This window comes from Marmota flaviventris, chromosome 7 (genome assembly GCF_047511675.1).
Source record: "Marmota flaviventris isolate mMarFla1 chromosome 7, mMarFla1.hap1, whole genome shotgun sequence".
In the NCBI taxonomy this organism is placed as follows: domain Eukaryota; kingdom Metazoa; phylum Chordata; class Mammalia; order Rodentia; family Sciuridae; genus Marmota; species Marmota flaviventris.
In genome coordinates this window covers 3,633,651-3,702,719 of record NC_092504.1, presented here as the reverse complement: position 1 = coordinate 3,702,719, position 69,069 = coordinate 3,633,651, and the positions used below count along the sequence as shown (strand labels likewise).

The 69,069-nt window shown below is 60.9% G+C and overlaps 1 protein-coding gene across 1 annotated transcript; it reads left to right on the top strand.

Moving 5' to 3' along the window:
- Positions 1-25,710: 25,710 nt before the first annotated feature.
- Positions 25,711-47,508, top strand: Cpz (carboxypeptidase Z). Its single transcript, XM_027937731.3, has 11 exons — positions 25,711-25,804; positions 31,414-31,446; positions 32,234-32,608; positions 34,560-34,772; positions 37,272-37,468; positions 37,797-37,958; positions 38,584-38,742; positions 41,667-41,802; positions 43,350-43,489; positions 46,602-46,701; positions 47,082-47,508. Exons 1-11 carry the CDS (start codon positions 25,711-25,713, stop codon positions 47,447-47,449), a joined length of 1,977 nt encoding a protein of 658 aa, XP_027793532.3. The 3' UTR covers positions 47,450-47,508.
- The last annotated feature ends 21,561 nt before the right edge of the window (positions 47,509-69,069 follow it).

Here is a 69,069-nt window from a genome sequence, read left to right as displayed (position 1 = left end):
ATTGGAAGACGATGCCACCTCAGACGACTCCATCAATCTCCAGAAAGTCTTGAAAACAGAACAAGAACAAACTTCATCCAGGCAACAAGGACTTGAATGTCTCTGACTCCCCAGGTTCTGGAGGGCAAAAGAACCTTTTTGGGTACTGAAAGAAAAAACAAAGAAACATATTGGCCCCCAATCCTGCACAGGCTGAGTGTGTTAAAGGCACCCAGTACTGTTGTGTTGTGGTCCATCCGATTCTTGAAATTGAGAAGGGTTTGTTTGATATACATGGAAGCTCCATTTGGGGGGACATAGATATTCATGATTGTCATGTCTTGTTGATGTGTCATTCCCTGAAGCAGTATGAAATGCCCCTCTTTATCCCTTCTGACTGATTTTGGTTTGAAGTCTACTTCATCTGATATGAGGATGGAAACCCCTGCTTGTTTACGTGGTGTGTGTGAGTGATAGGTTTTCCCCTACCCTTTCACCTTCAGTCTGTGGATGTCTTTTCCTATACATGCATCTCTTGAAGCACCATATGGTGAGGTCTTTTTTAAAAAATCCAATCTTCCAGTCTATGTCTTTTGATTGATGAGCTTAGGCCATTAACATTCAGGGCTATTATTGAATTATGGTTTGTATTCCTGGTCATTTTGTTTTATTTTTTATTTTTAATTTGACTTGGTCATTTCTTTGGTTGGCTTTTCCTTTAGTGTAGTTCCTCCCTTTGCTGGTTTTCATTGTTGTTTTTCATTTCCTTCTCATGGAATATTTTGCTGAGGATGTTCTGTAGTGCAGGCTTTCTCATTGTAAATTCTTTTAACTTTTGTTTATCATGGAAGATTTTTATTTCATCATCAAATTTGTAGCTTAACTTTACTGGATAGAAGATTCTTGGTTGGCATCCATTTTCTTTCAGAGCTGGGGATATGTTGTTGCAGGGTCTCCTAGCTTTGAGGGTCTGGGTTGAAAAATCTGCTGAGATATGAATTGGATTCCTCCATATGTAATCTGAAACTTTTCTCTTGTGGCTTTTAAAATTCTATCCTTATTCTGTATGCTAGGCATTTCATTATAACGTGCCTTGGTGTGGATCTGTTGTAATTTTGTACATTCAGTGTCCTGTAAGCCTCTTGTATTTGATTTTCCAATTCATTCTTCATGTGTGGGAAATTTTCTGATATAATTTCATTGATGAGATTGTGCAGATTCCTCTGGTTTGTATCTCTGTGCCTTCCTCTATCCCAATAATTCTTATATTTTGTCTTTTTCATGTTATCCCATAATTCTTGGAGGTTCTGTTCATGGTTTCTTACCATTTTCATTGTATGGTCAACTTTATTTTCAAGATTATATATTTTGTCTTCATTGCCTGAGGTTCTGTCTTCCAAGTGATCTATTCTGTTGGTGATGCTTTCTAAAAGAGAGATTCTTAAAAAAACAATTTAAAAACCCAGTTTATTGTTTTCTTTATTTTTGGAATAAATTTTTTGGAATAAAGGAAACAACAAACCAAAAACTGAGTTTTAATTTTTTTTTAAGAATCTCCCTTTCTTGAAGTAATCTTTTGCTACCTGTATTTGCTCTCATATCCCTTTATTGGAGTGATTAATTGTTGCCTGTATTTGCTCTCTTATACCATTCTGTGCTTTGAAGAAGATCATTTTAATAATGTACATTGTGAACGCCTTCTCTGACATTTCATCTACTGTGTTATCAATTGATTCTATTATTGTACCATCTTGGTTTGTTTGGGATACTTTCTTCCCTTGTTTTTTCATGTTCATGTCTTCCTCTCTAGCAGAGTGGATCTGAGGTATTAGTTTCTACCCTATAATCTTGTAGTGTTCCTTCAGTTTACCAGTACCTTGCCTTGAGGTGGGAGATCAATATTTACAGCTACCAATGCAAACAATATGCAGCCTTAAACCAAATAACTCCTATTTAGACAATTACAGCTTTGTTGCAATAAACAGAAATGATGTATTCAATTACTATATACAATATAAATAGTAGGTTTGCATAAGGTCTCCAATTTCTAATGGTGGACAAAGAGAGAGCAGGGGATGTGGGGTTTGTGCGGTTTATGAAGTAAGAGGTGAGAATATAGAGGTATTAGATCATAAGAGGAGTGAAAGAGGAATCAAGAGAAGAGGCATCAGGGATACCTCTGGTGTAACCAAGCCTGCAGGGACCTTGGTGATGGTCTTCCAGGTCCTGGCTGTTGTCTCTAGATAGAATCAGCCATGTTTTTAGTTATTGGTAACAGCAGTGTCAAACTTGTAGGTATCTTGATGTTAGGCTTCCAGGCCCTAAACAGTGTCCTAAGGTGGAAGCTGCCCCAACTAAAGATGGTGGTCCCAAGATGGGGACAACTGCTTTCAGACATGGGGCTGAGAGGACAGGCCATTCTGTGGTGCTGGGCACCCTATTTGGAGATGCAGCATTGTGGCATGCAGTGCTGAGGCAGGCTGCTCCCTCCAGGCCCTGCCCGTTGTCCCAAGGTGGAGGCTACCACGTGGCAGGGGCTATGGAGGTGGCTGCAGTGTCCCCAGAGGGAAGCAGGGCAGGAGAGCCACGTGTTGGTAGATGGGGGGCCGCAGTGTGGTTGCTCTCCTCCTCCACACATGCATGGTTCCCCACCTCTTGACTTTTGACTGACTGCAGGATGACATGAGACTTTCAAGTCCCCTATGAATTGACATCTCTAGGTCACCTTGGCCCATGACGACTGGTTCTAACTGGAACCTGTTCTGACAGATTTTATGGTTAGAAGGAATCATCCTTATCTCCTTGAGTTCTGGCATCTGGTCTGTGAAAAGGGTCACAAAAGTCCCCCCTTCAGGGTAACTTGGTTCCCTTTTATGGATGTTATTTCAGGCCTGCATTTCTCCTGCAGGTAACAGGTAGTTTGCTGAGGAATGTGATGTAGCCTGTCCATTTAGGCCAGGCAGGGCTGCAGGTAAATTGCTTCTTGGAAAGGAAAGCATGTCGGGTCCACACAGTGGGCCCACTTTGTAGAACTACCCCCTTAGCCTCCTGTTCCCACTGCTCACGTCTGTCTGTCTCCTATCCTTCTGCTCACCACAGACCATTAACCATTGCTAGGTGAACATGTTATTTTTGGTAGAGGGACTGTAGTCTTTCTTAAACATCCCAGAGGAGAAAGGTAAGCTAACTCTGCCCAGCCCACAGCAATGTGCCCCCATCCTCACCAGGCCTACCTGTCCCCCATGTCCTTACGTGGTTCTCAGATGGCAGCCCCCACCCAAGCTTCACCTCCTCAGTCCTCAGTGCCCCACAGCAGAGTCCCCACCAGTGCCAGGGCCTGAGTCTTCCCATTGTCCCTCCTGGGACCACCATGAGCAAGTGCTGAAGCTGGGGTTTAAGCAACAGAGATCTATTCCCTCACACCTTGGAGGCCAGAAGTCCAAGGTCAAGTGTCTTCAAGGCCATGTTCCCCCCTGGAGGCTCTGGAGGTCCCCTGCCTCCAGCTTCTGGTGGCCCCAGGCCTCCCTTCCTGTCCCTGTTCCCAGTGCCCCATGTCTGTGTCACCTCTTCTTCCTTTAAGGACAGTGGCCCTGTTGGAGCAGTCCTAATGACCTCCTTCTCACCTCATGCCTTCTGCAAAGGCCTTATTTTGACATGGGGCCTCACATACAGGTGCAGGGGCAGGGACTTGAGCACATGTTTTGGGGGACATGGTTGAACCTACAATAACATGACACGATTCTTTCAACCACAGAAGAGGATCCTTCTGGGTTTCCTTCTGGGGGACCTCGATGATGCTGAGACTGGAGAACCTTCTACTTTGTGCTGAGCCAGGGGCATCCTGGGTCTTCCCGGTGCAATTCCTTCCAGAGGCTCACGTGGGAGGTCTGATGTGTTTTCATCTCTTGCTGTTATTATTTTAATCCCCCTGGCCCAGGGGAGGAAAGGGGGTTAGCAATTATCCTGGCTTTCCAAGATTGAACCCTAAGTCCTTCCACAAGTGGGAGAAAGACAGGGAAATGTGAGCAGAGTTGCCTCTGACAGGTGATGTGGTCTCTTCTTTGCAGCCAGTCCCTGCTCTTGATCACCCACAGCCTGACATCCATAGGGAGGAGTCACTTGGTACCAGGCTGTATGGGCTCCTTGCCTGCTTCCCACCCAGGGTCTCTGATGAACAACCACAGTGAGGGCCCTGAAGAACTGGGCCACCCTGTAGGTGCTGCTGCGTACCTGGGAAGGCCAAAAGACAGTTCTCACTGTGGACACGTGAGCCGACCAGACCATGCTGCTTCCAGGCCTGGGCAGTGGAGGGGACTAGGCTCTATTCTCCTCTGTCCCTTTCCACCAGCCAGATGGGACACCTAGAGTGACCCTTTGGCCATACATCAAGATGGCAGGGTCATGGCTTGAGTCCTCAAGTGACTTGGTGACACAGAGACCCCAGCATGGTGACCAGGATCACCAGCATCGAATTCTAAGAGTTCCAGGCCCAGGCAAGGCTAACTATGGTGAGCCACAGTGGTTTGCAGTCTGTTGTAGCAGCTGATAGTATTCTGACAGCCACTGGCCATTCATTGGAAGAGGAACTTGTGGAGAAAAAGTGAAATATGAAAAGGAGGAAAAAAGGAGAAAGCTCAGCAGGTTTTGGTTCACCCCTTGTACTCCGCCTGGTTCAGAGATGCAGATAAATGTTAGAATAAAGAAGAGTCTTGTTACTGTCATTAGATAAACACAATGTGACAAAATGCACTTGGAAACCCTACCCCCAGATCAAAGTAAGAAAGCAAGAAAGGAGTCAACAAAACTAGGTTTCAGATCAGTGATAAAATCAATAAGTTCACTTAAGTAAAAACAATGGGAGAGGAGGCCAAGGTAAAAGGTGAAGTGAGAAGCCCTGAACTGGTGGAGGGCAGGAGGTGGGACAGGCAGGGGCTGGCCACTGAGATGGCCCCAAGGCTGGAATGGTGCAGTGCTAGGCAGCATTCTGATGGAGGAGCCAGGCAATGGCAGAACCAGGAAGCACAGGTGTGGGGGACAGACAAGGCAGGGCCCCAGGGTCTCCAGTGCTGCTGGAGTGGGGCCTTGCTCTGCTCTGTTGATCCCCACTGGGACACTGTGGAAGACTCTTCTGGAACACTGAGGCTCACTCACCCCCACGTGTCTCAGGGGTGATCAGCTTGCTGGTGCAGTCAGCTGCAAGTACACAGGGGCCTCCCAGAGGAAAGCTTAGCTCCTGCTGATTTTTGAAGGAGGGAACATGTGAAAATTACAGAATGACTTACGATCACAGGGCCTGAAGGAGAGCAGAGAGATCAGAGGCAGGACACAGGGACTCCTGGACGTGGAACTGGGCTGCCTGCATCCAGCCCATCCTGTTCCCCTGCAGATCCCCTTGCCACCCCCTGGCTTGGATTGGGATCAAGGAGCCACCTGAGCAGGTGGGAATAGGTGGGGTCCCTGCTTATGTGAGGAGCACTTTCTCAGCTGCTGTGTCCTGAATCCATGGATCATCAAGAAGCAGACCCAGGCCCAATTGCCCGGGGCCACACCCAGCTACAGCACCACGTCTCCCAGCCTTGGCTATGTGTCCAGATGTCATAAGAGTGCTTCTGAGATCCAGAAAAGACACCTAGTTTGTCACTACCCAGCTCCTTTCTATCTTTAACCTGGGAAACTCAGGATGCATTTTTCCTATGGGATTTGTCAGATGGAAAAAAAGTGCTGTTTACAGCCCCTCAGGGCTGGAGGGGACAATGCCATCCCAGGTGGAGAGGACTTGATAGGTTCAGACTAATGAGGTTTTGGGTGAGAGTAGGGGGTGAGAGAGGCCTCCTGGGGTTGCTGGAGCAGCAGGGGGCAGCATGAGTCAGGTCTGAAGCCCAGGCTGAGGGTGGTCAGAGAGTGGGCTGTGGGAGCCTTGGGAAGTTTTTGAGCAAGGACATTTCCTGGGATTTGAGATCCAGGAAGGACCTCTGTGCCCTTTATCATCAGGTTTATTCAGGACCACTTCACAGAAACAGATATCTAAGAGGCACAGAGCCATTCATAGAGGCCAAGGAGAAACCCAGGGGTCAGACTCTGACAAGGGCAGGAATGAGAACAGGGCTCTAGAGACAGGGACTGCATGTGACTTATGGGCTCTGTGTCCAGCTGACTCAGGTTGTGAACCAGCACAGGGAATTGGGTGACCTGCTGTGAGTCCCATGTGTTCCCTTTGCTGGGCAGGAAGCGGGAGGTTGCTGATGGGTATCCCACCAAGATTATGGCCAACAATGAGGGATGTATCCCCAAGGGGAAGCCCCTGTCCCAAGAAATGTGGGCTGGGTGTGGGGCAGGCAGAGTGAGATGTCCACCCCAGCCCCTCCTTGCCCTAGAGAGGTGGATAGCTTGCTCCAGTCCACAGTGATTCAGTGGCCAAGTGGTGTCCAGAAGCCAGCTCAGGGTGACTCAGCCTGTGTCCTCTCCAGAGGAAGGCTGGATGAATGAGGTCAGTGTTTGGTGTGAACAAGCCCTTGGGAGAGATGTCAGATGGATTTTAAGAGCAGGTGGGAGCAGAGAGGAGGATGATTGGCTCAAGGGGGTAGCCATAGGCTCTGGAGTGTGCAGATGGGCTCAGATGTCACCACAGAGCCTTGCTGGTGGTGTGGGACCTCAGACAAGCTACAGCCTCTTACTGCTGCTTTTTCTCCAAGGGGCAAGACAGCTGTATGGCCATTGGGAGCTTTAAAGAGGATAACATGTGACGTGTCTGGCACACATTAGGGCTGTCTAGATGATAGTTTCTTCTGTCTGCCCCCACACAGTAGGCCAGAGGGGTTGACAGGAGCACCAGAGGGTGAAGTGTTGGGAGCTGGACCAGATTCCAGAATCACTTTGCAGAAACAGACTCTGACCTGTCACCTGCTGCCAATCTCCCAGCAGAAGCACAACACACTCATCTGCCATCTCCTAGCACCATGCTGGCACCATGGTACCATGACATCTGGAGGGTCATAGGACTGTCCCCCCTCACTGGATAAGGGGCCCCCAGTCCTGAGACAATGCTGTGGTCACTCTGGACCACCAGCAGCCAGCAAGGGACCTGGCCCCTCCAATGTTGGTAGATGGAGATGTGGCTGAATGGCTGCTGGAGACGTGGCTGTGAGAGCTACCTGGTGCCACGCCTGGTCTGGAGAGTCACTGGGGGCTGCAGCCCAGCCTGATAAAGGATTCCGTGGGGATTTCTGCCCAACCTCCACCTGGGTGCACCCTCCTCCCTTGCTTCTTTACTCTCTGACTAGTTGTCAGGCCATGATGTGCTTCTGACTGGCCAGTGCCAGGTGCTAGATTGCACCCAGACCTGGCTGGCTGTCCTTCCTTCTGAGAGACAGAGGAGCCTGCAGACAGGCCTGGGTCCTGGACCTGGGGCCTGCTGGCTGGGGCTGATCCTGGTTCTGCAGTGGCCTGGGTGGATGCTCCCTCCTGAGGGCTCCATGTCCCCTCCTGTGAAGTGGGTACTGCCCTCCTGGGTCTGTGATGGCCGAGGAGTTTGTGTGGTGCAGTGTGGAGGCCCTGGGAGCTGACGAGCACTCTTGCATCATCTAGCAGGAGTGCAGAACGTCAGGGACGACTTCCAGGAGAGGACCTGCTGCCCATAGACCAGCTGCACAGACCCTCCAGGACATCGCTGCTTAGAAAGGACCCTCCAGGACATCGCTGCTTAGAAAGGACCCTCCAGGACATCGCTGCTTAGAAAGGACCCTCCAGGACATCGCTGCTTAGAAAGGACCCTCCAGGACATCGCTGCTTAGAAAGGACCCTCCAGGACATCGCTGCTTAGAAAGGACCCTCCAGGACATCGCTGTTTAGAAGGGACCCTTCAGGACATCGCTGTTTAAAAGGGACCCTTCAGGACATCGCTGCTTAGAAAACACCCCCGGAGGCAGCTATGAGCCTGGCCTTCGCAGCTCGTGGGGCTTCCCGTCATGGAGGTGGGCATGGGTGGTGGGGCCAGTCTGGACAGAGCTGGAGCTCAACACGAGGCCTGGGCTCCCCTCTGCCTCTGCTGCCTGCTGAGAGCACACTGTTTGCCACAGGGGGCTGTCCGTACTGGTTAACTAGGCATCGGCTTGAGTGGCCAAGGTGAACCCGGCAAGTGGTGTGTCTCTGGGAGTGGTCAGCCTTAGTCAGTGGACTGGAGAGGAACACAGCCTCCAGAGTGGGCAACACTGGCTATTCTCCAGGGCCCAGTGGATGGCAAGGCTGGGGGGAGAGCACAGCCCTCTCCTCTGGCTGAACACCCCTCCCCTTGCCCTTGGCCTTGTGGCCCAGTGCTTGGATCTCTGGACTTGGGGTGACCCCTGCTGTGGCTCTGCAGGCTCTGTGGTGGCCATGGGACCCCCACCTCTGGGGCCTTCGAGCCCATCCCTCTCTGCATTCGTACATGTCTCCTATTTCTTGGTTCTGGAGAACCCTGATCGGCAGGTGAAAGAAGCCTGTGGCATGAATGGTGGCGTAGAGCTGCCTGGGCCAGGGCTCGACCTCCTGGGCACTGGTAGGGCTATAGACCAGGCACCTTGTCCCTCCATCCTGAGAGTAGGGTCCCATCTTGCCTCTGCAGGGGGGACATCAGGAGATGTGCCTGCGCCCTGGACCTCCTTCTTGTCCCTGGGGAACTGTTCTTTTCACACCTGGTCTCTGTGTCCACCTCCAGGATGCCTGCACTGTCCACTGCTCATTTCTACACCTTGCCTTTAGTGGTATCTGAGTCGAGCCGCCGGCACACCTAGGGAGGGAGGCATCTCCCATGTGTGCAGGGCTCTGGTCCGTGGGTGGGACCTCCCTCAGTACCTCTATCATCTCACGAGAGTCCTGCAGTAGGTGTGCCCCAAATCCTGAAGCTAGCAGTGAGCAGAGCTGGGTCTCACACTGGCAGGGGAGGGCACAGCCGGTGACCCTCTGTCCCCAGAGCCCGGCACAGCCTGGCTGGCAAGGGACTGGCAATATTCGTTGAGGGCAGTATAAACAGGGAGGAGTTGAACCCTCTGTGGCTCTTCTCATTTGCTGCTTGGGGAAGTGTCCCCATTGCTCTTCCTGGAACCAGGAGGACACACCATTCACCTGAGAAGCCCCTGTTCTGCTCAGCTCCACCCAGGAGTCCCTGCGCCCCTGGGCCCCTTTGGTGGCAGCCCTCCTTGGGCTCTGAGGGATAATGAGAAAGCACAGTCGCCCAGGAAACCCTTGGGGCCTCAGGCCCTCTGGTGCATCAGGCTTGCAGGGCTGGGCATGACCCTGGTTCTGGGGCTGCAGAGCCAGGATGAGCCCCAGCCCAGAGCCCTGGGCCAGGCTGCCCCCATGGCACAGCTGCTGCCCAGCGGCCAAGGCTCCAGAGCAGCTTCTCCCTGTGCCCACCCCTCCCTCTCCCGGAGAGCTTCCAGCTCCAGATGATGGAAGGACTGTGGGACAGGGGGCTCCCAGCTTCCTAGGCAGCCCACGTGGCCTTGGGAAGCGAAGCTCTGGAACTGAAGGTCTGGCAGAGTCCTCCAGGGCCAGGGCTGGGCTCTTTGCAGCCACACCCCCTCTGCCTCTGGGCCTGGCTCCCTGCCCTGGGTCCTGGCAGGCCGGCCAGGCCAGCTCAGCATTGGCAGCAGCTGTCCACTGGCCTGATGCAGCTGAGGGAGAGGCAGGGGCAGCTGGCAGCTCCAGGGCTGGGACGGGCCAGAGGCCAAGGCTGGAGCACTGACCTCAGTCCTGCGAGTGGTGACTGAGTAGACGAGCTTGGGCAAGGTCCTCAGAGCGCAGTTACCAGGCGAGTGCCCAGTGCTCAGGGCTGGGCCGCGCCTGGCGGGAGTCGCAGTGTGCGCTGGAGGACTGGAGCGAAACTAGCCCGTCAGAGCCTGGTCCCCAGGTCTCCCCAGGACAGGCCTGCACCAGGAGGGAGCGTGGGGATTTGCATCTGGGCCTCCTCCCATCTGCACGCCTTGGCAAGGGAGGTGGGCACGGCCTGTGTCGGGTGCCCAGCCCTCAATGTGGAGGAAGGGACTCCACTGTCCCTCAGTACCGAACGTCCCCAAGACAGCCTGCGAGCATTTTCCCATGAGGTGACTGGAGGTGACTCTAGAGAACTGTTTTGGATGATGAGTTTCTGAGCAGCATAGACGTGTCATAAACAAGTAAGAAGGAATACGCAGGAAATTAGAAGAAACAGAGACCACACCAGCACCCCTGCTTAGAGGCCAGCGCCAGTACCTGTTCAGAGCTTCTCTGGGCACTCCACACAAGAACCACCCCATGTCCACCCCCACACGCGTGGTGTGACACAGGCTCTCTCCCACGCCCACCCGGAAGCAGTTTTCCCGCCCTAGAGTGAAACACGCTGGCCTTGTCCTTCCCGAGTCTTTGATCGAGGTTGGGACCACTGCCCCCGTGGTTTTGTGGCCTGTGTGCCTAACCTCCAGCTTTCCTGTGAGCTGCCAGGTCCCAGGCCCCGGGCAGGTCTTGTCCTCACCAGGACAGGTCAGCCTGGGCCCCCGGTGCCCCTCCAACACCCTCCTTGAGCAGTGGCAGGAGTCCTGTGAAGGCTGACTCCCACACCCACCCACTGGAGGCCAGCAGCCGCCCACTGGACTGCTGCAGACCCAGGTCCCAGCCATGCCCAGGGGTTCTTTGGCCGCAGGGATGTGGCTGGTGTGGCCCACCTGTCCAGCTCCCGTCCAGTTCCCAGCACGGCTTTCGGGTTCGGCATGGGATTTGGCTAGTGTTCCCACCGAGAGCTGGTGAGGGTGAGCAGAGAGCGCAAGGACGAAGGCTGGGGTCTGGCTGGGTCACACAGGTGAGGGGGTCTCTACAAGATGCCACCTGGAGTGCAGGCGACACCCTCTGGGCAGAGCTGGAGCCCCCAGGGCAGGGCTCAGCACATGGCCTTCCTGTCTGTCCAGGAGTGAGAGTGCAGCTGTCTCCCTCCTTCCACAGCCAGAGTGGCCACCGCTAGGCATGGGAGGGGTGACCAAGGCTTAGCTTTAGGAGTGGACATGTTTGGGCCTTGCTGCGGCTGTGGGCTGTGGGCTGGGCAGGCAGCATTCACCCCTCACCCAGGCCCAGGGCCCCACCTTGATGGGCAGAGGCCCCAGCTGGAAGAAGTCAGGCTGGACAGTGGTGTGCTGGCCATGTCCTAGCCAGTCCTGCCAGACAGAAGCGTGGCTGGAGGTGTTTGCTGCTCTCTGTGGTGTGAATGCCTCCCCTACAGCCCAGGTACTGGTATGAGGTCACTAAGGAACTGGAGGGCACAGGGCAGTGGCACCCCCTGGGGAGGAGCTGTGAGCCTGGAGAGGGCCCACTGTGCCCAGGTGTCAGCCCCAGCCTGGCTCACACAGCTCTGGAAGTTTTCCCTGGGAGTCGCTGCCCTCCGTGCAGCCAGCAGACGCTGAGAGCGTGCATCCCATCAGACCCCGTGCTGCCCGCGAGTCAGTCTGTGTGATGTGCAGAGAGCTGCTGGCTGTGCTGCTGGTCGGAACCCCCTGAGCCCCACCCTCTCCTGCCATCAGACCTGCCCTCTCTGCCAGCACCCTCTTCTCCCTCTACCACTGCACCGGCCCTCGGCCTGTCACCCGCAGCCCCTCCCTACTGGCCTCACTGATTCTAGCTACGGCCGTGTCTCAGCTCCACCACCAGTCACCACCATTTAGGACCTTAGGCAAGCGTTGTCCCCTCTGAGCCTCACCTCAGCTTCCCCACCTTGAACAAAGAGATGTTAATATCTACCTCATAGGTGTGGGATGAGAATTAAATAGCGTGATATATAAAGGGGCTTAGCAGGTGCCTGGGGTATGGTGAGTGCTCATCATCACCACTATCACCACCATCACCCTCACCACCAGCACCATCATCATCACCACCATCATCATCTCCATCACCACCACCACCTCCACCACCACCATCACCATTACCACAGTTACCATCATCAACACCACTGCCATCACCACCACTGCCATCCCCACCTCATCCCCACCATCCCCACACACGATCCCCATCAGCACCGCCATGATAGTGCTATTCTACACTTAACAATGTGTGAACAGGGTGCTCTTGAGAACATAAGCCCACATCCTCAGGGTGTTTGGGGTGAATTTCCCTGTTCGTGCGCTCACAGGTGCCGGACACTAAGCCAGGAAGTTTGTGGCTCCAGCTCTGGGGTCTCATGTGGGCTCTAGGGGAGGTGTCCTGAGGGGCACCAGCTTGCAGGTGGCTTGTAGGACCTTGGTAAGTGAACGGCAGGAAGGAGCGTGGTCTGGGTCGTGACACCACCCGGGCGCGGGTCCCCTTCTCCTCCCGCCCACCCTGAGCACTCACCTCGTGCTGGAGACTGCTTGACTGGGGCCCGCTTCCTGTGCCAGGTCTCCTCCAGGAGACCACTCCCTGGGCCGCCTGGACCTTGCCCACCTGCACCCACCTCTGCTGGGCCACTCCAGCAGCACCTCCGTGCCCCCCTTGCTCCTCTGGCGGTGGTTCTTAACTGGCCCCATCTTGTCACACGGCTTTGGGGTCTGCTTCATTCTTGGCCTCTGTCTCCTGGCTCCATTGGGACTGTGTTAGGGCTGAGGTGGCCTAGGGTGGGCTCACTGCTCACTGGGTTGAAGGGTGGTTGAGCGGCTGGGTGCTCATGACCCCAGCGCCCACCCCTCCTTCCATGTGGTGACCCCCACAAACAGTCCACGACCATCCTGCATCTGTGAGAAAAACCTGTCCCCTCTTATGCTCACTCTTGGGGTTGCAGAAGGGAGCAGGCACCAGCACTTAGTAAGCACCTGCTGTATGCTTACATGGGCCACCTTGGATTTTTTACCTCCTTATACGCAACCCAAGTCCCCAAGCATCCTAAGAATATGGCTCTTGCCATCCTGCAGATGAGGAGACCTCAGCTCAGGCAGATGAAGTGGCTTGTCCAGGACCGTGCCGTGTGACCAGCCATCTGAACCTGGTCAGGGCGCTCTGCCGGACGCTGGCTACCCAGGCTGGTGCTCTGTCTCCACTGGCAGCCCTGACTCACCGTCCACCATGCTCAGGGTAGCTGCCCACCTCCCCTCGCCAGTGCCCTCCCTGGTCCAGGGTGGAGGCCATGCTAATGAGCCTCCTGCTGCTGGAGCCATAGGCAGAGGGTTCCAGAAATGGGGAGGGGGTGGTGGCCAACAGAGGCTGAACCAGAAATAATGGTGGGTCGTGCTACACGAGGAGGGAACCTGAGTCCCCACAGGAGGCTCTGGCCGTCAGCGTGCAGGAGTGGACAGACTCGTTCACCCTGATGAATGACCACTTGAATTCCAGCTGTGGCCAGTGGACAGGACCCACTCTGCGGCAGCCCAGACTCTGCCCAGCTCTGTGGCCTTCAGCCAGCCCCTAGTCTCTTGGGAACCAAGTTCTTCCTGCAGGGAAATGAGAAGGAAAACTTGCTGTGTCAGCAGTGCCTCGGGCTGGCAGGCAGGGCCCTGTGGACTTGAGTAAGTACGGTTTAGAGTACTGCCCGTGCCTCCAGGTCAGCTGGCTGTGTGGTTCCTGGGACCTGGGCGGGTGGAACCCACACCTCCCTGGGTGCTGGGAGCTCCCCAGAAGGTGCGGCTGATACCCTCATGTTAGGATGTGGGTGGGGGTCAGCACCAGGGCCTTCACCTTTCCACAGAAGGGCCCTGCCTGTGCCTGGCTGCTCATCCCTGGACCAGGTGGTGGACAGGTCCTGCTGGGCTCTGTGGGGGCCACATCCCAGCATGGAGTGAGGCCTGTGCAGAAGTCCCAGAGGACACACCAGGCTCTACTCGCCCGTATCCTCAGGCCTGCATGGCGAATGTGGCAGGAGTGCATGGGTGACTGGTGGGTGGGTTGTTTAAAACTGTATTCCACAGGCTAAACTCAGGCCCGACTCTCCTGGGGAGCCTCGCACACTCTCCCCAACTTCCTCGACATCATCCCCCCATTTCCTTTGCAGTAGGGCTTCGATGGGAGGAGAGCAGTCCCCCGCCAGGCCTGCGTCGTGCCCAGCCTGCTGTGCGCTGGGCATGGTGAGCACAGTGGGGGGACACGGGGCCGGGGCCTCTGCTGGCTTCACTCATGGGACTAACAGGGACTCTTCCCACACAGCCCAGCTCCACTGCGGGGCAGACGCCAGTGCTTGCAGCCCCCCCCCCGGCCTTGTTCTGGGTCAGTGCACCTGGACCCCCCAGGGTCCTCAGCCTCCCTGTCCCCACCTCAACCCCATTTGCAGGCCCAGGCCCCTGGTGCTGAGGAGCCTTCAAGACCTGCCAGGGAGGGACCGGAAAGTGCTGACCCAGGGAAGCGGGATGTTGAGGAGCCACGCACTAGACCCGTGGCCACCTTGACACTTCTTTTTCTTTGGTGCTCTGCTGCTGAGGAATCCCCCTCTCTCTCCTCTGCTCTTCCCTCCCCGCCTGGGAAGATCATTTCTATTAGGCTTTACGAAGCTAAGATGCTCTAAGGCAGGAGAAGAAGCAGGTTGTGATGGGCAGAATCCCAGCGAGGGGGTTTGACATGGCCCGAGTTTTGGTGGAGGACCCAACCCGGGGTCTCTCAGAACTGTTTCTGATTTTCCAAGCAGTTCATAGCGTCCCAGAAAACAAAGACGTTATAGAAACATATGAAGAAGTGACCACTTCTGGCCTTCCCGTCCCACCCTTTGTATGCATTAAGGTGTGGACATCACTGTGTGTTATCTGCAACAAGCCGTGTCTTTTGCCACCTGCATTTGGTGGCTCATAGAGCTGTTCTAGGGGAGTGTGATGGTGCAGCTGCCCTCTCTGTGTGGGAGTGGACTCCGCCCTTCAGCCCCCCCCCCCCCCCGCCGCCCAAGTCCATCATTTATGCCGGCACGTTGTCACATGACTCCTCTGGGATGCTCACCTTGAGCTGGACCTCTGTGCTGCAGGGAGGGCGCCGAGAGAGAGGTAGCCACATCCCATCCTCCTCCAAGCGCTTCTGGTCTCAGGTGCTGTTGGCCTGTCTGTCCCCTTCCCTGGGCCGCAGGTGGTGGCTTGAACTCTGTGTTCTTGTCATAGAGTGCCATCTCATCTCCTGACCCAGATCTGTAGGGTGAAGCATAGGTTCTAATAAGTTTATCTTATCTTCTGAGTAGAAAAAAATTGTTAAAATGTCAACTATTTTCACCTCGTTAAAAACAGTAATTCACAAAGGAGGGAGGGAGGCGGGGGTAGGAGGCACAGGGACTCAGGGAGCACTGAATTTCCTGCATGTCTGCCTGTGGCGAGCTACACTGCATCCACGCCGCCATGAGCTAACAGTGCCCCGTGAACCAAGGTGGCGGCTCCTTCTGCTGCCTGCTCCTGCCTGCTGAGCTGCGTGTTTCAACATAAGAGTCAGGTGGATCTCCAAGGGCCATCCTTGCTCAGAAGTCCTTAATGGCTCCCCGTTGCCCAAGAAGATCCTCTGTGGCCCCTCCACGCCTGCTGGAAGCTGGTCCAGCCACCCCCGCTGCCTTTGGCAGCCGTGACTGTACACACACCCATTCTGTCACGCCTCCCACCTGACTTTGTCTCTGGGCTGTCTTGGCCTGCAATGCCCTTCTGCACTTTCCTTCCTGTCCAACCCTCCTAAGACGATGCCACCCCATCCACCGAGCACCCCACCCTCTCTGCCACTCTCCTCTGAGCATGTCCCGGAACTCCTGCTTCAGCCCTTGTGTGGGAGCAGGTCTTGAGCGAGTGAGACATTTCTGCTCCATTATCAAAGCTGACTGCTCTGAACTCTTTCCTTGTCTGAAAAATAGGGGCAGGAAGGCCCATCCCAGAGGCTGCAGGTAGCATTAAATAAAGGATGTTAGATAAGCTTAGAGCCAGCCAAATAAGCTTGATATGTATTAAGACCCAATACTCCTCTCCCTCCTGGCTGACACCCCTCCTTGATTGCACTTAGAATGCACAGAATGGCATGGAATTGGTCACAGTGACAGTGCCTCAACCTGACGCCACAGGTACCATTCCCTAGACTTTGAACATAAGACCCCTGTCGCTCAGGGTGGCTGCTCAGGTGTTGGATCTTCTGTCCACGTCTTCTCCCAGCCTTGCCCAGCCTCCAGGTCTGTGTGGGTCCCTCACTGTGACGCTGCCTGCTGCCTCTACAATCCCCAGAGCTGCAGACCATTCCTCAGACATCTTGGAGGGGCTAGGGGTGCGCTCCTCCTGAACCCCTGCTGCCACCGTCACCTTCCCTGTCCAGGAGATTCCCCTGCAAACTTGTGGGGTCCACGGGAGCTGCAGGTGCGCAGGAGTGGCAGGAGGACGTTGACGTCGCTGCTCTGGCTCAGGCAAGGTGGATTTGGTAAGAACTTCTTGGATTCAAAGCAGATTGGTGGGGTGCCCGAGAGGGGAGGGAGGAGGGAGCCAAGGCATCCCTGGGCAGAGCTGGCTTGGAGCTCTTCTGGTAACCTCTGGATGACAAGGGCCTTGGGTTGGAGTTAGAAGGACTGTGTTTGAACACCAGCCTCCTGGTGTTTAGCTGGGTGGCCTTGATGATACTAGCAGAGCCTCGCTTTCCCCTCCTGTGAAGTGGGACTGAGTCCTCACTTTGTTTAACCCTAACAGCAGCCACACGGGGCAGGTGCTATTTAGCCCTTCAAATCTCATTCCACCAGTGAGGAAATGGGGCCCCAGGAGGCAACAGTGTGCCTGGGGGCAAGGCCGAGGGTGGCAGAGCTAGTCTTGTGCATCCATCCTGTCCCCCTTGGGCCACCTGACTCCTCTCCACCCCTTGGGGCACTGGCACAGGGAGACCCATGGGGTTAGCCCCTCCCTCCAGAGCCCCTCTGCCCCATGAAGGGTTGGGTATGCGGACTTGCAGGTGAGGATGGGTATGGGGGAGAGGGTCTGCCCTGCTTCCTGTCATGTCAGGAGGAAATGGCATCAACCTTCCTGCTACCAGTGGCTTCTGGGTGCCTTTGCCTTGTCCTTGTCCTGCCACTGACCAAAGGACTGGGAGATTCCCAAAGGTGACAGGTTCAGAAGCTGTGAGAGGGGACACTGCAGATGGGGAAAGACACATCCGCCCCCAGGGGCACCAAGAGCCAGCTGAAGGTCTCCATCGCCCCCCCCATGGGAGCGGGTCCTTCCTGGCCACCCCTTCTTCTCCTCCTGCCTTTCCCTCCCCCACGCTCCCCCGCCTCCCACTCTCCTCTCCCCTGTACAGCCTCCTCCTCTCCCTCCTCTCTTGCTCCTTAGACCGTATTTCTCCAGCCAGCCTGCACGGATCCAGCTCCGGGCCTTGTGCTGGGGTGGGGGGCATAGTACCCACAGGGCTTGCTTTCTCTCTCCTGCTCCCTTGTCGCCGCACCCTGCCCCACAGCTCCCTGCTCCCTCCACTGTCCCCACAAGCCACCAGGTCACTGTAGTTTGGTGCCAGTGACCCAGGTGAGGCACGGAATGAGGGGCAAAGTAAGTCATAAAGGACCTGCTGGCTGGCAACTGAACTGAACATGAGTCACCGCAGGGGAGCTCTGGGCAGAAAAAGTGTGACCGTTGCAGGCAGCAACCTGGTCGGGAGCAGAGGGACACAGAATCTCCTCCGGAGGTGCTGCCAAGAGGAAGAGGATGACAGGGTGGCAGCAGAGAGACTGTCACTCCTGAGCTCTGCACCCTCCCGCCTCTCCCTCGCATCAGCCGCTGGAAAGTGCCTCAGGGCCAGAAAGTCCTCGGGCGAAGGTTCAGCACCCCGGACAGCGCCACGACCTACGGCTGTCCCCTGCTCTGCCCGGCAGCTCCCGCTTCCGGAATCCCGCACTGTGGCGGCTTTGGGCGCACGGCTCTGGACCCTGCGGGGCTCTGGATCTCCGGGAGACGGCGGGTGCGCCCACCTCGCTGCTCCGCATTCCCCGAATCGAGTCTTGAGCGGGACTCCCGCCGTCCCCAGGGCGCCTGGCGAGCCGCCAGCGCCCTGGGCCTGGGCGAGGCTCTGCTGGCGGGGCTGCTGGCGCTGGCGCTGACCGGCACGGTGCTGTCCAACGCGCTGGTGCTGCTCTGCTGTGCCTACAGCGCTGAGCTGCGCTCGCACGCCTCGGGCGTTTTCCTGGTGAATCTGTCATTAGGCCACCGGGGGTCGCATTCCACATGCCCTTCACGGGGCTTGACATGCTGTGCGAGCTGCCACCGTCAGGGCCTAGCGCGAGCCTGGCCGTCGGCTTCCTGGACACTTCTCTGGCGTCCGACACCGCGTTGAGCTGTCCTACACGTGGGGTCAGCGGCTGGCCATCGCGCCGTGCTAGCCTGCTCGCTCTGCTAGAGCACCACCTGGGAGTCCGCACTTCTCTCCTGGCTGCTGGCTTGCAACCGACTATGAGCGGCAGTCACCAACACCAGCATCTACTTAGCGGGTTTCCCAGCACCCTGCCCACAGCTTCACACCTTCTTACTCTTTCTGTGATAGCACATGGGAGGGGTTTCTCAGCATCCGTATTCGCCTCCTGTAATATGTGCCCACAGCACCCAGGGAGCTGTTGCAGGAGTGTGAGGTCTGGGTCACCAGAGAGGTTTGTTGAGGACCCTGCTGCAGAGCTCAGTCCCTGCTCCCCTCCTAGGACAAGGGGTGTGGGTCTGAAGTCCACAGCCATTTCTGCCCCTAGATGACCTGGTCCCTTGCTATGACTTGGTCTCAAGCCTTGGGGTGGGTCGGCTCACTAGGTGGCATGGGTCTGACCACTGACATTCTAGCCAGGGTCATTGCTCTGAGTTGCTGCTGGAGAGGTTTTGTCCCTACCCCCTCCGGCTGTGGATGGCCCCCACCCCCAGCCTCTGTCCTGCCCCAGTGAGCAGGCCAGTGCCTTCTCCCTCGCTGGGGTCTCAGTCCAGCTCCTCATACAAGGGCCTGATTCAGGTCCCCCTGCACAGAAGGGAAGGAAGAGAAAGGGGAGGGTGGAGGGAGGCACAGAGAAGGACACGGGGAGAGCTGCCCCTCTGTCCCACCCTCCGTGCCTCCTTTATTTCGTGTGCATCACAAAGAAAACCAGCCCCTCCTCCTCCTCCTCCTCGCTCTTTCTCCCTTGTCCTGTCCTCTGCCTTCCTCAGGCTCTCCAGCCTGGACCTCCTCCTTGAACCCGCCCTGGTCAGTCCACCTCACCCCTGCCTTCTGGGTGTCTGGGCTCAGGTTGCCCAGGCCCCTCCTGTTGATCTGATGGCTGACTCCTGTCCCTGCAGGCTGCGCCAATGTTGCTGCCTCCATGAGCAGAGAGGTGCTGCCCGGGAGCCATCAGGAGTGTCAGCGCCTGCATCGGGTCCTTCGTCATCTGCCTTGCCCCATATGTGGTGACTAGGTGGGTCCTATTGGTTGGGTCTCTGATCTGGGAGCTGCTGGAGGGGGCGCTGGGCCTCAATGGGCAGGCCCCTCTGAGGGTGGAGGATGTGGGAGGTTTGGGCAGAGGGCCAGGTCAGCGCCTTGGGACAATCCATGGCCAGGTGAGTGCTCTCTTTTCTCCTCCCCTGTCTTTTCCGTGGAGACTTTGGCCTATTCACCTGTCAGGCCACATGGGTCTGCATTTCTGTTGAGAGGTTCTTGGGGCTCTCGTGTGTGGCCAGGTTGCTCCCTGTGGTGGTCAGGCTCTGGGGTGGTGTCTGCTCCGCCCTGTGCCCTGTGTCGGGCCCTGGCAGAGGAGGCTCCGAGTGCTTTCCCGCACACGGCTCACTCTGCCCGGCTCCTCCCGCCCGCTCTTGGCCACCAGTCCACCTTGTTCAGGACAGGTAGCCCAGCTACTTGTGGATCATGGGAGCCTTTTCCTCACACAGAACCTGGCCAAAGCTCTGGTTCTTAGGGAACAGGGTGCCGCCATGGGTGGGAACCGGGAGCAGGTGGCGTGCAGGGTAGGGGCTGTTGGAACGTGGCCAGTTGCAGAGCCTCAACTGGTTACTTCACCCTGGGCTGGGAGGTGACCGGGCCTCACTGCTGGGGATCATGTTCTTACCCTTGGCAGGCAGATGCCTCTTGACCGTACTCCTGCTGCTTTGAGACTCAGGGGGCATTGGTCCTTCCAAATGACAGTGGGACACCCTGGGACAGAGGTTCACTGTCTTGCTGGTGACCTGCAGCCTCTCAGCCAGTCAGGAGCCAAGAGGCTGAATGGCGGCCCTGGTCAGGACGTACACTTGGGTCAGCTCTCAGAGGCCTTGGCGTGTGACCTGATAGCCCCTGCCACAGGCCATGCAGGCCCATGCACAGAGGGCACAGGGATCAGACCAAGGCCCAGAGTCTGAGCCCCACCCATTTCTCCCACTCTGAGGCCCTCCCTTCCCCTGAGGCTCAAGCAGGTTTCAGAAGAGAAACACCAACATTGGGCCCAGAATGCCAGGGGGTCTGCAGATGCCCCTGACTGCAGCTGGGGTCCGCAGTGTGGGAGATGGGAGGGGTGACAGTGCCACTGTCGCCTTTTATGCCAGCAGCTGTGGGAAGTGAGTGTGGTGCAGGGGCGACAAGGCCACCTTGCAGACACCCTGGGGCCTGCTGCTGTATCTTGCTCAGATCTCAGTCCCAGGAGCCAGCCCCGTGGTGCCATCCTACAGGCAGGTGCCTGAGGTCATGACCTGCGCGAGCCACCCGGCTGCAGAGGATCAGGGCTGGACGAGCACCGCGCCTGCAGTTCTAGGAACTCCTCCCTGCAGGGGGTGATGGTGATCCTGCTGTGCGCACTGTCCCTGTGTGGTCACCTGCTCCTCTTCCCCACAGGCAGGTGCAGCTGGTGCCCTTTGTCACCGTGAACACTTGCTGTGGCATCCTCAGCAAATGCCTGGCCTACAGCAGGGAGCAGGGGACCCCTTTTTGTGGGCATGGCCAGCTGGCTGCTGCCCGCCTGTGGTGGGAACTGAGCTCACGCAGCCCACCAGAAAGAGATCCTGACCAGGGCTGGAGGAGGGGGTGCCCGGCTCCACACGCCCTCTCCCACTCATCACCTCATCCTTCCTCTGGGCGCCATGCAGGCTGGGTGCTATTCCTGTCTTCAACTTTGGAATAAGATAGCTGTCCACCAAGCTCCTGGAGATTTCCCGGGGGAGCGTTGGCCCACGTGGGCAGTGGGTGTCCCGCCCGAGAACAGCAGCCCCCGGGACTGCCCTCAGCAGCTCTCTGGATCTGAGAATGACTGTCACCTGCAGAATACACTGAGGACACTCCCTAGAGACATACCACTGGGGACCCCATGAGCATGGCAGCTTGGCTGTGCAGAGGTGGCAGCAGGGAGGAGGGATGTGGTGGGCACCGCAGGGGCAGCAGGGCTGCAGGAGGGGCACAGTGCTGGGCTGGGCTGCAGGGCCCACTGGTGGCTCCCTTGCCCCTCGTTGGAGTTCCTCAAGACGCTGAGCAGGGAAGCACATGTTTGGTCCTTACATGGTGGCTGTCCTGGGAGGACAGTGGGCCCTCTGGGGACAGTGGCTATGCTACCTAGGCCCATTGGGACACGGACGCCTGCCACTGCAGCCTGGTAATGTCCTGCCTTTGCTCACAGCATCGTTCAGACTGGAAGATGAACCCCCAGGCATCTGCTCAGGGCTCCAGACCGCTCACTGGGCAGTCTGTGGTCAGGGGCAGGCGGGAGGCCGACTCGTCTCTGAGAAGCCCAACACCAGCCGCCTCTGCGCCACTCTGTCTGCTGTCAGGCACAGACCAGGCAGATGGGTGCAGCTGCAGCCCGTCTCCCTTTCAAGGGCGTCCTAGGTGGGATGGGACCTTGCCTGGGAAGGAGGGGGGTCTGGGCACCCAGAGCTGACTTTGGGGAAGATGCCATGAGAGCAAATGGCCTTTTCTCTCCCTTCCTTCCCGCCAAGGCCACTGCTGGCCTCTGGTCGCGAGATGGTCCAGAGCATGTCAGTAGTGGCCAATGGACAGGAGTCCAGAAAGGAGGGGGTCAAGAGGACACGAGCTTCACTCCCCACTGCTCACCCCTTGGGACAGAAACGGGAACAGAAACAGCATCGTCCTCAGCCCCAGAGCTGTGGGCTGCTGTTCCCGGGTGGGACACCCACTGCCCACGTGGGCCAATGCTCCCCCGGGAAGTCTCCAGGAGCTTGGTGGACAGCTATCTTATTCCAGAGTTGAAGACAGGAATGGCACCCAGCCTGCATGGCGCCCAGAGGAAGGATGAGGTGATGAGTGGGAGAGGGCATGTGGAGCCAGGCACCCCCTCCTCCAGCCCTGGTCAGGATCACTTTCTGGTGGGCTGCGTGAGCTCAGTTCCCACCACGGGTGGGACAGGCTCTGGTAGGGCCTCACAGAGATCTTGCAGGTGGGAGAGCCTCAGCGTGTGCCACCCGCCCGGGGTCAGCGAGGCAGGAGGCCTCCCTCCACCTCTGGGCTGCGTTCTTCAGAGCCTTGGTGCACAGCGTCCCCATTAGTACTCACACAGTGAGACCTGGTGGAGTCAGTTTGACAACACTTCTCCAAGTGACCAGGTGTTTTTAACTGATTCTCTAAGGCCCTCTCCAAAAGAATGCTAAGAAGTGTTTTGCAGATCATAAACTGAGATGCAATAAAATAAATTATTCCTAGGAATAATGATAACTATAAGTATGAAGCCAGGAAGCTGTGATCAATTAAACAGGGCTAGTGTGTCAATCAAAGACCCCCAAGACAATGGAATCCCCCCATCCCTGCCCTCAGTTGTAGGGTCGCAGTTTTAGACTGGCTGGGGGCTTCATGCCCTGGGCTTGCAGACTTGAAGCCCCCACTGTCCCCTGGACCCCTGAACATGCAGAGGGAGCACTCCCACAGGGGAAGCCACTTTGTCTCTAGAGCCCAGGCCAGGAACCTGCTGTGTGAACTCTCTCCATCCTGGGAAGCCACCGGCCAGCTGGGCCTCAGTGTCACACGGCATCACCATGGTAAACACGAGCTACAACCTTAGATCCACTCAAGGAAATGTGTGTTGCAGAACTGTGTGGGGCCCAGTAACACAGGGGCCTGGGAACATAGGGACCTGAGAACACACGGGGCCAGGAACACAGGGGGCCGGGAACACAGGAGGCCAGGGACACATGGGGACAGGAACAGGGGCCCAGGAGCACAGGGGGCCCAGGAACACAGGGGCCCGTAATAAAGGAGGCCCGGGAACACAGGACCCCACGAACAAAGGGGCCCAGGAACACGGGGGGCCAGGAACACACAGGGCCAGGAACAGGGGCCTGGGAACACAAGGGCCCAGTAATAAAGAGGGCCCGGGAACACAGGGGGCCCGGGAACACAGGGGGCCCAGGAACACAGGGGCCCAGGAACACATGGACCAACAAACGTTTCACACAAGGGTCTTCATTTCCCTGAAAAGGGGCAGATGCTGTTTTTGCGTTAGCCGGAGGCCAACTTTTAACCAGGCAGCAGCAGGAAGGGCTGCAAGTCGTCCCTGCAGGGCTTCTGGGACACATGGACTGGGCCCTGACCCTGGGGGGGGGGCTGGCTGTTACCCCAGCAGTTGTTTTGACCCTGAAGCTGCAGCTGCTCCCCCAGGTGTGGCGGGAAGCAGAGGCCATGGGGCTGTGAGGCTTGCAGGCGGCTCGCAGGACACGGGGCTCACTTTTCTGGGGCCCCGGAGTTTCTGTTGTACCCACTGGTCACTGGAAGCAGCCTGTGGTGAGAGGTGGGGCGGAGGGAGACCCTGAGAGCCCAGAAGTGAAGTCCTCCCACACAGCTTGTCTTATCCTTCTGAGACCTTCGCCTGGTGTCCTTGAGGCCCCAGCCTGATCACACAGGGTGGCTGGCCAGCCAGAGGGACTGTGGGTAAAGACGCCCTCTCCCACCCCTCAGGTGCCTTGCACTCTCACCCTCCTTGGGCCCCACCTGGGCATCCATCACTGGCTGCAGCTCTCGAGTCCTGGTCCCCAGCACGGTGGCCCTTCCCTGTACCCTCCAGAGCAGATCGGGCTCCTGGGACGTGGCCCAAAGCAGGCTGCACTCTGCTGAGGCCTGAGAGCTCCCTGGCTCTGCTCCTGTTTCCCGTCTCCACCCTGCCCACCGCCCCAGGCTACAGCTGCGGTAGGCAGCCTCCGGGACCACCTCCAGGGCTCATGCTTCTGCACCTCCCTGAACTGCCTCTTCTTCCCAGGTGAGCCAAGCCCAGCTTCTAGCCCCGCCCCACATCACTGCCCCCCTAGGCAGATGCCACCCTGTCCCTCAGGGTCCCATGCCCCTTCTCTTGCTGCCCTATCCCAAGGTGTGCTCCCTGCCCCCCCACCCCGCCATGCTCCTGGCACCTACCCTGTGGTCAGTGCATGTGCAGGAATTATCTCAGCTGGGAGCACAGGCCACCACCCGTGGGCTCCTATAGCCGACACTGGCTCACCTGGACTGGAAATTGATGGACTAACAGGGGCTGTGCTCTCCCCGGCTCCACGTGACTTCTTGCTGGCCCCAGGCTCTGGCACCTCTGGATGGCAGGTCTGCCGGCCACCCTCCCCGCCCCCAAGGCCCATTGTTATTGAAAGGGAGGCACACAGGGAGGGAACCTGTCCCAGGATGGAAACTGGACACACTTGTCCCACGTGGGTACCACCATCATCCGGCCTCTGGGCTAAGTGGCTTGTCCAAAGTTGAGTGGCATCTGACTACAGGATCCCTGCACTGACCTCTGCCCTGGCCTTCCAGCTGCCCAGGACAGTTGTCCAAGGATGCCCACAAAAGCAAATGCCCCTGAAGATCATTTGGGCCGAATGTCCCAGCAGAGAACACCTCAGGGCTGTGAGTCTTGGGATCTGGGCAGTGCTGGCCCCAGGGCTCAGATGTGCGTCCAGATGGCACACCAGCTGGACCATACCATTAGGGCAGCAAGAAGTGGCCAGCAGGAGTCAGAGTCTGTCCAGCTGCATGATGGACCCCCTTCCCAGGAGGGAGAGACTCCAGCCTGGCCAAGTCAAGGGCTCAGGATTACCTTTGCTTCTGGGTCTCTCAGGCCCTGGGGATCTCCCAGCCGGGTGGCTCCAAGGTGGTGTGGCATGGAATGGGAGACTGAGGACGGTGGGAAGAGTCCTCTGCTCCCTAGGTGCAGACCCAGGAGTCCTGGCTGCACGGGTAACTTGCTGGCTTATTTCTCTCCCCCCATGACCTTACCTTTGGCTCCTGGTGGAGGTCAGGGGTAAGTAGAGGGCCTTCAGGCCACCTCCTGGACCAGGTGTCCACTCCTTTGATGAGAGGGGGCCAGTTGTCTGCTGGGCCCTGTGAGTGAGCGGGAACCGAGGGAGGGACTTCTCTCAGCCTGGGCTGAAGACAGCTCAGAGAGAAAGGCAGCCACGGAGGGCCGCCTCTCCCTTCCTGTCTCCTAAGTGTTTCCTCCACAAAGACCTTTGCGCTGGACACACGTGCGTCCCGGGGGAAGGGTGGGGCTGTGGGGACCCTTCTGCCCTCTTCATTTGCTTGACAGCTCGCAGCTGGCTGGGGTGCGATGGGCTCCAGACCCTCCCGTCCAGGCCCCAGGGGTGGGGGCAGCCTCTGCAGGGAATTTGTTCAGATTGTCCCGTCGGGCGGGAGGTGGGGTAGCTGGTCCCGAGGAGGGGCCGTCGCCCGCGGAGGGGGCGGGCCTCGCCCCCGGGCGGTTTATCTGCGGTCCTCCTCCTCCTCGTCGTCCTCTCCACCGCACCCTCCGCGGCTCCTGCCCGCTGTAACCCGACTCCTGCGGCGCTCGGGGCGCCCCCCCAGAGGCGGGGCGGGGGCGAGCCGCGCAGCCCGGCCGCGGGCCCAAGTGCCACATCACTGCGCCCTCGCGCCGCGCCCGCGCCCACCATGCCGCCGCCGCCGCTGCTCCTGGCCGCGCTGGCCCTGCTGGCCTCCGCCGCCGCACGGCCCGGGTGCGGCGAGCGCGCCTGGGACCCCGCCGGTAAGGCCCGCCGCGCGCCCCGGGGAGGACGCGGGCCCCGACCCGGGAACTCTCCCCGCGTCCTTCGCTAGACCGCGGTCCCGCCATAAGGTCCCCAGAGCGGACTCCGTGTGACTTTGGACCAGTAGAGGGACCTTTGCCTGGAGGGGGCGCGGGTCTCTCCGGCACCTGGAGGCTGGGACCCGGGCGCCCAAGCAGTGGGCGGGGACAGCGGAGGGACACCGCGCCAGGCCAGGCACAGGCCCTAGCGGTGGGGGCACAGCGGACTGGCGGGGTCCCGTAGGTGGGTCCCGCCCAGCAGGTGCCAGGACTTTTCGGGGCAGAGGGCGTCCCAGGCCTGTCCTTCCAGGAACGGCAGGGCTCTGGCGGCTGCGGGACTCGGACTCTGATCCCTCCCTCCCAGCTCACGGCTGTGACAGGACTGCAGCGTCTCCGGAAGTGGGCCCAGGGGTGGGAGGGGCTGCGGGCCTTCTGGGGGGATCTGGGCAGGACTCTGGGACCCCTGGGAGGCGCACCTGTGCTGACCTCACCTGAGAAGGTCCTCCCAGCTGGGCCTGGAGTCTGGGCTCAGTCCTGGCCACACCTCCCCTCCAGGAGTGGGCCCCAGTTTCCCTGCCTAATGAGAGGTGGGGTGCATCTAGTCCCCACCCTCCAGGGCCTTATCAGCTGCAGACATCTGCTCCGGCAGGGCTGGGGTCCCCAGAGGCCTGGATACAATGGGTGTCAGATTTGTGGACACCCGAGATCTTGCCTGGACCTGCCAAGTGCATGAGGGGACAGGCCCCTTTCAGACTCCCCCACCTTTCCTTCTTCCTCCCTCCGCCAGCCGCCCCCTGACTGTCCTGGCGACCTCTGGCCCTCCTCTGGCTCTCAGCTCTTTCCTTGGCTCACTGCAGAAAGCCCAGGTGTGTGTAGCCAGGGGACACCAGGACGCATCCCCTCATCTGACCCCTGTGTGTGGTCCGAGCCCCCTGCAGGCACTTGGCCTTGAGAAGCAGGTGTTGGGTGGATGCCCACTTGCTCCTGGGGTCCTCACCTCCAATTCTTCTGAGGCCAGTAGAGCCCCAGGTCAAGCTCAAGTTGGTTCTTCCCACTCACTGACCTTCTGCTCAGCCTGGGGATGAACTGTGCCTGCTTGTGAGATGCTTCTAGAACCTGCAAGCCCAGAGAAGGTCTGGGGTCACAGTTCATTAGGGCCTCCCCCCCACCGCCTCCAGGAAGCCTTCTTGGCCTTACCCGGGAGCAGTACAGCCACCTCCATCTGGGCTCAGTGCCTGCGTCCCTTCATTTCCCGCAGGGTGGGCAGGTGAGCTCTGTCCTTGCCAGGGCTGAGAACACAGATCAGGACTGCGTCTGCAGCCCCTTCCTCCTCCAGGCCCCTCCTTCCAAAGGAGCGTGGGAGCTTATAGACAGTGGCCTGATGTGCGTGGGGCTGGGCAGTGTGGGCATCAAAGGCTGCCGTGGCCCTGACTCTCTTGTGCCTGGGGGTTCACAGCAAGCCTGGACTGCTTGCTCATGGTCCCTTCCCTGGTGGAGGACTCCAGGGCTTCATGGGAGCCTGGGGTCCCAGGTGACTTTTATGCTCACAGGTCCTTGGTCCTGGCTTCCAGCCCTGATTCCTCCACTTGGCGACCTCCCTGAGGTGGTTCAGGTGTCAGCTCTGCTGGAGGAGACCCTGACCAGGAGGAGCAACCTATTGTCCAGTGAAGAGGGAGGGAAGGAATTGAGTTCAGTCTCCATCCCCGGCTTGAAGAAATGCTGCCTCCTTGTGGTCATGAGGCATCACAGCACTGTGGGCTGCGGTAAAGCAGCAGTCAGGGGACTGCCATCCCCGATTGCCATCAGCCAGTGCCACGCTAGCCACGCAAGCCACGCAAGCGGGGTTGTTTTCTGGCAGCCACACGAAGGAGGCAATGAATGAAATTAATTTTTATAACAAGAATTTTAATCCAGCACATCCCAAAGGTCATTCTAATATTTAGTCATTAATATAAAATCACTTCTGAGACGTTTCCTCTTGTTCTGACGCTGGTGTGTATTGTCCTTCCAGCAGGTGTCAGTTTCAAGGCCCTCAGTAGCCACCTGTGGCTCGGGATGCCAGGCTGGGCAGTGAGGGTGCAGATCCTTCTGGGGCTGCCTTTCGCCCCTCTCTTTCCAAGGCTGCGGGGGGTCACGTGTGCAGGGTGGGCCTGCTTGGGTGGTGGGCGGGCTTGGTGACAAAGTGCTCCAGGTGTCCCTGCTTCAGCATTCTGTGGCTACAAGAGCAGGCAGGTGCTGGGATGGGCAGAGTGGGCTTTGGGCTGTCTGGTCCATCCCTTGATTTGTAGACAAAAATTGGAGGCCCAGAGAGTCCAAGCCAGTTGGGCGAGGCCCAGCTTCACTATGTAACTGGCTGTGTGTCTCGGGGCAAGTTGCATAACCACTCTGGGTCCCTCCTCCATTCCATCCCAGCTCCATGGTGGCTGGAGAATCACCCACTGGGGCTTGCTCATTGTTATGGCTTGAATAGTGTCCCCCACAAAAAATCAGCTGAGGTCCTAGCCCTCAGTCACTGAGGAATGAACTCACTGGGAAACGGGGTCGTTGCAGAAGAACCCTAATCAAGATGAAGCACACTGGGTTGGGGGAGCCCAGGTCCCTGACAGGTCACCTTAGGAAAGGGGCACGTCATGTGCTCGTCCTGGGCAGAGGCTGGAGTGATGTGGCCGCAGGCCAAGTGACCCCTGGAGTCCCCAGCTCTCGGCTTGGCTTCTGGCTCCTGGCCTCCAGACCGTGGGGCCTTGCTCTCTCTTACCGTGGTCAGTGGTCAGCTTGGCAGATGCCAGCCCCCTGTCTGGAGACCACATGGCCTGGGTGGTCCCTCCTTCTGCCCACTGACCCAAGCTGCTGTGCTGAGCACTCACGGGGCCAGGCCCTGATGGCTCCCGCCTCGTGGAACCTCAGCACGGTCATCTTACGCACAGCGAGGAGACCCAGGCCTGGGGCTTACTCCCTAAACCTAGCTTTCTTAACTATAGCCTGGGGACACCTGAAGCAGGGGACACCAGGACGCATCCCCTCATCTGTCCCCTGCTGTGGTCTGAACCCCCAGCAGGCACTTGGCCTTGAGAGGCAGGTGTGGGGGTAGATGCCCGCTTGCTCCTGGGGTCCTCACCTCGAATTCCTGAGGCCAGCGGAGCCCCAGGTCAAGCCCGGTTTGGTTCTTCCACTCACTGACCGTCTGCCAGTCTCGGGATGAGTCTCCAGATCCCCACGCTCAGCTGGTTGTCAGTGCACAGCAGGTGCACAGTCCAGGCCCAGGGGACGAGGGACAGGGCGGAGCAGAGCACAGGGGCGCAAGTGTCCACCTGATGAGCCTCGTCCTGAGCTGACGTCCACTCCCAGCATCTGCCTCAGTCCAAGTTCAACAGGGGACTAGACAGCCACTCTGCAGAGTGTGGGTCCTGGACCAGGACGCACCTGGAAAGTGTAGTGCCAGACGGAGCTGCTGCCAGGCCCGCAGGGTGGACGCTCACCCCTGGCCTGCTCACCCCTGGGCCTCCTCACACCTGGCCTGCAGGGGTGGACGCTCACCCCTGGCCCTGCTCACACCTGGCCTGCTCACACTGGCCCTGAATGGGATGGACGCTCACTCCTGGGCCTGCTCACCCCTTCCCTGCTCACACCTGGCCTGGAGGAGGTGTGACTCAGTGCCTGCCCTGGGTGGTCCTCCCGTCTCTCTCCACCGTCACTGGTTGCCGACAGGTGGATGATGCTGTGATGCTCCAAGCCTCTGTCACTCTGCAGGGGATGATGACAGCATGAGTCTGGGAACGCTCAGGGCCATGGAGCCATGCGTACCTGGAGATGTCACACCTGCCTGAGGAGAGCAGGGTGGGGCCCTTGTGCCACTTGGGTGGCCGACCAGGTGACTTGAGTCCTCTTGTCACCTGCTTGTGGATTTGTAGACAAAAGTTGCTTTGCACATCCCCACGTGTGTGGCGGGGCGTCCAGGGCACGGGGGTGGGCACCCTGCAGCCCTCTCTGCCAGGGGGCACCCAGCGGTGCTGTTTCCAGACATGCTTCCCCAGGGAGGCCAGCCCGTTAGGACACCCGGGAGCCTCTGGCCACTCTGAGGGTTGATGCCAAGTAACAGGAACGGGAGTGACTGACCACAGAGTGCCTTCCAGGCCGGGCCTGTGCTGGGCTCTGAGCCAGGTCTCCTGGAGCCTTCACAGCATGTGCCCTAGAGACTGGGGACACCTCAGGAGAGGGGCTTGCCCGGGCCCCTGCTGCGAGGGGCTGAACCCAGAGCTGCCCATGTCCAGGCTGGCTGCCTGCCCTGCCTGCCCCGTGGCTCATGGCCAGGTCCTCTGCTGCACACTGATGAGGAGGGACCATGAGTCACAGGCGTCTTCCTGGGGACCCAGGTCCACCCGTGGATGGCAGTGTCCCCTCTCATCAGTGGCTCGGGTGGCAGCAGCACTGTCTGTGGTGGTCTGGGGGAGGTGTCCTGCCCCAATGCTGTCAACCCATGAGAGCTTGGCTAGCTGGTGGGTGTGGGGATCGTGGGGACCATGGTGGCCTGTCCCCTGGGGTCAGGAGTTCCTGCAGTGGGCAAGCCCAGAGCCCCCTGTGGGGCCACACGGGGTGCTGAGTTAAGCTGGGTTTTCACGCCCTGGGTCTTGAGAAAACTGAAAGTGGCCGCGCCCTTGCCAGCCTCGCGGTCAGGCCCGGCTTTCGTTCAGATTCCCTCTGGACCCAGCCTCCTGCCCCTCCTCGTGGGCTCCGCACCCTGTGCCCACCCGTGGGTGCCCACGTGCCCACACCTGCTAGGGAGCCTGTCCTCTTGGTCCTGGCTGTTCTGCCCACCCAGCCTGCCTTTCCCTTCCCAGGCCAGGTGGGGACGCAGCCAACCCATGCCCAGCCCCATCCAGAACCAGCTCAGCTGCAGTCTGACTCGAGGTCCCTCCTTCCCCCTCGGCGCTCACCGAGCACCTGGCCCTGCTTGCACAGGGGCTTGGCAGGTGCACTGGTCAGCGTGAGTTTCATCTGGCCCTGCCAAGGTCCTTGAGGAGACCCTTGAGGTCCCGTGGTTGCAAGGACCATAGGTGCGGATCTTTTTCTGGGAAGGGGCCCCAACTCCAGCAAGCATGTCACCCCACACTCTGGGGCTTTCTTGAGGACAAGGAGCCTGTGCTTAGATGTCCTTTTGGAAGGGACTTTTAGTAGCCTGGGGGTGCAGCCCTTGGGGGCTGATTGTTAAAGACTCAGGGCACTGGGTGACAGCCTTGGGGGGCTGAGGCTGGCCTCGGTGGTATTTTTAGGTCAGGCTGCTCAGCCTGGACAGCAGGGTCACCTGCACACTGCTGGCCAGTCCTGGGCTGTGGGGCTGGAGGCTTTCCTGGGACCCACCCTGCCACCGGGGACCTTGCTTAGGTAGGTCTCCTGAGCTCTCAGGCCCAGTGTCCTCACCTGGTAGCAGGGTGCCTGCTGCCCTGGGGGCTCAGTGGGGGCAGAGAGAAGCCTGGCCCCCAGTGAGCACTGGGTGAAGATGGGCTGAGGTTGGTGCAGCGGCAGGCGCGTGGGGTGGCCGAGCAGGACGCTAACTGTGGTGCATCTCTTCACAGATGAATGCCGCAGGCCGACGGCAGCCGACAGCGGTACGGTACTGGACGCTCCTCTTTCTGAGGCCTAGGTCGCTGCCGCCCCGCATGCTCCAGAGCGTTCAGAGAGCTGAGCCCAGGTTTCCGCAGTGGGTAGAGAGTGACAGTGCTGCTGTCAGACCCCGGCTCCGGCTTCAGCGGCTGAGGGGACAGAGGAAGCACAGGGCCAACCTGCCCCACAGAGCGGCTTGCCCAGCCGCTCTGCTGCCCGACGTCACCTGCCTCCCTCCTTCACCTGCTGGCTCTTGGTCCCCTCCCGCGGTCTGCTCCAGAGGGCCGAGGGCAGGCCTTGAAGTGACAGGCTTTCTTTTGGGGGGCAGGTGCTCTACCCTGGCCACACCCCAGCCCCCTGGTGCAGCTCTGTGGGCCTGTGGGCCTGGTGAGCTCCTTGGTCCCAGTGTCCTTTAGTGAAGAGGTGGGGCAGGGCCATCTCAAGGGATGCTGTTGGAAGCGCCCCAGGTGCGCAGGAATGTGCTCGGGTCTGGTGCCTGAGGCCGAGGCTCTCCTGCCAGATTTGGGCGACTGGTGTGTTCTCCATGGAGAGCCCAGACTTCAGAGAACTCGGAAAGCAGTCCCAGCCTGAAAGTCAATGTCCTAGATAGAATGCTTTGAGCAGAGAGAAAAGCTGAACAGGAACCACCCCATCCTTTCTGATCCCTGACACAGGACAGGCAAAGCCTTATGCCTTGTGCCAGACTCTGGTAGCCCCGTCCCTGCGGCCCTGGCCCTGGGTGGACCTCTTGGGCTGAGGTCATCACGTCACCTGCCCACCCTGCCTCCCCAGCCACCTGCATGGACCTGCAGCTCAGCTCCTGTGCGGACGCCGCCTACACCCAGACTGCCTTTCCCAACCTGCTAGAGCAGCGGTCGCGGGAGGCGGTGGAGTCCAGCCCCGAGTACATCCTGCTGAGCGTCCTGCACCATCTCTTGGAGGGCCAGTGCAACCCTGACCTGCGGCTGCTGGGCTGTGCCGTGCTGGCGCCCCGGTGCGAGGGCAGCCGTGTGCGCAGACCCTGCCGGCACGTCTGCGAGGGCCTGCGGGAGGCCTGTCAGCCGGCCTTCGATGCCATCGACATGGCCTGGCCCTACTTCCTGGACTGCGCCCACTACTTTGCCCGGGAGGAGGAAGGCTGCTACGACCCTCTGGAGAAGCTCCGGGGTGAGGGGAGGCCACGGGGTCCTCGGGGCTCTGCGGGAGCTCAGTGGAACCACCATGGGGGTGGCCCGGGGACCATCTCTGTGCCAGGAAGAGCCCCCAACAAAACGTCCCACCTCTTCATGGACCCAGGCTCATGGGAGGCTTAGTGACGGGGTGGGGGGGCAAGTGCTCTAGGGAGGCCCAGAAGGGGCCCCCCAGTGGAGGTGGCTGTGCTCAGAAAGCAGATGGGACATGGGCGTGGTGGCCCAGGGGACAGAGTCCTTGGCCGTGTTTCGCTGGAAAGTTGCAGTGCTCGGCCATGCACCTGCGCTGCCAGGTGGGCAGGGAGCCCCTCGGGAGGCTGCCAGGTGAACCTGGGGTTGCTGGGCCGGGAAGGCCACACCAGGGATTCTGGCCTAGAGAGAACTGCTGGAGGTGGCCTGTGGGGCCTGTGGACAGCAGGAGGCAGGAGGGGGCTGCAGAGGGAGGCCCGTCCTCCTGGGAACCAGCTGGGTGATGGAATGGGCAGCTCTGTGCTAGCGAGCTGTACCTTCAGGGGTCCCAGAGGCTACCTGGCTATGATCTGTGGGGGTACAGGTCTATGTGCCCCAGGTGGGTATGAGTGGATCCTGAGGGACCAGCTGCCTGTGGCCACACTGGCTGAGGGGCCTCCTGTGTGAGGAGTGCGTCTCCTATGGACGTGGCTTGATGGGAGGGCAGATGCCCAAGGTCTTTGGCTGCAGTGACCCAGGCCAGTCATTGGTGGATGGACCGATGTGTCCATTTCTCAGCAGGTCTTGAGCTCCTACTGTGTACCGGACTCCACTCTGACACATGGTGGATGGCTGGGGAGGGACCCAGACATGTGTCTGGTAACGTGTCGGTGGGCGTGGGGGACTCAGGGCTGACCGGGTGCTTGGAGCCCGGCATGCCCCGAGGAGGCTGACGGCTTCAGTATGGTGCGAGAGGCGGGCCCAGGGACCCTGTGCTGGTGGCAAGGAGCTGTCTGCTTGGGGGCGGCGAGCAGCTGCTGAGGCCTGGGGTTTGGGGAAAGAATCCAGACGTCTCCCCGGCTGGCCAAGCCCCTGTCCTGGGGAAGCCCGAGGAGGAGGCTGAGAGGTTATTTTGGGCATCTCCACCACTAAATTGCCAGTTCCACCTGCCTTCCTTCCTCCCAGCCATTCTGAGCAGAAGCAAACCGCAGGCCAGGGTGGCACTCAGGGAAGGCCGCAGCAACTGTGGCCCTAAGTGGCCTGCAGGGAGTGCTGCCCTGGGCGGGGTCATTGGGGGCTGCGCAGTGTCCCTGGTGTCCTGGGGCTTCTGCTCCAGGGAGGGAGAGCAGGGGGTCCTGCTTGCACCCGCCCGGGTGCCTCCCTGCCCTTCTCCTGGTGCAGGCGCTGACAGTGGACAGCCGGGAGTGGGTGCAGCAGTGGATGCGGGCCACAGGGAACCTCTGGAGCTGTGCTTGCTAACTCATGCTGGCGCTGACCAGGGAGAGCTGACCAGGGAGAGCTTCGGGGTGCCCCGCGGGCGAGCCCCATGGTTCAGAGGGTGTCAGTGGGCTGCGAGGGCACAGGGCTGAAGGTGTTCCACACGCTGCTCTGCGGGCTTGGGTGCCCCAGGGGTGGCCCTTAGTCCCTGCTGCTGGCTGCACTGGGAGTCCTCACCCCGTCCCCACGTCTTGCCAGCCCGGGGAATGCTATTGCTGGGCTGTGTGTGCCTCTTGGCCGTGTCCTCGCTGTGGATGGTGTTATAAGTATTACTACAAGAATCTGATTACAGACAGAAGCAGATTGGCAGAGCCATCCGAGGGGACACACTGCTCCCACCCCCAAGTCGCTGCGGTGTGTGGGGGTGAGGAGGGAGGGTGCTGGGGGAGGGCTTGTCCCCAGAGAGTGCCAGGGAGGCTGGGGTGCAGACAGAGCGGCTGCTGGCAGGCGGGCAGTGCCACCCACTACCCTCTCTTCCCCAGGGGACCTGGAGGCTGAGGAGGCCCTGCCCTCGGGCCTGCCGCCCACCTTCATCCGCTTCGCCCACCACTCCTATGCCCAGATGGTGCGGGTGCTGAAGCGGACAGCGACACGCTGTGCCCAGGTGGCCAAGACCTATAGCATCGGGCGCAGCTTCGATGGCAAGGACCTGCTGGTCATCGAGTTCTCGGGCCGCCCTGGCCAGCATGAGCTGAGTAAGTGCCAGGGAGGGGCTGGGCTTGGTTCTGCATCTGGGGAAGGGCTCTGGGCCGCTGGACCTTGGGGTGCACCAGCTGGGGGAGCCGTGTTTGGGGATCAGGGTTGGACGAGACTTGGGGCTCTACCTGTCTTGTGGCCACATCCCCTGGGGAATCTCCCCAGGGGCATTACACTTGAGCACTTGGTGATGGGAAAAGAGCTTTGTTCATGGTGACAGGGACACAGGCCTAGAGGGATGGACGGGAGACCAAGCAGGAATTTAAAACAGGTGGCAGCGCGGGGGTCCGGTGAAGACAGAGGCCTGTCCTCTAGGAGCTGGGGGTCAGGTCCCCGAGGAGCTGCAAGTTGGGGAGGTGGTTGCGGTGGCTGCGGGAGCTTGGCCTCACTGTTGGCGGGCGTCCTGTGTCCCTGGTCCTTGCTGTCCCAGTCTTGCCCTTGAGCACCAGGCCCCGGCCAGGTCTGTGCAGCCTGGGTCCTGGTCACTATCCAAACTCTGCCCTGCCAAACTGCCCAGGGAACACGATTCCAACCTGGCGATGTGGACGGTGCAGCTCCTCCTCCTGAGCAGCCCTGTCCATGTGCATGCAGGCCTGTGCTCAGCAGCAGAAGGCAGTGTGGAAGATGCTGGGTCCCACTGTTCTTGCAGGGAGCTAGGAATCACTCTGCACCGCTGTAGGCTGCAAGAGCTCCTCCAGCTGGCTTCATGTGAAAATCTAGGGGAGACTCGGCCTCCTGGCTGGGCAGCCCCTGCTTCCTGTGCGGTGAGACCAGGGTGACCATGTGATCCCCCCACTCTGGGCACTGAGAGCATCCAGGGCACAGGCCTCTGGGGATCACTGGGTCCAGGTCTTTCCTCATCCTCGTGCCCCAGCCTCATTGGTCAGCAGGATCAACCCAGAATCAACCCCATTCAGCCATAGGCTTCACAAGTAGGTAACAGACTCAGGGCCTTTCCCTGCATCCTGTCTGCCTAGGCAGTGTGTCCAGCAGGAGCCCAAAGGCCCTGTGTCCTGCCAAGGGTGATAGGTCACCCAGATGCACCCATCTCCAAGACCTGCCCTGTTCCCACACCTGCAGAGGGCCCAGGCAGGTGACTGGCATGGAAGGCCTCCTGGTCATTTATACCCTGGGATCTGGAGATCAAGGGACATAAGTGTTCCCTCCCATAGCTGGAGGGTTGGAACACACGGAGCTGAGGAGAGAGACACCATTTCCACGTGAGCAATGTGAGGCTCTGAGAAGAGTAGCAACTTCCCCAGTCACGCAGCAAACAAGCTGCTAGGCCTGATTGACTCCTCTTCCCACAATCCCCCCACCCATCCCTCCATCCATCAACCCATCCACCCATCTCTCCACATCCATCCCTCTACCCATTCACTCACCCTTCCACATACCCACCCATCCATTCATCCATCCACCCACCCACCACCTATTCATCCACCCATCTGTTCACTCATCCATCCACCCATCCACCCACCTATCCATTCATCCACCCATCCCTCCACCCATCAACCCATCCACCCATCTCTCCACATCCATCCCTCTACCCATTCACTCACCCTTCCACATACCCACCCATCCATTCATTCATCCACTCACCCACCCATTCATCTAGTCATCCCTGCACTCATCCATCCACCCATCCATTTACCCATCTATCCACCCATCCACTCATCCACCCATCCATCCACACATCCACCCATATATCCACTCATCCACCCACCCACCCATCCCTCCACCCATCCTTCCACCCATCAACCCATCCACCCATCACTCCACATCCATCCCTCCACCCACCCACTCACCCTTCCACTTACCCATCCATCCATCCATCCACCCACTCACCCATTCATCCACCCATCCCTCCACTCATCCATCTACCCATCCACCCACCCATCCACCCACACATCCACACATCCACCCATATATCCACTCATCCACCCACCCACCCATCCCTCCATCCATCAACCCATCCACCCATCTCTCCACATCCATCCCTCCACCATCCACTCGCCCTTCCACCTACCCACCCATCCATCCATCCATCCATCTACCCACCCATCCATTCATCCACCCATCCCTCCCCTCATCCCTCCACCCATCCATTCACACATCTACTCACCCATCCACTCACTCATACGTCTACCCATCCATCCATCCACCCACTCCTCCTTCCACCCATCCCTCCCAGGGACAGCTGCCTTCCCAGCTGAGCACCAATGTGTTTGACTCGTGCAAACATAGAAAGTGACTATCAATGAGTCACAGGAATGAATGACACCCATCATATTAGTAGTATCCTTGGTTTGTCATGCTAATAATTATGGTTAAATGTAAGAAATCAGTTCAACAGGTGACTCCTCCAGGAGCCCTCGTCATGCAGAGATTCTTGGGTCCAAACAAGTGTGAATTGGTGCAGGTACATTTGCTCACCCTTGCTAAGTGGGGTCCCCAAGGGTTTGAGATGATGCCCAAATTGGCATCTCTTCCCCCAGTGGAGCCCGAGGTGAAACTCATTGGCAACATCCATGGCAATGAGGTGGTGGGGCGGGAGATGCTCATCTACCTGGCCCAGTACCTGTGCTCCGAGTACCTGCTGGGCAATCCCCGCATCCAGCGCCTGATCAACACCACCCGCATCCACCTGCTGCCCTCCATGAACCCCGACGGCTATGAGGTGGCTGCTGCAGAGGTGAGTATCCCTGACACCCGGTGGTGGCCGCTGCCCTCGACACCACCTCATTCCCTCGTTGCTGCGGAGGGTCTGTTTGTGTCTACGCTTCCGGGTGACAAGGACTTGGCAGGGATCAATATTGGCCAGGTCCTGCTTTGGGGGCAGGGCAGGTCCATGTCATTCTGTGCTGAGGAGGAGATGCTTACGACAGAAAATCGTGGGAGTCGAGGAGGTCAGGGTGGCTCTGCTGGTCACAGCTCCTGGCTCCAGCCCCTGCCCTTGGGGCCTCTGTCTAGAAGGAGTTGCCGGGCTGTGCTGACCTCCCTGGGGCTGCCGGTGTTTGCAGGGTGCCGGGTACAACGGATGGACGAGCGGGAGGCAGAATGCGCAGAACCTGGACCTGAACCGCAACTTCCCGGACCTGACGTCAGAATACTACCGGCTGGCCTCCGTCCGCGGCACGCGCACTGACCACATCCCCATCCCGGAGCACTACTGGTGGGGTAAGGTAGGAGCGCTGCTGCCCGTGTCTGCCCGGGGCTCCAGTGCAGCTGAGGCCTCCACAGGGCCCCTAGCTATCTGGGACTCTTGGGTCGTCCTTCCTTGGGGACAAGGCACCTTGGCCCCCTGAGCCTCAGTGTGCCCTGGTGCCATGGGGAGAGCCTTGCTGGCTTGGTGGGAGTCAGGGAATAATGTGTGGGAAGCACCTAGTCCTGGCCCCTGCCTGGCCCAGGCAGGAACCTCTGACAGTGTCCCCCCACCCCCGCTTGCTCTTTGTTGGCTTGTGCCGAGCACCTGCTGTGTGCTGGGTGCTCAGGGACTGAGTGGGACCAGGCTGTTTCCTCGGAGGGCTGGCTGTCCTTGGACAGGTGCACCTGCAGCTGGCATCGCAGCTCAGTGCAGGGACAAGGGCAGTCAAGAGTGCAGAGGCCCCAGAGGGCATCTGGCCCTGCCAAGGCCTGCCCACCCCCCCATCCCTGGGAGGCAAGCATGTGCTCCAGGCGGAGGCCCACCTGGGCCTGCTGGTCGCTGGACAGAGTAGGAAAGGCTGGGCTGAAGTTCAGCTGGGGCCCTGGGCAGGCATGGTCAGCAGGCATGCCCAGCCCTGAAAGTGGCTCCTCCGCCCTGGGCAGGTGGCTCCTGAGACGAAGGCCATCATGAAGTGGATGCGGACGGCCCCCTTTGTGCTCTCAGCCAGCCTGCACGGGGGAGACCTGGTGGTGTCCTACCCCTTCGACTTCTCCAAGCACCCTCTGGAGGTGAAGATGTTCTCCCCAACGCCTGACGAGAAGGTGAGCAGAGGGAGCCTGGGCAGGTGCGGGCCGGCCGGTGCCACCTGCTCTGGGCTCACTGGAGCCCGAGGGCCTCTGTGCAGAGGACCCCCTTCTCCCAGAAGGCCCCCGCCCAGCAGGAAGCAGTCTCCTGGGCCCATGTCCAGTGGCCTCCAGAGTGTTTCCTGCCCCCTACCCTTGGGGAGGGTGCAAGTCTGGACGTGGCCAGCAGAGGGCAGTGCTGGAGCGCGCATGGCCCACCCCAAGCCCTTGGCCGCCGTCCCCTTTTCCTGGGGGCCCACTGAGGCCCTGGCTGATCTGGAGAGGGCGTGGGAGTTGGTGCTTCCCACTGCACGGGCCAGAGAACTGAGGCTGGGGGCAGTGACCTGAGGTGGGCTGCGGCCTGGCCTGGGTTCAGGGCCTCCCCAGCGGGGCTGAGATGAGCCGGGGTTCCAGAGCTTAGACAGCCACCTGCCTCTGGTGAGCCCGCCTCCCAGGCCAGCCCTCCATCGGCCCAGCTAATCGGCTGAACGCTGGAAGCCCTTCCCTGCCCCCAGGTGTGGCCCGGGCAGGCCTGACCTCTGGGCTTAGTCACGAGCCAGGCTGCCCTGCCTCCTGAGGCAGTGTCCAGGGATGGAGGGCCCTGTCCAGGGTGGGCAGGCTCCAGCCACTGGCTCCCTGCTGAGGGCGTGCAGGCCCTGCTCTCTTTGAGGCCACCAGGATAGGTGGCCCACCCTGCCCCCCAGCGGCCACTAGGCTATCAGGTCCTCAGTCTGTGGTGGAGAAGGGGAGGACACGAGAAGGACAGGTGGGTAGACTGAGAGCAGAGGCTGCGGGGCAGGGCGTGTGCACACGTCACGGAGGCCTGTGCCCGTGTGCTGTGCGAGTGTCCGTGGGCCTCGGCCTGGCCTAGGTCCAGGGGCTCCCCAGCGGGGCCCAAGATGAGCTGAGGGTTTCCAGGCGAGGGGCAGCCAGGGACAGTGAAGGCACAGGTGGCAGCATGAGCAGAGCCAGGCGTCAGGGCCACCTGCAGAGGGGCCCAGGAGGAGCCCGCAGCCCACCTCTGAGTACAAGAATGACGGCAGGGCCGCATCCACTGGGTCACCTGGGTCACCTGTCCTTCCCTTCCAGCCCCCACGCCCTCCCTCGCTCCCTGCATTCATCGACTGACACCCGCACCAGCCAAGGGCAGGGGGTGCTGGGCTCAGACCTCAGGAAGCACCCCAGGGGCCGGGTGGCCTCCAGGGCTGGCCCTGCCTGGACCCTGGTGCCCTCAGAGCAGGGGCAACAACTGTCCTGCGGCAGCAGGCGCTCCTCCACGTGGGCTCAGCTCCATGGCCTCAGAGGGCAGAGCTGCCCCGAGGGGAAGGTTCACCTCAACAAGTCAGGAGACATGAGGCTGGGCCACCAGCTGTCGCAGCAGTGGTCTCTGTGGAGCCCAGAGCCCAGGGGCAGGTGGGGGACGTGAGGTGGAGCTGGCGGGGTCCTGAGGTGGGCTTTTCCCAAACTTCCCTGATGCCCTGGGCGAGTGCCAGTGCCTTGGGCAATGTCCAAGGCCCCCAGGCCCACTGCGTCCCTCTCACCTCCACACTGCCCTGGAGCTGGATCCTGCCCCCAGGGAGAGGGTAGCAGTCCCCCGGGCTCCCAGCAGGGGTACCCCATGGCCCTGGACCGTGCCCAGGTCCCTGTGCCATACCACCCTCTCCAGCAGCCCGTCCGCCCCTCCTTGTATCTGCGGTCCTCTTGTCTGTGCCCTGCCTGCCCCCTTTGGCCTCAGACGGACCCCCTGTCTCAAGCCCTGCCTGAGGCTCGGAGCCCAGGGTCAGGCCTGGGACAGGAAGGGCGAGGACGGAGGGCTGGGAGGTCCTGGGGCGCAGAGTGCCCCGGTGCCACCCCCACCCCCAGACCCACGGCTGCTTCGTGGGGTGGCAGGGCTCACCTGACGCACCCTCCGTGGAGGACACCCAGGTGCCCCCAGGTGAGGGCGACCTGTCCATGTGTGGTGGGGCAGCAGTCCTGCCCTGCTACCTCAGGGCCAAAGACAGTGGGGTGGATTTGGGGTGCCTGGTTTGTGACCATGGGAACAAGTTGGGGTCAGACAGCATCCCCTCTGGGGACCCCAGGTCCTGGCTCCAGGTCCCTTGACCCCACCAGGGAGAGACCTCATTCTGACCCCCACCCACCCACCCTTCTTGTGTCCTCCTTTCTGACAGAGCATCCCCCTCCCAGGACAGATGAGTCCCCAGGCCATGGGGCCCCAACAGCCCCAGTGCAGGACACCCCATCATCCATCTGGCCCACATTTGGAGGGGCTCTCACTGGGCCAGGCCCCATGTCCAGCCCAGGACTGACAGATGACAGAGACCCTGCCCCAGGAGAGGACCTGGACCCTGCCTCAGGAGGGGGCCTGTGTGGGAAGCTCTGGGCAGGCAGGTGTCCAGGCCACGCACAGGCTGGCTGGGAGGTGCTACAGGTGTGTCCAGGGTCCCTCACCATATGTGGAAACTGCACGTGGCTTTGGCCGGCTGGTGGTGGCCAGAGAGGGGCTTCCCGCAGGCTGAGTCCCCGCAGCTGAAGGTGCTGGCTGGCCCCTGTGGGCTGTGCGGGGGACAGTGACTGTGTATGTCTGTTGGGATGAGAAGTCCTCCTCTCCTCCGACCCCCACTCCCAGCCTCCTGCCTTTGCCACAGCCCCTCCAGGCCACCCACAGGAAGCTCGGTAGACTGCAAGGCTGACTGCAGTGTGCCCTCTCCCCACAGAAGACGGTGGCCCAGGCGGTGTGCCATCCAGGGACCCAGCGCACTGCCCCGAGGCTGCAGGGGACCCAGCCTGTGCACCGTCCCTGTCCTGCCTGTGCTTTGGGCCCCGCCCAGTTCTGAGGGCACCTGCAGAGCCCCTGCCCTGCTGGCCTGGCCCGAGGAGAGCTCTCTCTGTCTCCTTTCCAGATGTTCAAGCTGCTGGCCAGAGCCTACGCCGACGTCCACCCTATGATGATGGACAGGTCGGAGGGCAGGTGTGGGGGCAACTTCCTGAAGCAGGGCAGCATCATCAACGGGGCGGACTGGTACAGCTTCACGGGAGGTGCGGCTCTGCGGGCGGTGGGCGCAGGACCCACGTGGGAGGAGGCCAGAGCCCAAGGCCGGGAAGCTCTGGGCCGGGTGGTCAGGTGGGAAGAGCTGGGGCCAGCTTGGTGGTCATTGAGGGTCTTCACGCAGCAGAGGGATGTGGGGGGCCACCCTGGGCCTCCCTCAGCGGCTGTTGCTGTGGCTTACTTTATGAAAAGCCCCGGGTCACGTGCCACGCATCGCCAATGCGCTTGCCCTTCAGGGTTATGGAGGGCGGGCAGGCCACTCCTGGACCCCAGTTAGGCCGGCCTTTCAGAGACAGCAAAGATTTTCTGGTACCGTATCTGTGCGGGCGCGGGAGGCACGCGGGCGGAGAGAAGGCCCGTGGGGCGACTTACACCAGGACTTGGTCATTTCTCTGGCCTCAGCTTTACCTGGGCACCTGCATTCTTACTGACTGGCACTGCCCTGGCTGCAGGACCACAGGGACAGTGTGGGGCCCACAGCTACCACACGCCCCGGGGGCGCCCCCAGGCCCAGCCCACGGTGTTCCCATAGCTGGTGTCCCATGTGCCAGCCAAACACTTGTTATTTGTTCCAGATGAGGACGAGGGAAAGACGGGCTCTCATTTGGCGGCCACGAGTGGCGGGGCTGGGACTCAGGATGCAAGCCCATCTCCCCACCTGCCCACTCCTCCTGCTTGGGAGCTCTGCATAGCTGTGGGCAGGGCCCCTTGCTGTCCATACTGGCCCAGGCCCTCCTCTCGCAGGACCAGATGCGTGGGCTTTCTGACCCCAGCCAGAGGCCGGCAGCCTGGGTCTTGGCTCTGTTCTGTATTCTTCAAAGGACCCACAGGGCAGGCTGGGCTGATAGAGGCCATTGGACTCCCCTCCCAGCTGACAGGGCCCGTGGGCAGGGCCAGATGAGTCCCGGGTGGCAAGGCCTTGGGGACTGTAGACGGGGGGTCACAACACTAGTGCACTGTGGGGGCTCAGAGGAGACCCTGAGCTCCCGCACCATGGGCTCCCGGCTGCCCCCGGCACAGGGTGGCCTTATCCTGCTGTCCACCCAGTCCTGCTCTTGGGCAGCGTGGCTCCTCTTGGCCAGGAGACTGGAGCCCAGTGAGTGGGGGCAGGAGCCGCAGTCCTCCCAGCTGCCGCTGGGTGGTTGCGGGCGTCCAGCTCTCCCGGGCCCACAGGCCCCCGGGAAAGTGGAGATGCTAAGATGTCTCTGGGCTGCTGCTGGGCCAGTGTCCAGGGAAATGGACATAATTGTTCTTGCCAGACTCCTGGGGCCTTGAGGCCAGGGCAGGCCCTTGGATGGGGTGCAGGGGCCCGTGTACCCCAGGCGCTGCCTTCTCCTGGGGAATCGCCCCAGACGGTGGGGAGACTCAAAGCCCGTGGGCTTCGCCACCAACCTGTCAGGTTCCAAGTCCTCCTCTGGGGTCCTGGCGAGAGCCCTCCGTGCCCCGTGCCTCAGCTGTCCGTCTGTGAGGCGGGGAGAGTCCCCCAGCACCTGCGTGCTCGCTGGTCCCTGTCTTGACGGCCGTGCCCTGTGCCTAGGCATGTCCGACTTCAATTACCTGCACAGCAACTGCTTTGAGATCACAGTGGAGCTGGGCTGCGTGAAGTTCCCCCCGGAGGAGGCCCTCTATGGGCTCTGGCTGAACAACAAGGAGTCCCTCCTGAGCTTCGTAGAGATGGTGAGCTGGGCCTGGGGGACAGACTCGCCCGGGGGACTCCTTGTCTCCACTCATTCAGGACTCAGGCTCTCCAGCCCCCTCCTCCATGTGCCCTGGGGGTGCTGGGGACGCCAGGGGACCTAGTCAGACTCCCCTTGAGCAAGGGTCTCCCCCTAGAGGGAGCGCGGGAGCCAGGCAGCCCGGAGGCACTGACCCAGCCTTGGAAGCCAGGGGCCTTCCTGGAGGAGGTGGCTGATGTCTTGGGGAAGGAGGAATCAGGGGACAAGACAGAGGGCTGGGCAGAGAGAGCCACGTGTAAGAACTCCTGGGTGTTGGGGTCCCTCGGGGGTCCTATGGCTGGAGTGAGGACCATGGCTGTGGGAATGGGCGGGGATGAGGTGACGGCTCAGGGGAGCAGGGTCCACGTGGCCTGCCTGAACAGGCTGGAATGGACGGTCAGAGGTTGGGTCCAGAGGTGGCCTGCCTGAGGCATACCACTGCCAGGGCTAAGGCCACCTGGACACAGGTAGGTGGGTGGTGAGTGGGGACGGCAGAGAACACAGCCACAGTGATCGTGCTGAACCAGAGAGCCAAGGCCTCCCCCAAACAGCTGGGGGCCTGGTGCCCAGTGCCCACCCCCTCGCCCAGCACAGCCTAGACAAAGTGCTGCAAGCTTCCAGGGGGCCTGGGGAAGCCACGGGGAAGACGACAGGGTCCTGGGGTTGGTGGATGTCCTCCGAGATGTGCAAGAACACCCGATCCCATGTGGGCCCAGGTGTCCGGTAGGAAGCCGGCCCTGGGGGAGAAAGGCTCTCTGGTCGGAATGCAGGGTGCTTCGCAGTTGGCGCCAACAGCACGTGGCGGATGCAGGGCTGCCCACTTAGAGGTGGGCTTGGGAGAGGCATGGTGCTGCTCTGGGGCCCCAGGGCTAGGAGACATCCAGAGGAGGAGACAGAGGGTCCAGTGTGGCCCAGCAGCCCCCTGGAGCTGTCTGTCCCCAAACTCCAGTAGTCCCCAAGAACCCTCCTTTCTAGAAAGCTCGGGAACCCTCCTCCAGGTAGGTCTGGAGCAGAGCCTCCCTGTGCAGGAGCACTAGGGCAGGAGGAAAGCACAGCTCGGGTGACCGCGGAGCATGTCGCCCTGCTCAGGTTCCTAACTGGCGGCTGCACTACTGCTCCGGGGGCGGCCTCCTCCTGAGATAGGCCCCGGGTGCTCGTTTCATTCCGTGTCTGTCTGGTGGAAATGAGTTTTAAGGAGTCTCAGAGCAGCTGGGATTGCTCCGTGGATATTGCACATGAAGTCCTGGGATATGAAGATTTAATGGCGTGTGGCTGGGGGTGGCCGGCGCACGGCTGCTCCCGAGACGGCCCCCCCAGCAAAGCCGGCGCAGGCTTCTGATAAGGATCGAGCCTGTCGTGGCCAATTGAGGCTTTTCCATGTGATGCTGGGCAGGCCAGGGAGTCTGCAGCGCCCGTGGGCTGGAGGGCTGCCTTCCTCTCTGAGAGTGCCACGCCCCGGCCGCCCAGGAGGGCTGGATGGGAGAGAGAGCCGGGCCCAGGGTGTGGGGGAGCCCCCGCAGCGCCCCGTGTGCCCGGCCTGTTCTCCCCTGGGGTGGGGAGCCAAGGAACGTCTCAGGGAGCCCAGGGCCACGGGACCCCGAGGAAGCCCCCGGTGTGGCTGGGGTCAGGGAGGGCTTCCTGCAGGAGGACAGCAACCGGGTCTGGAAGGGGGGTGGCCAGCGGCTGTGGAAGCTGACCAGAGCGCTCTGAGGGAGGGGCAAAGACGGAGGACAGAGGTCTGGGTGGCACAGCAACGTGGAGCTGGAGGGGTGCCGCAGAGCAGAGGGGAGACCGGCAGGTGGGGCTGAGCCCTGAAGCCTGGTGGGGACTCTGCGTACCCCTCGAGCCCCCGATGAGCTGTGTGACATGGCCTGTCACGCCATCCCTTTGTCCTCACCACCTCCCACCCCTGAGGACCTGACTTCCTCCCTTCCGTCCACCTAAACAAGCCCACGTGGGATGGTCCCTGTCCGCTCCACTGGGCTGCAGGCCGTGGACACCCAGGTCCACATGTGGGCACAAGCCGGGGAAGGGTGGCCTGCCCCACTGGAGCAGATCAGGAGGCGGAGACCCTGACATCAGGACCCACGTGCCCTCCCTCGTCTCCTGGATCCCCTCAGGCAGCGGGGACCTGGCCAGAGCACAGGCAGACGGGGTTGTGGAGCCCTTCACAGGGGTCCAGCTGTGTTAGGCCTCTGAGGCCACCGAGGGTGCAGAGGGTCGGCAGTCATAGGGGCTGCCCAGGCTGAGGGCCGCTCTGATGGCCCCCTGCCCTGGGTTTCCCACAGGTGAACCTGGGCGGCCACCCTGGGTGGAGTCCCCACATCTGCTCCCCCTGGGGCAGCGGGGCATAGGGAAGGCCTGCAGCACGGCCGGCGGCTCCGGCTTTGCCCGCCCCCATTCTATAGTAGAGAAAATGAGGCACAGAGAAGCTCGTGGCTCTCCCAAGGCCGAGAGCCCTGGGCGGTGGCACTGGACGTCACAGGAGCAGGGGGGCCTGGCTGGGACCAGTTCACACCAGGGCCGAGTGCGCTGTGTCCTCCCCCACAGTCCTGGGTCCCGTCCTCAGCGATACGGGGTGGGTCATCGTGCTCAGGCAGGACAGCGTGCTGAGTGCGAGGCAGCTCACTGGTCAAGAGTGGGTTGGGGGTCCTCCAGGGCTGTCACGAGGTCCAAGACCTTGCCCTGTGTCCTCCCTGATGACCACGCTGCCCTCAGGAGGGAGCCTCTGCCCTGAGGGAACTCTGGAGGCCGGCTGTAGCTGGGAGGCTGGGCGGAGGCTCAGACACACCCGTAGGTGGACAGGCCAGGTCATCTCCATGTGGAGGCAGACCACAGGTAGAACCGCAGGGTCATTCACACACTGGGAACGTGCCAGGGTGGATTCCTGTCACTTCATTTCACCGCTGAGCATAACGGAGGCCCAGGGAGGAGGGAGCTCCTCATAACCATGCAGCAAGGGTGGCGGAGCAGGGTGCCACCGGAGGGCTCCCCAGAGACCCCAGACCCTGAGGGGACTGGCGGGCGGCCTGGGCTTCCCGGGAGCATGAGCCCATTTTTGCCTCCCCTCTCAGGTGCACCGGGGCATCAAGGGCGTGGTGATGGACAGATTTGGCAAGCCCGTCAAGAACGCCCGCATCTTGGTCAAAGGCATCCGCCATGATATCACCACAGGTGAGCACCCTCCTGGCCTCCCCCTGGGACCGCGTCGGACAAAGGGGCCGTGGGGGTGCCTGCAGTGGCTTCTGGCTCCGGTGGGCGGGGCCCTCTGTCCATCCTCAGGCCAGTGTGGGCTCCGCCGGCCTCAGGGGCCTCGCAGCTGGGCGGTCCAGTCTGCTGACGGGTGCTCCCGTGTGTTTGGGGGCTGGGCGTCCGTGAGGTCTTCCCAGGAGGAGTCCGTAGCAGGGCTTTGAGAGGTGGGAAGGACCTGCCGGGTAGAGGCAGAGGCCAGAGCAGGTGTGGAGTCCGCGTGCCGGGCCCGGGCTGACCAGCCTCCTCCCGCACGCGCCCTCCTCGTGGGGCCGCCGGCTGAGCCATCTTCCCTCTCTTTGAAGCCCCGGATGGTGACTACTGGCGACTGCTGCCCCCCGGCTCCCACATCGTCATCGCCCAAGCCCCTGGCTACTCCAAAGTCATGAAGAGAGTCACCATCCCCCTCCGGATGAGGAAGGCAGGCCGTGTGGACTTCATTCTCCAGCCTCTGGGGACAGGACACAAGAAGCTGTCCCATGAACTTCAGAGAACTGCGCCTGCATCTCGGGACCCGCTGGGAGGTGCCGGCCTGCAGGACCAGCCCCCGCAGCTGGACCTTGAGCCCCTCGGGGCGCGCAGGCAGCCCTCGGCCGGAGGGAGCAAGCCCTGGTGGTGGTCCTACTTCACGTCCCTGAGCCCGCACAGGCCGCGCTGGCTGCTCAAGTACTAGGGCACCGTCCACGCCCCCGCGGTGCGGAGACCCGGCCCACCCCGCGCCCGGGCTCGCGGTTTTATCTGGCACAGACCTGGTACAAAGCCGTTGCGGCTCCATTAAAGGGTTGTGTTCACCACGAGGTCAGACCTGCAGTAGCCGTCCAGGGAGGGATGGGCTGGCCCTGTTGGGGGTGGACATGCAGCCCCGTCCCTGGGCTGGACCTTGGCGAGGCTCCGCCTGCCCATGAGTGCCCAGCACCAGGGCTGGGACAGACAGCACTTTTTCTGGGCCCACTGGGAGCTGGCCTTTCCTGACCACCTAGGCACAAACTGGCTTCACAGGTGGGGAAACTGAGGCAGGGTAGGGGCTGGGGGGGAGAGGGTGGTGCCTGTCCATGGCAGGAGCTGAGCTCTGTGTCCTGCCACTGAAGGCTGAGCACCTTGGAGGACAAAGGAGAAGAATAGGGCGGAACGGGAGGAGCCGGGCTGGGTAGAGGTGGCCCCAAGGGGAGGACAGCTGGCCAGAGCCTTGGGCCCTGCAGCACTGTCCAGGAGGGTCACAGGGGAGGCTCGCAGGCTCTTGTGGGGCTGACTGCAGCAGGATGGGCTTCCTCCCTCTCTGGCTCATTATGCACCAGCTTGAGTCCAGGGATACTCCTGGTCCATGTTCCCCACAGGCGGGGAACCCGTGGTCCACCTCTGGCCATCAGGGGATCCGCCAGTCCTGGGGTCCACCAGGCAGGAGCTATGTAACTTCGTCAGTGAATGCTGCGGAGAAGCTGGGCTCCGGGGGCTGGAAGCCAGAATCCAGGTGTGGGCAGGACTGGTTCCTCCTGAGACCTCTCCTTGGCTTGGGGCCACCTTCTGACTGTGTCCCTGTGGAGTCTCTGGGTCCTGATCTCCTCTCAGCCCCCCTGATGACCTCACTGCGATCTGATTATCCCATGGCAGGGGACACCGTGAGGTTTGGAGTTCCGACCTCACCTAACTCTGAGGGACCTAGGCTGTCCCAGGGCAGAGGCCCATCTGCCGCAGCGGGCCCCCGCCTGCTCCTGGCCATATGGCTGACCCTAGATTTGCAGGCCTAGGTGAGGTGACCGCACAGGAAACAGTGTCCCACGTGATCCCCGCCCCACCAGCCAGCGTTGTCCCCTGGCCCCGGGCAGCCTGTGCTCTGTGTGGGAGGCTTCAGGGTGCACGGCCCACGCCGAGGAGCAGGCCCACTGCTGGCACCGGGCGTGACCTGTGGGGGAGGCTCAGGGCAGGGCTCTGGTGGCCACCAGTCATGGTGTCTCACATTTGGACAGTGGCTCCCAGCTTGTCGAGCGCAGGACACATGCCTCTGAGAGCGATCTGGCGCATCTGGCGGGCGTCTTCAACTCTCAGGGCCTGTACCGCTGGCCTGGGCCTCTGGTGCTGCTGATGTGAGGATTTGTTTGGCCCTCCCACGTGTGGGTCACTGTGCGAAGGTCCTCTGGCATCCCTCCAGTCATGGAGCAGGGACCCCAAACCCTGCCTTACAGGCGGGGTGCAGCAGAGAGGCCCGTCCTGCCTGCCCAGCCCCTCTGGCAGGCGCGTGCACGGGGCAGCCACGGCCCCGACCCTGCCCATTCACACTGTCCAGGGAAGAGCTGTCAGGCCAGGAGTTTGAGGTGGACATGATCAGTGGAATCTCTAGTTCAAGTCAGGGACTGGGGCTGGCTGGGGGAGGGGACAGGACAGGGAGCTGGTCAGGGAGCTGTGGGCAGGTGGTACGGGGGGCTGTGGCAAGAGCTGGGGACGGGCTGGGGATGACAAGGGCCTGACATGCTCTGCAGCCTCCCTCGTGATGCCCACAGTCTGTAGGTGGCTCGCGGGAGGCCCTTTGGTGGCTGCTGTGGAATCTCAGCTGTCCAGCAGGCCCAGACGGCAGCTCGAGGGCATCACTGCTGTGGCTCTGGAAGGTGGCCCACTGGGGACCCAGGCTCCAGGGCTGGCTTTGCCTCATCCAGGCAGTGGGAAGACCACGCTGCAACGGCAGCAAAGACCCACAGCCCCTGGGAGGCAGCTCTGCTCCAGGAGATGGACACACACCTCAATGAGGATCTAAAAATCCTGATTTGTTGGCTGAACCTCAGGAGAGACACATGTCCCTGGATTCTGAATTTGCGTGGGGAGGACGAGGTGGAAGAAGAACTCAGGATGCAGCGTGTCTGTCAGGAGGAGGCGGGCAGAGGAGAGCTAGGGACAGCAGCAGCCCCAGGGCGAGCGACAGAGAAACAGAGGAAGAGGAAGAGCAGCGGGTGCATTGGAAGGGACCGCAAAGCCGCAGCGGGCCCTGCAGGAAGCCCAGGAGGTTCCCAAACTGGAGGGAAGGAGTCTCAGGCCGTGCTGGTTAGCGCCTGTCACTACAGCACGATGGCAGAGGCACTGACTTGGTGGAGACAGAGGTTTATGGGGCCCACCATTTCAGAGGTTCAAGACCAAGTGGGTACACTGGTTTGACCTCTGGTGAGGGCAAGTGGCCGTGGCCAGAACACTTATCACAGTGAGCGTCACAGCTCTTGCCAGGAAGCACAGACAAGAGCATGGCGGGGTCCCACGATCTCTCTTGAGGTGCACACCCCCTAGTGCCCAAGGACCTCCCACCAGACCTACTCCCAGCAGACCTCCCGGGTTCACATCAGCAACACATGGGCCTCTGGGGGACACTCATGAAACTGAGGGAGTGTCCATGGCCGTGGTGTGCCATCTGTCACTGAAAGCTTTGTGGTGTCCACAAAGCGCCCAGAGGAAGGGGCTCTGCCCTGGAGCCCCCAGAGCCCCGACACTCAGGATCCGCAATAAGAAGTGGTCATGTTGCTGGTGGACGCCCTACAAGCAGACGGGGTGAGCTGTGCTCCCCCAAAAAGACCAGAAAGAAGGGCGCTACAGACAGGTGACGGTGCTTGAAAACACAGAGGTGTCTGGAGATGCCACTCACACGTGACGGGGGACGGAGGGCCCATGATCAGCACCAGAGCTAGAAACGAGGGTCCAAGCGTTAAGTGGGCAAGGAACGGAGGACAATGACGAGAACAACGAGTGAATAAAATAACATGATGAATCTGTCACCCACCACTGAGCTACACAGCCAAGTTCCCAAAGCCCAGGAGAACCTCATGGCCGCAGGGCCCAGCGGGGACGGCAAGGCCTGTTCTCAGGGCCAGACCGACGTGGTCGACGGCAAAGGATCAGTCAGGTTTGGAGACACGGACCACATGTCTGCAAATTCAATTTCATACATTCCTAAAACTTCTCCAACTTGAAGTAGACGCTATATTTTTTCAAAGACTCATTTAGCAATTTAAAAAATGGGAAATGCACTTAATTACAAAGAAAAATTTAAAAGGTAGATATTTTTACTCATCATATTCTAGGAAAATTACCATTCCTAAGTTTTCTCTTCCTCTCCACTTGGAGAAGAGGCTGAGCCGCGCCTGCGCCCCAGGGCAGCGGCCTGCGCAGGAGGCTTACTTCCCACATGAACATCGGGACTGCGGTCAGCAGCAGGACCCCCTGCGAGGGCCCAGGTCTTGGTCCTGCTCCTGGGTGACACCAGCTGAGCTGCCCGCAAGGTCCGCACCGCTCGCCCCACACCGTGCCCAACAGGCTCCGCCCACACTTCTGCTGGCTTCCCATTGGCCAGAAGGCTCACGGGCTGACAGGCCACCCTGGTTCAAGGCTGCTGGGCGTGGCTTTTGCTCTGCGGGGACACACCCAGTGACACCCAGGGCGCTCTCATGGTGACAGTGAGGAGGGCAGTGGCTCTGGGAGACAGACCTTGCGACATCCTGGGTATTGAAGGAATGGCAGCTGAAATCACGCTGATCCGAGAGCGTGGGAAGGGGATTCCGCGAAGGGACACAGAACAACCTTAAGTACACTCGCTACTGGACAAGAGAGGCCGAAGACCCGGCCTTGGTCAGTCACCCTCGGAAAGGATTTTTGAAAAGAGATCCTATGGTTTGGATCTGGAATGTCCTCCAAAGCTCCCGTGTCGAGGAGTGTCCAGGGGTGGGCCTTGTGGGAAGTGAGTGGTAGCACCTCGAGGTGGATTAATCCATTTGGTGGATTCATAGCTGAAGGAACCACTGGGAGGTGGTGGAGGCTCTACACAGCATGGACTGAAATGTCTGAAACCAGGAGCCAAAATAAGTCCTTCTACCTTTTAAGTGGCTTTTCTCAGGTATGTTGTCACAGTGACGGAAAACTGACCTATAGATGAGAATGACGGAGGTAAAAGATAAACAGAAAGCAGAGCCACTGAGCCACAGAAAGCATGAAGAAGCCCCAGAGCCGGTGCCGGGACTCACCAGAGAGATGCGTCTCTCATGAGCCTGGTAAAGAAAGAAAGAGCAAACAAGACCCAGCACAGAATGAAAAAAGTAGGCCGAGGCCGGGGCCGGGGCTCAGTGGGAGAGCACTTGCCTCACGTGTGTGAGGCACTGGGTTAGATTCTCAGCACCCCATATAAATAAATAAAATTAAAATAAAGTTCATCAACAACTAGAAAAAATATTTTTAAAAAAGGATGTAAAAAGAAAATTGGAAGAAAATCAAACTATTTTAAAAAGGAAATTTCATTTAACTATTTCACTTTATATAACTCTACAAGTAAAATTAAAGACCTAGAGGAAAAGAAAGGGCTTCTTAGGAAAATGTGATTAAATGTGTGAGGTGTATTAAAATGTCAATACAGGTGGGAAGAATGGGCCCCGGAGGAGTAGGTAGGTGACCAGGTCCGTACCGCGGAAAGCGGTGGCAGGAGATGGGAGGGTAGCTGCGGGTGGGTGGTCGACATGCCGTGGGATTAGTGAGCAGCTGGCACCACTGTCCAGCACAGAACCCCGACGAAGTCTTCTCTTAAAGATGGTTAAGTGGCGCATCTTGTGTTCTCTGGATCCATCTCGGTGGAGTGCGAGGATTCAGGCAGCAGGTGCCGTGGTGATGGGCATGAGGTGGAGGGACTGTGCAGAGCAGGCTGGGTGGGTAGTGGGGCAGTCCTCGGGCCTCGCCTGGCTGAGGGGGCGCCCACCCTCTGTGGTCCTGGTTGACCTGTGAGCTCCCCGGTGGGGTGGCTCTGCGCCCTGGGTCCTCTGCACCTCTGGGCAGCCGCTGAGGCTCGTGGGGCAATGAAGGAATGAATGAGAAACAGGACCTGGCCTTGATGTTGGAAGTGTGGTCACCAGAGAAACCTGTGGGCCATGGGGAGGGCCTGGGGTGGGGTGGCTGAGGGCCGGAGGAGCGGCCGGCCTGGCTCTTCCTCTGGCCTCCCTCGCCGGCTGGCTTCCAGCAGGGGAGGCTGGTGCCGTTCCAGGCCAAGGGCTGCTGGAGGAGCCGAGGAGGGCTCCGGCCCAAGGAGGCTGGGCGAGGGGAGGCTGGGCGAGGGGAGGCCGTGCAGGTGGCGAGGCGGGGGGGCTGCTTCTGAGAGGGAGGGAAGGAGAGGGTGAGCGTCGCCCCTGGAAATGGGGGGGCCCAGCCATCCCTGTGTCGGCAGATGAGCCATAGGTCCTGGCCACCAGCTGGGTCCTGTGCATGAGCCCTCCCTGGCTCCCGTCCTCAGGGCTGGTTTGGGCTCTCCAGAATCCTGGACTCTAAGGATGACCCCGAAGGTCGCTTGGAGACTGGGCCTCTCCCTGGCCCGTGGCTCCCTATCTGCGTGGCCTTTGGGGAGGGGGTGATAGCCCTTGCAGGGAACCCACTGCTGGGGGCTGGTCTCATTGTGGGACGGGGGTGGTCCTTCCCTGGTCCCTGTCTTCTTTAAACTGTCCACTACAAGCCTCCCTCTCAGGGACCTGGCCAAGCCCTCCGTCTTTCCCTCTGACAATCCCTGCAGCTGCGGCGGCTCTGTGGCCTTCCCATCCCTCTCTGCGAGTCGTCCTGGTCCCCTCTCCCCAGGTGGACAGGACTCGGGGAGAGGAGAGAAGCCACTGGGGCCAGTCTCGTGACTGCCCAGGCATTAGACCATAAACCACTCTCAGATGATTTTATGAGACTCATTTTTCCTTCCATTCTCGTATACAATCTAATCTTTGCGAACCCACTCCCTTCTAACTCACATATTATGGGCTTTCATCAATACTGATATACGATCAATTACCCAAATGTAATTGATTAGTCGGGAGAACAGCATTTTCTCCTCCCGGCTTGTGTCTGGTTGGACGCAGCGCTCGGTTGCCGCGTGAGGTGGCCTTGCCCTTTGGCTGTGGACCTATCTACCTTTTAGCTGAGATTAGATTTATACACAATTTACTAATGTTAGCTTAAGAAAAACCCAAAAGGGCACTTTATACCCCAGCCCTATGGATGACACCACCCCAGGATGCGATAAGCCACCCGCGAGCGGGATTAGTGGCCGAAATCGCCTCCTGAGTGGCCTCAGAGTCTCGTCCGTCTTTATTTGGCCCCACAGATAATTTTTGTCATCAGAAATGTCAGTTCCATAAATCCAATGTCACTGAATTCAATAAAGGGAAACAGAGCCTGTTTGGGCGGGTCCACCCCCCCCCCAGCTGAACAGAACCGAGACGCTGTACCAATATGGCGTGATGACCAGGCCGGAGCCCAGGCCCTGGCCCAGGTGTGGCCCTGCCATGCAGGAGAGAGACGGGCTGCCAGCTCTGGGCTGGGCCTCGCCACAGCTGCCCTCCTGCCGCCCTCCAGAGCAGGTCGCTGAGTGCCACGGTCCTGCTTGGCAACCTGGTTGGTTCACGACCAACAGAATTGTGCAGTAAAGGACTGGCCACCATGCAGGAGCTGACCAGAGCTTCTGCCTCCTGAGTAGGTGCTCTGCAGAGGACAGACGGCGTCCCCGGGTGCCAGGATCTCAGGAGGTGTCTGTCGGCCGCCAAGTTTGCTGTGTCCTGGTGAAAATGGGCTGGAAATCCGGGTCCTTTGAAAGCCTGGCCATCCTCAGGACCCAGGGCAGAGTCTATTGCTCCACCCTGCTCAGCACCCATCCCTCAGATGAGCTGCCCCCTCTGTTTAAATCCCACGAGACAGAAGCAGAACAAGGAGGAGGCAAGGCAGGCCGCAGCGTCACCTCCCAGGGCTCAGGGTCACGTCTTCCTGGACATGCAAGGAGGTGGTGCTCCCTGTCACTGCCTCCCTGTTCTGTCACAGCCCAGAGCCAGGGCGAGGGGTTCCTAAGGCATCCTGAGGGCAGGACCCCGCTGGCATTACCAGCCGGTGCTTCAGAGATGGCGGCAGGAGACACAGGCTCCCTGGGGGAGCAGAGGAGCCGCGCCAGCCCCGCACAGCAAACGGGGGCCAGAGCCAGTCTTGGTGGCCTCGGCTCCCTTTCCGGGGCCAACCCCAGGCATGCTCGGAAACCCGGGTGGGGAGCCTGCTCCTCAGAGCAGGCTGCTCTCTGCCCCAGGAAGCCACTGACTTGTCCCTCCAGGCCTCTGGGGTCAAGCATGGCCCTGAGGCGCGGCCTGGGTACTGGGCACCAGGGTCTCACTGGCCCAGCCAGCAGAGCCTGCAGGGGCTCAGCTGTGCGGGTCGCCTTCCCAGCCCCACCGGCTCCCTGCCCCTACGAGCCCCTCTCTGCCAGCCAAGTGGAAGCCGGCTGCTCCCTCCCTGCCACCCACTTGGCTCTCTTCCCGCCGTGGGCGTGGGCGGGCTCTGCTGCTCCGTCTCCTCTGTGGCTGTCCTTCCTCTCATCAGGTCTCATGTCCGGGGGCTCAGGGACCCTCCTGGCCAGTTCTCCCCGTCTCCCTGCAGGTCAGTGCGCACTCCCACTGCTCAAGCGTGGCCCTAGGACCCTGCCGTCACAGAGCTCCTCTCCGGACAGCCTAGGCATGTCCCATGGGGTGGCCTCCTCGTGACTGGTTCCACCTGGCTGCAGACGCTTGTCTCCGTTACTCCTCAGACCGTCTGAAACCCTTTGCCGAAACGTCACCCGCTGGTACACGTGCCCACATGTGCCCACACGTGCGCATGCACACACTCACCGACACCATGCCCCTGAGCTCCGCCTGCCCTCTGGTACCCTCCACCCTTGGCAGGCACTTCACAGGTCTGTCTAGAATTCCTGAATGATGGCATCAGCTCCTGAGCACTTAGGGGCACCAAGTCTCAAAAGAGAAATGCCCGCGAGCCCTCGGAACACAGAGCACACCACTGAGAGCGCAGGCCCACGGCCTTGCCCGCAGCTTGCTGATCGGAAACCGCGGGATGACCACGGCACCTGGAGGAGCTGTTCCTTCAGTGGGTGACTCTGGCCTCGTTGCAATAGAGACTTGCACCCCTGGCTGGGGTTAGGGTGCCGCTGAGCCAGGCCGTGGGAAGCAGCAGATCAGAACCTCCCAGGACAAGGCTTGAGTGCAAGGAAAGCATCAAACCCCCCACAGGGCCAGGGCTCTCCTCATTCTGGGTGGTCCTTCTGCGTGGCTTTCCTCCAGTCACCTGAACAGGAGCAGGTGGCTTCCCAGGACCCAGCACACCCCTGGGGAGGGTCACCAGTGGCCGAGCCGGCTGCGGCAGGCTGTGGGAGCACCCAGGCTGCTCACCGACTCCGGGCACCACCAGGAACTGGAGGGAGAGGCCGGGCCTGGTGTCCAGTGTGGCTCAGACTCCGTCACCACTCATGCGGGAAATGGGGACAACGTCGTGGTGCGGGCACATTCGCTCCTAGAGCTCTTAAGCAGCCCCTGTCCCCTTGGTCCTCGTCCACAGGAGGCTCCGGCGTTGATTCTGGAGGGAGGCACAGTGGTGTTCCTCGCTGGTGCTGGAATTGGAGGCTCCCTGGGCGGAGCTGGCAGGAGACCCTGGCCTCTCCCATCCCTCCTGTCACCGGCTGGGAGACTTGCCACAGCTGCACGGCCTGTGGTGGCCAGCAGGGGTCTCTGCCCAGGGCATCTTCAGGTCATCGTTGCGCCCTGCACGTCCCCAGGCTCAGCTCCTCTGCTGGCGTGTTGGGGGCAGCGTGCTCTACAGAAGAGCCGGCTTGAGTGTGGGGCAGGGCAAGGCCACGGTGCAGCCTGGCCACCCTGACTGCATGCCGTGGCCAGCTGCTGGACCTCAGGTCCCTCTGCGAGCTGGGACAGCCATGCCTGAGCAGGGCAGGGGGCTGCCCTGATGGGAAGGAGCAGCACGCAGAGGTGGCTGAGGGGGCAGGTGTGGGGCCCAGGGTCTTGGAGCAAGTTCCCCGCCCGGCTAGGCTGTGTGTCCTGTGTCCCTGCGTACCAGGTCACCTGGTCTGCAGGAGACGAGGCACCATCACACGCCTCCTGGGGAGACTAAGTGAGAGGGTGACTTTGGTTCTTGGAATGTGCTGGGCTTGCTGAGCCTCCTTGAAGGGGCCCACGTTGATGGTCAGACCATGTAGGTGCGATTGCGTCCCCAAACACATCTGTTGAAGCCTCAGCCACAGGTGCTTGTGATTGCGACCTTATTTGGAAATAGGATCATTGCAGATGTCATTAAAGTGAGGTCGTCTGGGTGTAGGATGACCGGGTGTGCTCATGAAGAGGGACAGGGACACAGAGAGTGTGGCAGAGGTAGGTGGCATGGGTGGGACCTGCAGCCCAGGAAGGGCAAGGAAGGTAGCAGCCACAGAGCTGGAGGAGCCCGGAAGGGCCTCTGGGAGCACCGGGAGGGCGCACGGCCCCGCGGGAGCTCTGGGAGGGCACTGGGAGGAGCAGTGGGAGGGAGCACGGCCCTGTGGGAGCACCGAGAGGGGAGAACAGCCCCGCAGGAGCACCGGGAGGGCACACGGCGTCATGGGAGCACTGAGAGGGAGCATGCCCCAAGGGAGCACTGGGAGGGAGCACGGCCCCGTGGGAGCACTGGGAGGGAGCACGGCCTCATGGGAGCACTGAGAGGGAGCATGCCCCAAGGGAGCACTGGGAGGGAGCATGCCCCAAGGGAGCACTGAGAGGGAGCTCTGGGAGGGCGCAGGCTCTGTGGGAGCACGGCGTCATGGGAGCACTGAGAGGGAGCACGGCCCCGTGGGAGCACTGAGAGGGAGCACGGCCCCGTGGGAGCACTGGGAGGGTGCACGACCCTACAGGAGCACTGAGAGGGAGCACGGCCCCGTGGGAGCACTGAGAGGGAGCACGGCCCCGTGGGAGCACTGGGAGGGTGCATGACCCTACAGGAGCACTGAGAGGGAGCATGGCCCTGCGGGAGCACTGAGAGGGAGCACAGCCCTGTGGGAGCACTGGGAGGGTGCACGGCCCTGCAGATGCTGCCATCTCCGTCTGGCTCCCAGACGGTGAGCTTAGGCTCCAGCAGGTCACAGCCCCGCCCGGCCTGTGGGTCGAGGCTGCCCAGCCCTGGGAAACCACTGTAGAGGGCGCCACGTGATGGCTGGGCCCTGTGTGGCTCTGCCGAGCAGGCTTGGAGGGCCCTCGAGGGGAAATGGATTTGGAGTGATTCCTCGGGAGCCAAGAGCATTCTGCTTCCCCCGGGGTGGTCATTTAATGAGAGAAGAAATCCCTTGCGCGGCCTAAGCCCGCCCAGCGCCGGGGCTCGATGGGGCGGCCTAATCTGTTTGTTTTGCGATTCTCTCCCCTCAGCGGACACAGATTGATCTGCCCATGGAAACGGGCTGTGGCTGGGAGGCGGCCGGCTAGTCAGAGGACAAGGTTGGCCGCGGTGAAGGGATGTCCCTGCAGGGCTGGCGGGAGCAGCCCTGTAGTGGGGACAATCTGTCTGGCTGCTCCCAGTCTGCGCCCCAGCTGACTCTGATGGCATCTGTGTCCCCAGGTGCCAGTTCCTTGAGCGAATCCACGTAGGACCTGGCCATGCCACGGAGCCGGGCTGTGCCTCCTGAGCATGAGTCGGGGGAGCGTCGTCGAGAGGCAGGCGCCACCCTGCAAGGACCACTCGACCGTACCCCGTGTTCCACAGGAGGGGTCGACCGTGACCATGACAGCAGAGATGGCAGCCATCTGTGGCGGGCACCCTGGCTTGGATGGCTTCCCCTCTGGCCTGCCTGGAGCAGCGAGCCCCAGGCAGGACAGAAGGGCCACCGGAGGGGCACCCAGGGCGGCTGGCACAGCGGAAAGGCCCTCCGTGGGCCTGCAGCGACACGGCGGCCAAGTGAGACAGACGGAGGAGCGCTCAGGGTGCGAGGCCGGGGCTGGCCACCCTCCTGTCCCTGTGGTAAGGTCCTTGCTCAGCGTGAACGGCCATCTTGGGAAGGGCGAGGCGGAGGAGGGCCCACCACTCCCCATACCTGCCCCTCACCAGCATTGGGACCCGGCTCGAGTCTGAGCCTGCCCCGTGAAGGTCCCCAACCGCAGGCCTGTCCTGCCTCTCTCCGTCTGTGGGGAGATGGCCCTCATCTGTCGACTCTGACAAACTCTCGTGCGTCTCCGCCTGGTCTCCGCCTGGTCTCCGGGTCCTTGTTTTCCTTTCACCTGTGTTTAGGTGGGCGTTGGTCGCAGCTCTGATCAGGAAAAAGAGCATGAGTCGAATAATTCAGAGCCTGGCTGGCAGGTCCTGAGGGTCTTGCTCCTTCCTTTCTGCTGCTCGGGTGACCCACAGGATGGACACCTCCAACCCTGACGTCCAGGGCAAAGCAACAAGTGGGCAGAGCCCTGGCCCTGCAGAGCCGGGCCCTGGGCAGGGCCCCGGGTGGCCAGGGAGCTGAGTGAGTTGCAGAAGGGTCAGGAACGTGGTCGGTCCTCAAAGCCCGGCAGCTGCCGTTGGCTGTGGATCTGCTGAACTGCAGGACGTCATCACCAAGTCAGCAGGTCCTGCCCGAGCAGGAGTCACCTGAGCAAAGCACTGTGGCACCAAGGGACAGTAGCCACCTCCACCAGCCCCACCTCCAGGCTGCTTCCGTTTCCTCCAGGTTTATAATGGAGACTCTGTTGCCCGGCAGGACATTCCTGGGCTCTCAGGCAGCTTGTAGGGCCTGTCAATGATGCAGCATGTGATCAGTCACGGGGCTCTGGGAAGGGGACCCAAGCTGAAGGGGAAGCGACAGGAAAGGGCAGCCACAAACGTAGCTGCAGCCCTGGGTGCATGTGAGGTGGCCAGACCCCATGGTCATCCCGCATGTCCCAGCGTCCACGTAGGAGGGACCTACACTTCCCATGTGCAGGGAGACAGGCGTCCTCATCCTGGGACCCAGGAGAACTGCTCAGGAGGTCCCTCTCTGCACATGGCCAGTGGCACACCCTGCTCCCGGGCTCCGAGGTGTGGGTGGGGAGAGGTCTAGGGGTGACCCTGTATGCTGCTCATGTCTGTTGCCCTGGACCTGACCCAGTCCCCTGGGGGAATCAGCAGCCCCTGGTAAGAGCGGGGCCCCTCTGCGGCATGAGTGGTAGGAGGGTCCTGTGGCCCGCCGGCCTCTGCACAGGCCGTTCACCTGGCCCAGAGCAGTGGCCGGCGTCCACGTGCACAAGGGAAGGCAGGGCCAGGTGCCGCTCACTGCCGCAGGCTGCCCTGAGACGGACGGGAAGCCTGAGCAGAGACAGCCCGCTCCTGTCGCCCCAGAGTCAGGGGTCAGGCGGTCTCGGGCCGAGCCCACGCTGCCAGAATTAATACGCAAGATAAACAGAGCCCCGAGCGCTCCCCGCGCTCCCCACGCCGGGTCAGAGGTCTGCTCCTGAGGTGTGAGGACGGCTTGGGGGGCGGGTCAGACGGGCCAGGCCCATGGCTCCCGCCTCTCTGGCGGCGTCTGGGGGGCAGGGAGCGCAGAGTGGACTCTGTTTGGAAGGGCCCAGAAAGCGGCCACGGCTGCTCTCGGCTGCCTGAGCGCATCAGCGTCAGCACCCCGCCTGCCCGCTGGCCGCCGCCTCTGGCCCTGCTGGCTCCAGCGCCCCCACCTGCCACCATCTGGGGAGGGGAGGCCCCGTGGGGCTGGGGGTATGGGGGCTAAGAGGGCTGGAGTCCTCGGTGCCACATCCTGGACAGGTGGGCCTGGACAGGGGGCCCTGCCCATGACCCTGCGCTCTCCACTTCCCAGAGTGCCTTGAGGACCCTGACCACTTGCGACCTGGCTCTTGGCCCTCTCTGCACAGGGGTTGGGACTGCAGTGAAGAGGCAGGGATGTCACCTTGGCCGGCCATGCCACCCAGCTGTGTGTCCTGGCCTCATCCATGAAGCTGGCGAGGGTCAGGCTCAACAAAGGCCCAGCAGGAGCCAGCCGAGCTGCGGTCACTCCCTGACCACCTCTCCAGGGCCTTTGGAGATGTGTGGCTCTGCCCCTCTCCAGACATCCATGTCCCCATTCTGAGCTCATTCGTCAGACACTTTGCTGAGTAGGTGGGGAGGTCAGGCCCCACACTGTGAGCATGTGGTCAGCTAAGTGGGGTCAGGACGGCCACCAGGCAGTGCTGGCACAGAGGGCACACTCTGGGAGACGCACTCGCTGGGTGGAGGAGGGGGTGGGCCGCTCGGCCTGGTCAGGTGCTCCGGGAGGGCTTCCCAGAGGCGGCAGCTCAGGTGCTCTCCTGGCACACTGCAGGGTCACATCCACAGGGCCCTCTTCTGGGGGGTCCTCGCCCCGTGTCAAGCCGGGGAGGCTCTTAGAGTGCCCTAGGACACATCCCTGTGACCGGCTCTGAGAAGTCCTGCAAGGAGGAGTTGGCTCACCCATTCAGTCCTCCAGGGAGACCACTGCCAACTCCACTGTCCCCAGCACCCGTCCCTACAAGAGGAGGCGTCTGCCAGGAGCAGAGATGGCCGCTGCCCCCTGCCTGCCCAGATGAGGGCCTGAGTGCAGGCGGGGACCCTGGCAGCTGGACCTCCCTGCACCAGCCTGTCCCAGCTTCCCCTGAGTCTCCAGGGAGCTGCGAGGAGGGAGGGCTGAGAAGCTGGGAGCTGGGCCGCGGACGCCCTGAGACCCAGATACACGGACCCTCAGGACTGGGCCAGGCCCCGTCCTTCTGCGACCAGCATGTGGTCCTGCCTGGCGAGAGCCTGGCCTGGCCTGGGGGAAGGACTTTGCCACTGACGTCCACTCTGACGGACATGCTGGGAATCCCAACCTGCAGCCCCCACCCACTGCAGCCGCCTCCTCACCCTCGGGACACATCAAAGCCGTCTGCTGGCCGGGGGGGCGGGCGGCGAATACCTCCTGCCCACTGACCAGAACGCCCCTCTGCCTGCGGCCCCCTCCACCTGCCAAATAGAAAGCAGACTTGTGCACTGCCAGCTCTGCAGCCTGAGCCGGGAGGGCGGGCGAGGGCCGGCCCCAGCAGACCGGCTTCCGAGCAGCTGGGCCGGGGCTCCTAGTGCCTCCCAGGGAGGTGTCCGGCCTGGAGGAGCCCCAGATGAGGCTGCCCATTGCGGGGCACAGCCCCGGGGCTCTGCAGCAGCTCTCCAGGCTGGGGACCCAGGGGCACGGCTTTGCCCAGAGCCCGCGAGCTGGGAGCAGAGGAGGACTTGGCCCTCTGCAAGACCCCAGTGCCACGCTGAGTCCACGTGTACCAGGTGACGCGTGCATGCCACATGACCCAGCCACCTCCTGAGGCTGTGTCCCCAGTGCTGAATGTCCGAGCACCGTCACCTTGGGTCTTGGCCCTGTCCCAGGTGGTGGGTGGCTGGGGACCGTGTGTGTCCCCATGCCGTTCCTCAGCATGTGAGGCTGTGCCCACTGGAGCTGGCCCGGAGTCTCCCAGCGGGAGGCAGTGCCCGGGGAGGCCGAGGGTGTGAGCAGACTCCGCACCAGTCACACATGGGGCGGGTGCCTGGGATTTGATTGCCTTGGGGTCCAGGAACCTCTGCACCCCAGATGCCAAGGGATGGCTGGAATCACGAGTGGCCTCGTGAGACGGAGGCAGGAGAAAAAGTGGGGACAGAAGCAGAATTCAGAGCCTTGTGACCAGGAGCCAAGAAGCCCTGCAGCTTCTGGAAGCTAGAAGCGGTGACGGACCCTCCCTGGAGCCTCCCGGGGAGCCAGCCCTTCTGCCACCCTGATTCTGTGCCCACATGGGTCCTTTCAAATCTCCATCCCAATCGTGAGGGAACGTGTGTGTCGGCTGCGTCCACTGTGACAGCAGCCGTAGGAGGCCAGCGAGAGGAGTGACGAGTTTCCCTGCCTCTGCTCACTCCTGAATCTGCAGTCCAGTGGACTCCTATGCACCCTTCAAGGCCCACCCACCCGTCACTCCCAGCCAGGTCTCCTCAGCTGTGGGATCGATGGCTACTTCCACCTTGGTGGCCACCTCTGCGGCCAGTTTTGCTGGCCCGTGGCTCCCTCCCCTTCCTGTTCACACACACCTGGGACAGCGTCTTCTTACAGGTCTCTCCACCCCTTGGGCTGTGCCTGCTGCTCACAGTGCTGAATGAGCCCTGGCGCAGTGACTGGCTGGCCACCGGGGAGCGTCCCTCCAGGCCGAGGCCCCTGAGTGGGGCTGCTCTGTGATGAGCGTTTTGGGGGGAATTTATGGGGCTTTGGGAAAGATCTGCTGACGAGCCTCGGCTCAACACGGGCCCCGTGTGCCGTACAGACTGCAGGGAGCAGCCCGGAGCCAGCAGGTGCCAGGGAGGCGGGGCCCTGCAGGCTGGCAGAGGCTACTGGGCAGCCTGGGCGCCCGGACTCCTCGCTGGAGTGACGTGGAGCCAAACCTGACCACAGGGCCATCTCCGTCTGCAGGAGAAGCTTGGTCCCGAGGCCCCAGAGGGGCCCAGGAGGCTTGATTCTGGGGCCAGGAGAAGCCCCTTCCTAGGGGGCTGGGGGTGTCTGCTCTGGGGCAGCTGCTCGTGTGGGCTGGGGCAGGGCCTGGCGCACTCATGCTCACCTTGCTGGCGACCCAGGCCCCGAGTGGACGTCTCCAGCTCAAATCCACCCTCCACCCCCGCCACCAGCCCAGGGTGAACCACGGTGGCCACTCGGGACCTGAACCTGGCCAGTGGGGAGCCTGTGCAGCCTCCCTGGACAGAAGCCCTTGCCCACTGACCACATTCAGACCACAGAGGTGGCCTGGGGGCCCAAGGGAGCCCAAGCAGGCGGGGCCTGGGGGCCTGGGATGAGGAAACACAGGCACCGAGGGGCGTGGGGTGCCGGCGAGAGGCAGCACTGCCCGCTCTGACCCGCAGGTGCCGTGGGGTTGGCTGCTCCGCAGGGCCTGCTCAGGCACCAGGCTGGGGGAGGCACCCCCAATGGGGCACACGGCACCTCACTGGCACCAGGGGCTCTGCCGCCCTGCCCTCGCCAGCTCGCTCCCCGGGGCTGGCCTGCGCGGTCCACCTGCCCTGCTCTGCCTCCGCCCCACTCAGCCGGCCCTGGCTCCCCCCCTGGCCTCCCTCCTTGGGTGGGCTGGAGGGGAGGCCTGAGGACAGAGGGACAGAACTAGGCTCCCAGCTTCCCGGTTCCCCGTGGCTGGGTGGCCAGGACGGATGCTCAGCCACCTGGCCCTGCCCACTCCTCACTCACCCATTCCCTCAGCCTCGGCGCGGGGTGGACACTGGGCTTCCTGGGCCTGGGCAAGCCCAGGGACCTGCCCTGCGAGCAGCCTGAGGTCTGTTTGCTGGATCCTGCACCAAAAGTCTTCCCCAAAACGCAGCTGTAACTCGCGCACCAGCGGAGGTGGCCTTCAGAGCCCGCGTCCGGAGCCGCGGGAGGGCCAGCTGCCTCTGCACCCGGGAAGCCTGCTGAGGGCAGGTGAGGCTTGTACCCTGTCTCTGGTGTGGGGAGGTGAGAAGAGGTGGGCACAGCGTGCAAGTGGCAGGGGGCGCAGCCCTGCCGGGACCGGTGGCCTCTCACAGGAGGGAGGGGGGACTCCAGGAGCAAGGTGGCTCCCCAGCCGTCTGGCTTTCCTCCCAGCACAGCTCCCTCTCTCCTGTACACACTCCTGCCATGATGCCATCTGCCCCATGACGCTGCCAAGGGGCCTCCTCAGAGCCAAGCCGAAGCCAGCACCATGTCCTTGGGATTCCAGGATGGTGAACTAAACAAACCTCTTTTCTTCCAAAGTCCCTGGCCTCAGCTATTTTGTCATAGTAATAAAAACGAACCAATACAAAATCTCCTACCCACTGGCAGTCACTTGCCCTTCCTCCTGTCCACAGCCCCTGGGAGCCATGGACTTCTCTGCCCTGGACACTGAGTATGACGGGATCTCAGGGTGGTCCTGGGTGTCTGGCTTCATGCACTGAGCATCATGTTTTCAAGGCACCCTGTTACCCAAGTGTCAGTCCCTTCTGTGGTCAAAGAGTTGCCTCTGCATTGACTGACCAACTGTGCTTACCCATGCTCCACTGCTGGACATTTGGTGGTCCCTATTTTGGGGTGTTGTGAAACGGCTGTGGACATCTGCATGCAAGTTCTTGTGCAGTACAGGTCTACAGTTGCCTGAGGCACACCTGGGAGCGGGTTCCTGAGAGCCGAGTTGGTCTCTGTGACTTCCCAAAGTGTCCCGATACCTAGAGGGGCAAGCCCCTGACCCTGCTGCTCTGCAGGGTGCTGGGCCCACCTCGGCTCTTGGACCCACCGTGGCCTGCGCTCCCTCCACAGCAGGAGAAAGCAGAGGCCACAGCAGCACCCAAGATCTTCTAAAGTATTAAGTAAACAAAGGCCCCAGACTGCTCGGGAGTACAGATGGCCCGGGTCGGCAAATTAGATATGTGAAGGGATTAGAACCGGTCCCTCCCCAGAAGACTATGTTATCAAAATTTAAGGAAGACAGGGCAGTGGTGCGCACCTGTAATCCCAGCAGCTCGGGAGGCTGAGGCAGGAGGATCACGAGTTCATAGCCAGCTTCAGCAATGGCGAGGCCCCACAACTCAGTGAGATCCTGTCTCTAAATAAAGTACAAGATAGGGCTGGGGGTGTGGCTCAGGGGTCGAGTGCCCTGAGTTCAATCCCTGGTACCCCTTCCCTCCGAAACTTTAAGGATAGAAAACCTACAACCATATTAAAGAGCCCGGGCACGTAAAGGTGCATCTGCACTCGTCTTCAACGAGCAGAGAGCCCTGCTGCATCAGACTCAGGACGCAGAAGCAGGACACCTGGCGTGGAAGGTGCTCGAGGTCCCCGCACAGACACAGGGGTCCCCGGAGGCTCAGAGGGAGACGCGGCAGGTTAAGTGCAGCAGATTCCGAAACCCACGCCTCAGGACTGCAAGGTTGCCCCAGAACAGAGATGCTTCCGCCCCGCGAGGCCCACGCCCCACAGCTGCCTGGACCAGCCAGGTCTTGATGTGGAAAAGGAACTAAGAGGACGTTCCCGGGCAGCACCAGACCTCGGGCAGGAGACCTGAGGCCAGACCCAGGCAGAGTCCTCCTGGAGGACGGTGGATGGCGAAGACTCTGGCACAGGCGGAACCAAGCACCAGGCGGAAGAAGGGGAGCGCAGCCTGTAAGACAGCCCGGGGACAGCCTGGGGACACGGGGGCAGCAGGGAGGGTCACGGGAAGGTCTGCAGCACGGGGAGGCAGGCAGGTGACCGCTCAGCCTCATGGGGAGGGAGCAGGGAGGGGTGTCACGGGGCCACATCCAGGGAGGACCCTCAGCACTGGGCCCCTGGGACTCACACTGAGACCCTCCCCAGAGTCGGCTGCGACCATCGACCATCGTCTGCTCAGGGCAAAACCTGGGGAGCAGCCCACAGGCCGACGGTGGGAAAGCTGGAGAAGATGGAGTGGGTGAAGGGTTAAAATGACTTTTAGGTGCACATGCAAGAAGGGCTTCCCCAGGCACTGCAGAGGGACCAGACAGGCAGGGCCCTGGAGAAGGACCTTCACACCAGCTGTGGCCTCTGGCCGGTCTCTCCCCTTCATCTCAAAGCATGGAGCAGAAGTGATGAGACAGGAGCTCCAGCCCTGGGAGCGGGGACCTGGGAGGAGCTTTCTCTGAACTCTTCCGTGTTTTGAAGAAGCACAGGAGGAAAGGGGCCTCCAGGAGGAGAAGAGGAGGCGGGAGGAGGTGGAGGCCGGAGCCGGGCTTCCCTGGCCCTCCCTGGCCCTCCCTGGCCCTGCCAGAGCCGAGACTCCCCAGGCCAGGCTCCGCCGCGCTGCAGTATTGATTGGAGATTTCTCTCTGCAGCCACAGCTCCGGGGCGTCTGCACACGGCCTGGCGCAATCTGGGCAGAGGCACCCGCTGTACCGCAGGAGAGGGCTGGGCCAGGAGCCCGGGAGCCGGGTCCCAAGCCTGTGTCACTTCAGACTTGCTGGTGGCCTCGCAGGTCACCTGCTGATTCTCATTCACATGCTGACAAGGAGGGGCTGGCTGGTTCTCTGGACAGGTCTGAGCTTCCTGGGCGCCTTCATCTCATTGTCATTGGAAAGTGTGGGAACCCTCCTAAGAAGGGGTGTCTGTTTGGGGTCTTGAGGGATGAGTAGGAGTTTGCAAGGTCTAGGAAAGAAGGGCGCTCCTAGGAGGGCGGAGAGCACAGACAAGGTGATGGGCTTTGCTGGTTGCAAACAGCCCTGTGGCTTAACCGCTGTCCAAGTGCCACCAGGTCCCCCACCCGCCCCGCACCCAGGACGTCAGCATCTGCAACCTCCAGAGAGAAGCAGCTCAGCAAGGGCAGGAGACCTCACTGGGCAGCACCCACTCTCCCCGACCTCATTTGTGGGGTGCAGCCCTCTGAACCCTGTGGGGGTTCGCTTCGGGTGCCAGCACAGGCAGATAGGAAGTGGCCCTCCACAGAGATCTATGGCGGCTGCCAAGGACAGTGGGAGGGGCCCAGCCCTCCATTATCATCTGGGCCAAATCAATATCCAAACAACCGGAGTCTAGACACATAAATGTCAAACTATTTAACAAGAAGCAGTTAGTGCAGAAAAACACTTAAATGGCAATTGAGGGTCTGACGAGCCTGAGAGCAGCCAGGAGGATTTATGGAGGATGAGGGCGGTTTAACTAAGCTGCGGCCCGGCCCGGCCCGGCCCCGGGAGGCCATCGGGACTCTTCCTCCTGTCGGGCTGCTCCAGGAAGGGGGGCCCTGTGCTTAGGCTCGCCTCCTCCAGGCCTCAGGTGTGTCCTGACCCGGGGACTGTCCAGCAAGCTGCTGCATGGAGACATGGCAGGGCCCTGCAGTCCCCGGATGCCCACCATGTCACCTGCTGCCTGCATCAGGACTGCCACCTTCCCGGCACTGTCACCTGGAGTGGTCTCCCAGCCAGCCTGCAGGGGGTTCTTCTCTGTGTTGAAGGACAAGAGCCCCAAGGCTCAAGGTCTAGGTCAAAGCCATAGCTCAAGGTGACCACCAGGTTCCCAGATCCCTCCAGGGCACCTGTGCTCTACCCACCTGGATAGGCTATTAAGCCAGAGTGACATTCAACTCCAACTAAGCCACCCGCTCCCTGTGTCCCAGGGGGTTCACAGAGGGTCCCAGCTGTCCCCAGAGAGGGCAGGTGGTACCCCTGAGGACCGGTCTCCAGTGCCCTGAATTGCCCCTTGCTGTTTGGTGGGATCAGTGGTGGCTTCTTTTGTTGGAAATGACTCAGGCCCATCCAGTTACAGCCGCACTTAACGAGAGCCCATAAATCACCTGAGCCTAATGAGAGATGCTGGGTTCCAGGGACACACCCTCCTCCCCTCCTCCCCTCCTCCCCTCCTCCCCTCCTCCCCTCCTCCCCTCCTCCCCTCCTCCCCTCCTCTCCTCCCCTCCTCTCCTCCCCTCCTCCCCTCCTCCCCCTCCCCTTCTTCCTCCCCCTCTTCCTCCCCTTCTTCCCCTCCTCCCCTTCCTCCTCCCCCTCCTCCTCCCCCTCCCCTTCTTCCTCCCCCTCTTCCTCCCCTTCTTCCCCTCCTCCCCTTCCTCCTCCCCCTCCTCCTCCCCTCCTCCCCCTCTCCCTCCCCTCCTCCCCCTCTTTCCCTCCTTCCCTCCCCCTCCTCTCCTCCCACTCCTCTCCTCCCCCTCCTCCTTCCCTCCCCCTCCCTCTCCCCCTCCCTCTCCCCTCCCCCTCCCGTCCTCCCCTTCTTCCTCCCCCTCCCCTCCTCCCCTTCCTCCTTCCCCTCCCCCTCCCCTCCTCCCCCTCCTCCCCTCCTCCCCTCCTTCCCTCCCCCTCCTCTCCTCCCACTCCTCCCCTCCTTCCTCCCCTCCTTCCCCCCTCCTCTCCTCCTCCTCCTCTCCTCCTCCTCCTCCCCTCCCCCTCCCTTTCCCCTCCTCCCTCCCTTCTTTCTCCCCTTCCCCTTCTTCCCCTCCTTCCCCTCCTCCCTGTCCCCCTCCCCCTCCTCCCCTTCCCCCTCCCCCTCCTCCTCCCCCTCCCCCTCCCCCTCCATGCTGATTCATGCTCTCCTACAGGGAGACCCCTGCTGGCCACACCTGGGATCTCAGGACATACCAGTGCCTCCCAGATTATGGCCCAGAACCTTCCTGAAGGAGCGAGGGCAAAGGTTGGCGGTTCTTGATGCGGCTCAGCCCAGGGCCTCCTTTGCCACCGGCTGGTCATGCCTTAATTATAATCCTAAACTGTAAACAATTTGCTGCTTTCTGCTTCCTAAGCCTTGGATTGAAAAGAACATGGCGGTCCCCACGGCAGCCGGGTGAGCTGGGTGGCTCTGCGAGTCCCCCACCACTCTGGGGGCCCTTTGGGGGCTGGTGACTCCGGGAGTCAGGCAGGTGAAAACGCCTGGGTCCAGGGAAAGCATTTAATAAAATCCTCATCCATCAAATACTTCTGCACTGTGACTTAGAACTAAAATTACAATAGAAATATTACCTGAGGAATAGTCACGAAATACAGACCCTACAGACTTAGACTCCA

What these genes read in the sequence shown, in the direction of transcription:
- Cpz (XM_027937731.3), top strand. Translation starts at nt 25,711, where the DNA reads ATGCCGCCGCCGCCGCTGCTCCTGGCCGCGCTGGCCCTGCTGGCCTCC. An exon ending in GCGCGCCTGGGACCCCGCCG is followed by an intron (nt 25,805 to 31,413) that starts GTAAGGCCCGCC and finishes ATCTCTTCACAG; the next exon opens with ATGAATGCCGCAGGCCGACG. An exon ending in ATGAGGTGGCTGCTGCAGAG is followed by an intron (nt 37,469 to 37,796) that starts GTGAGTATCCCT and finishes CGGTGTTTGCAG; the next exon opens with GGTGCCGGGTACAACGGATG.